We start from the raw sequence: 71,763 nt of genomic DNA, 5'->3' as shown, positions 1-71,763 counted from the left end.
CAACTACTTTCTGTGACCAGCATGTATTTCTGCCTGTTCTTGCGCTCCCTTTCTGCCTCCTAAAAGTTGTGAGGAATGCGTCAGTCACTGCAGAGCACACTGTGATTGAATGGGTTGTGAAAGTTACTGAGGAGCTGGGCTAGCGTAATTGCAGTAATTATACATTACTGTTAACATCTTTATTCATCCTGGTGGCAAGATTTACTTTGAGGGAAATATTAGGGGCAAGAAAGTAAGACTTGCACACTGGAGATTCCTGGAGACAGATAACACAGTCGATCTTACTTAAAACCAGAGCAGACTCTTCCACAGTGACAGGCTGATCTTTCTTGTCCTCTAGACAGAAGGGAGACCAGTGAGTCAAGTCCCATCCACCTTTCCTCATGGCAGTACTCATTTTCTCACCTTCCATAAGGATCTCTAATCCATCCCAGATGCATCTGCCTTTGAAATCCTTTAAAATCCACTTTTTACTGCAATGCTTGAAGAAAACACCTTGCCAGAGGTACCTAGGTGGGTTAGTAATTGAGGAGAGCTGGTTTTATTTATAGTTAAAGACATTGTACATAAACCAGACCTAGTAATAACTAGAACTACTTAGATTCACAACTACCCCATTGTGCATAGTTGCTGTGAACATATGACTGTACTGCTATTACTCCTGTCTTTTCCAGTCTTCCCCTTCTCATTGCTTCTCACCCTTGTTAATCGTATTGCTTCTTAATTAAAGTGTGCTGTAAATCTGATCAGTATTTGAGCTCTGAGTCCTCTGGATCAGTCCTGGACGGTGCTTGGGGACCCTGTTGTTTCCTGCACACTCTCTCTTACAGCATCTGGTGCATCGGCCTCCTCGTTGCGAATGGGTTACTGGAGCACCGCGGGTTGGACTAATCTCACCTGGCTTTACCCTTTAACACATAAATCCGAGCTGAGGGAGATAGATAAGAATCTTTAAGATGCTATTCAGACTTATCTGTGACCTGTATCTGAAGCAGATTATGTTCTTGGCAGCTCAAGTTCGGCCTCCCTCAGGACCACTGTGCAAGCAAACGTATGTAAAGGTACATATGTATATGTGTATATTCATTTTTAGGTCTATCCTGGGAAGCAAATATCATTTGGAAACAGTGTTTTGTTAGGAAAAAGAATGATTGGGTTTGTCAAGTTGGCTCAAATGCAGAGGAAGGTCAGGTGAATTAACGATGCTGAAGTGATTGTTGTGGGGTGCAGTGGCCAAAGAAGAATATCAGCCAAAGTGGACAGTGAACTCAATTATGGAGACAGCATGGGTGTATTTAAGCATGGGGTGCATATATTATCTGTAGACTCATATATCACACTGGAAAGAGCAGGATGCAGACAGATATTTGAAATACAGATTTGATAACAGTAGAAATGAAAGATGAGTAACCCTAAAATCCCTAAATATAAAAAGACATTTATCATGGCTGCAGCAGGAAGTGAACCACAGGAATGTAGATAGAATTATACACAGTGATGAATTTCATATGGCAGGAGAATGCGGGAGCTTAGTACCTCTGTCAGTGTGTAAAAACATACATCCCTTAAACATCCATTTCTTTTACATACTCCACGGGTCTGGTGTGACACCACTGTTTTACAGCGTGGCACAAATGGGAAGCTTGAGTGCTCCTGGTTTTTTGGACTTTCTCTTTTCTCCACAGTGGATTTCACAGTGGTGGGTTTTAGCAGCTGAGATTCTCTAAGACAGGAGAAGGAATGATGGGGGGGAAACCAAAAAGCTAATTCTGAGATGGAATTTAACAAAGAGAAAGGCTAAAAAGCTCCAGTCATTAAAGTCAAAATATTTAGAAGCATTCCCAAAGGACACATTTAATTTCTGATTCAGAACAAGACTAATGTACCACTTAACCTACAAGTTTACATGAGACTTAAATGATACGCAGTAGGAACTCTCATCAAAGAGATACAAAGCTCTAAAACTTGCAGCGTGAATTGAATGGTACATGAAGACATTCATATTTTTGAGGTAAACATGTTATTGGTGTTCTCATTACCATGCTTTTAAAGATGCAAAATGAACACCTATTTTAGGCGACTATTTATTCACTCATACTAGTGCTTTTGCAATAACATAGACATTTAAAAATCATAACACCCGCAATTCGTCTAGGAGTACTAAAAGGAAATAATGTATTGTTAAACAAAATGATCAGTGTCTGAGGTCTTTGACAACTGTAAAAACAACGCTCTTTCATAGGCAGCGCTATTAAATAATTTTTAATTTGCAGTAATAGTGGGGTTCAGGTTCTCCAACTATCCTGTGAAAACATCCACAAAAATATTGAGAAGGCATTTATTTTGTGACAATACTAATCCTAGGTGACAGACAGTGTTGTCAAGGCTTTTTTTGTTGACAAAGACAACAATACTGCTTCCTCATAAATAGCTGTATAATGACTACAATCTGCAAAATCCAAAGTCATTAAAAAAATCTACATTCAGAGAACACGGTCCTCACTCTTCCTGAAAGACAGTTTCCTTATTATGACTTTTTCCATTTCAATTGAGCCAGATGCCAACAAATTTCTTTTAGGGTCTATTCTTTAAGAACCAAGAGCAAATTATTAGCAGAAGCCATCAGCAAAATAACAACAGAGTGGAGTTTGCTGTAACAAACTTGAGAAATAATTACCAGACCCCTTATGCATCTTTACTTTCTCCATGTTTTTGCTACTGAAGAGCGGGATCGTCATTTCCATGCTGATGCCCGGGCACAGCTCCTTATTCATAGCAGGATTTGGTTCAGCACGGCTGCAATCGAGTGTGGATTCACACTACCTTAATATGCCAGCCGGCAACCCCTGGGACTGCAGAATTCTGGCACAGCCTATGGATTAATCTGGAATAGCATCATTTTGCCCTCAGGACATCAAATACTGCTGACCTCTCATAAGTCTGACCCACGTCTTGTGATCAGGACCAAGAAATAAACATCAGTCTCAAATTAGCGTTCCTCGGTGTCACAACCCCATTAGAAGTGGCATAAACAAAATGAAGAAGCAGTGCTTTCCCCGTCCCACCTCCTGGCTGCTTCCTAGGATGGCTGTGCTCATAAAACAAAGATCATTAAAGAGGACTTTTGTATTAATGATTGAGTGTACATTACAGTAATCAGATAATGGCTGTATCAACTTTCATTAGAGGTCTCAAGAAACCCATCTTTGCTATGCATGATAAACTAATTTCTTCTAAATACTTTGACAGCGTTGTTGATTGAAGCCTTAATGCTCACTTTATCTATAAGGGCAATTGTTTTTTGGTCAGTTTATTACTTTGTGTAGCAGCAAACCTGAATGTTAAATAGGCTTGATAGTGTTAAGGAAAACTCTACATACTGAGTGATCTCTACCTTGAAGTATTTGTGTAGCTTTTACATATATATATATATGTATATACTTACAGTTCAGGTATGAAAGAAATAACCCTGTTACTTGATCTCAGTTATCAGCTAAAACATCTTGGACCATTAAGTGCCAAGAGTAGTAAAATAATGTTAATTAGCAATGAGCAATTCTGTCATCCTGCTTAGGTTAACGCTCACGAACTTGGAATCAAGTGGTTGCAGAAGAGCAGGGATAACAGAACTTCACGACCAAAGGTATATTGGTCCTTGTTCAATTGCTCGATAATATCTCCTGGTCTGCCTGTAGCATGTTTTAACAAGATCTCTGTACTCAGGGCCTTGTTGCTTCCATTCCGCAGGTGCAGTGTAAAGCAGGTATGTGTCTGCTCAGGGGGGCTAAAGTTACACCCAGAAAGGTTCCCAGCACTAACTGAAGCATAATTGTCATTCGGAGCACGCAGCGAGGTGCGCGGGGAATGGGCTGGCACGCCAGCGAGCGAGCGAGAGGTGAGAGGGCTTTCTCTGGGGGCTCATCTAGGCAGCGCAGCGCTGGCTGCCATCGTAACAACTCTCTCGCTGGCAGGAGAGAGCAGCTTAAAATATTTGTGTGACTGCACGTTTGGACGGGACTGCACAGGAGCGAGGAAGGATCGCTGTTTTGTTGAAACAACAGAGTTTGCTTGTGTCCCTGGTGGCACCTTCTGTGTTTTGTTCTGCCCAGATTTTCCTGTTAAATCCTCACAATACATTTTATCCATTTTTCTTCTACTGCTTTTACCAGCTTTTTTTTTTTTGTTTGCTTCTCAGTATGTTCACTCTTGTCATTCTGAAGTCCAGTAGCTCACGTCTTGTCACCATTCTTGGGATGTCATATGCTCTTCTGACTGCCCATTGGCATCTGGGGTATCATTTCCATTTCCCAACATCCTCTTTCTTGAACATCTGGAGCTGCAGCTGTAAGTAGGTGAATACTGAAGAGCATTCATGGAACTGGGGTGACAGTCACAAACTGATGGAAACTGGTACTGTGCAAACCTCAGCAGTTACCTGTTCTGTGAGATGATACCGGCTGCTGAATGCCCCGCCTTACAAAGGAGGTGCTTGTTTGTGGTCCTCTAGATGATGGACACTGTGCTGTCAGCATCCAGCTACTTGTAGCATCTTTTAAACCACCTGAGGTGTGGAGCAGCCGGCTGGCCTCTGCCCCCCTATTCGTGTGTGAATACCTCTGAAATCAGAGAAAGAATCAAGTTCTGGGGACGCTGATAGAGGATCAACAGTACTTCTCTGGGATCATCTACACTGTGGAGTCCCATTCGTATGCCTTCTGACAATAAAGCCAAGGGCTGATTAACGTGACCTCAGGGGACAGTAGAGGGAAATGACCATTCACTGCCTGCTGGTACTTATTGCAAGTCAGAGGTAGAAGGATAAGAGTGCTTCTGGCAATAAGACCATCTTTGAGTCATGATTGATTGTCACTTTTCCCAATGAAGCCTTAACTGTAAATAATAGTATTGTGTGAAATCAAGTATTTGAAAAACATAAGCTTATTCTAGATGAGCCTGGATCTTAAACAGTGAATATATCACAATAGATGAGAGGAGCAAAGCATTTACAAAAGTAGATAGTAAAATATAGGTGTGGGTTTTGTCGGAGTGTGAGAACTGAGAAGATAACAGAATCTCTGGCTCTTTCAATGAGAAAGTGACCAAAGCTGTGCAACACCACAACTATAGAGGAATGGCTTTTCTCTAGAGAACAGTCCCACTCAAATTCCCTTCCTATGGGAATCACCTGAAGCAGATACTACTTTTCTTTTGTTTTATGAGGTAGTAAAAAAGTTTAGTTTACTTACAGTTTTGGTTTCAGATGCTCTTCCAGTCCAACAGAGCCTGGAATAGCTTGTTATAGCTACCTTGGGCATCTCAGGGCTCAGTCAATGGTGGGATGAGCTTGATTTTTCACTGGTATAAGCTAGCAGAGGTTGTTGATCACAGTGATTTGCACATGATGTGAAATGAAAATCTGGCTCAAGATGACTGTCATTCATCTGAAGCTGATGTTAAATTGGCAAGATTTGGCTTTCTAATGAAATCCTTACTCTCCCTCATTCATTAAATGTGAAAATGGAATTCCCTTATCAAAAACTTAAGTAGAGAGGTAAAGCAAAATCTGTCACTGCCAAGATGTAAACTCAGAGAGCAGCCAAGCCAAAGGGGTAGAAACCTCCAGAATCTTTGCAAGTCACAAACTAAAGTGCTCGAAAGAAAATAGATGCCTGGGTTGAGTTTATCCATGCAATCCTTACTTTACCAGCTTGATACACGTGCCTGATCAGGCGCATAATTACCTGATCCCAGACTGGTCTTCCCACAGGATTGTTGCCTCATTTAGTCCATGGTCCCTTTTCAGCGTCAGTCTTCCTTTGCAAAGTTGCCCCAACTCCACACACCCACATTCAAAAATTTCTACAGGTTCTCTCTGTGGTACCTGTGTACTTCTCAAACATCAATCCGCCTGTCTCCACATTCTGGAAGGGGGGTCATCCTTGTTTTGGTAACTTGATAAAAGACATCACTGAGTTTGAATGCTCTGTGGCAAATGCTTACCTTTTGCTATTGTCAGATCACTTAGCGTTTCCAGTACAGGGCATACATTCACAGAGGGAATCTTTTTCAAAGATGAGCGAAAAAGAGACACTTCAGAGAATTTTCCATTCTGTGCTTCTAAAAATTCTCTTACGTGTGAACTCAGTGTTGTTTTTTTTTTTTTTCTTATAGCTCAGGAATTAGCTCAATTTGGCTGAATGAGGTATGTTCACAGTGACCAAATTTCAAACTTCTAAGTGCAAAGGCATTAGAACTCCTTAGAAAAGTAGTTCTTAAATAGTTATTATTTTAGCACAGAAAATATGTTTGCTAAGAACAAAGTCTGGAAGCCAGCTGAATGTGTTTAGAGACTGCAGACCTCTCCAACCAGGAACTTTTTGTCTAAAGAGGCGAAACTGGCAGCAGTGATACAAACCTTTCTTACTTTTTGGGGGGATATGCAAGCCCTGAGAGAACAAATATGCTTTCTGAGTAGCTGCCCCAGAGGAGCATTTGCACGCTGCCATTTGACAAGAGAATACAGCCCCCTTAGCACCAAGGAGCCCTAAAGCTGATTAGGTGAACGAGTCCGTGCTTGCTGCATACTGGCCAGGGAGTACTTATTGTAAACCTCCTTGTTAGCTGCTGGCATAACATTTCTGGCATGTCATTTGGATTCACACAGGATTTGCAGGGTAGAAGGCACTCCAACCCCCCTCACTCCCCAATAAAGGGCAGTCTTTTAAGAACCAGAAGGAAACGAAACTGTGGCACCGGCGCAGGGGCCCATCAGTCATGGAGGAGAGACATCTGGAGATACTGAGGTGGTCTAAACAAAGCCAGGTGTTTTTAGTAGCCAGCTGTCTGGACCCGAGTTTCCGAGCTCTCGGTCTGTGTCCTGTGAGGATTCCAACACTGAGGGCGTGAGGATTGCTGTGGGTTTTCTTTTTCCTGGGCACCGCTGTTTCTCAGCTGGCAGCATCCCGTGGAGCTCAGTGCTGCGACGTTGACTTGCATCAGCGACGGATCGAGCCCTCTGGGATTTGGCATAATTGGAGATCAGCAACCTGGACTCCTGCCTGGGAAGCAGCAGGAAAGCGGCTGTGCTTGAAGCAGAATCAAACCAGATTCAAAATAATGGGAATATTTAAGCTGTGACAACTGTAGAAAAAAACGCTCTGCTACATTATTTTAGTAAATATTTGTAGGTGTCTGTAATAGGGGGATAATCACTGCATTTCCTTTCAAACAAAAGCAAGGAGAGCAGTTTTCAGTAGTACTGGATGATAAGCAAGGCATTCTAATGGATGGTTTTAACCTTATTTTTGCTGGCAGATTATGCTTTACAGCAGTTCTCAGGTGCCTTTTCTTACAAGCACACAAAAGCCACTCATGCCTGGTCTTTTCCTTTACTGATGCAAGAACCCCACAGTAGCTGGCAAGCAGCAAGGCGTCCCTCTTGGCCAGGGTTGGAGTAGACTGCACGTGTGGAAGGCAGCAGGGGCAGAGGTGAGGGAGGTGTTCAGGAGGTGCCTGGCCACAGCCATGAGAAGGAGAAATGTGCCAGCAGGGAGCTCGGCATCTACAGAGGAAGGGAGGAGAGTGTCCAACACTGCTGGGAGTCACAGAGATGAACTGCAGCTCAGAGGGGTTGGGGTCGGCATCATGGCAGTGCAAACACACAGCTTTGTCCCAGAGAGTCCATGCAATAATTTGTAGCTCAAAGGGTGTTAAGAGAGTTATGAGAGATTCCAGGCAACGGGATGCAAGTGTGCTGTTATTGTGGATGGCATACAAGACATTTCTGTGTGTTTCCACATGTTTCTTGTACCAATGAACTAAAACCAAAAATGGTTTGGGAACTTTGAGAAAGATGATGCCTCTCTTCTTCAGCTTTCCCCATCCCAGAAGGGGAAGACCATATATTCAGAATGCCCACAAGACTGGTGCTAGAAGAAAGGCTGTGCCAGAAATGTGTCTCTTCTCCAGGGTGGAAAACAGCTGAGCCGTCTTTTCCATTTCTGTCAAGGGGTGAGGCACAGAGCTGGGTACAGGCAGAGGAACGTGGTCCTGATTGAAAACCTACCACTCCCAGGGCAAGGTGGGAGACCTCCCAACGAGAAGCTGAGGGGAGCGGAGGCAGGCGCTTTTCCCGTGCCCATTGCAGTCCGTCTGAGATGAAGGCCCATGCCCCAAGGGTAACCTGCTCAGGACACGTGCCAGGAGCACCCAGGGGAGAGCCAGAGCCACAGCACATGTGGTCAGGGACACTTTGGAGCTTCAGGCCCCAGCAGAAGGGTGCGCAAATGCAGCAACCGGGTGAGAGTCCAGCCCTCACAGTGGATCCATGGGCTTTAGGACCCCTAAGAAAACAGCACATGTAAGGAAGGGGCAGTAATATTAGAAAAAAAGACCCAGGTAGCAGTTTATAATGAACTGCTGCATTCCCCAAGGGCTTGCTTCACCTCCTTTTCCTAATTGTGGCACAGTGCTTATAATGCTGATGGATTAGGGTAGGTTTACAGCAGCCAGTTCGCAGATACCCACTGGAGCCAGTCCGAGAATGAGCAGAACAGAAAGTGAATTTCAGTGTGTTTCTTTTTTAATTTTTTTTTTTGCAACTATGTTTCAGAACAAGCCTAATATTTACAAAGGCAGGGCAGCTCCCATGTTCACAATGTTGCAACATACTGCTCTCGCTGCATTCCTGCTAAAAACGAAATAGGAATGGTTTCTGGATGAAAAACAGAGCCTGTGATTTTTAGCTTTCCGTCCCTTCCTTCAAAGCACGGATTATGGTGAAAAGGACAATCTGGAATTGCTTTCTTAAGACTTGTCATGGGAAAGTTGTAGCTGGAAGGTTGGCTACCTCGGCAATAAACACCAGTACATTTTCCACGCTTCCAGTCCTCCTTGGCTCCCAGGCTCAAGGCAGACTGGGAGATAAAACAGATTCGTATCTGAAAACAAAACAACAAAACCTCTCCTGAACGAAAGGTTTCAGAGAAAACCTGTCTGAATTGGTTCCACATTTCTTCCCCAATACCAGAAAAGTGTACAAGTTTTCCAAGCTGAAGCAGAAAGGTTATATATGGCCCTGCAATCTAATTGACATGACAATTAAAAAATATATGAAATGGACTTCCTTATGCGTGAGAAAAGATTATCAGAATGTTCCCCTTTTCCTCTTTTAGTTTATTAAAAATGTAACTCCTTCAAGAGTAATAAATTAACTCGGAAGGGATTGCTTAAGTGAGACCTGGGTTGTGATTAAAGGAAGTTTGGAGTTCAGGAGGAGTCTGTGTTTGAAGAACGTCCTCAGTGTTTGGAGTATCACATATGGCTTTTGACAACTAATTTGGGAGAAAAGTGGTAGGGAATGAAACTCAACAGGAAAAGCGCTTGCTTTTTGTCACTTTGTGACATTATCGAAACATCGTTTCCCCTCATTTGTATTTTTTCCCCTGTAAGTTTGTATTAAAATGTATCAAAACAGAAAAGACTTTGAAAAAGGCAGCAGAACTGTCATGAGGGATAACACTAGCTAGTCGGGAGGTTACGCTTTATTATGTAAATACATGTTTAGGTGTATTTTAAAATGCATATCGTGTGGTTAAAAGCAGGTTATTAGTTTGGTAAACTACCAGTTCTAAATAAAGCATACCGATCTATATAGTAAGTGCCAGTGGTGTGACTTGGGGGAGAGCTGTGAGCTACCCAATCGACCGTAACTGACCCTCTTCTGTACCGATCGGTCTCACTTGTTGGAGCATTAACCACAATGCTGCTGCTCCTTGTCAAAGTGCGCTGCCGAAATCCACGTCTTCTCACTGCTCCAGGGGAAAAGCTCCTGCGCCACTTTCCCGTGGGTAATTCCCTAGCGTTGAGCACCCTGAGCTTGAATTCAGATTGGAGCGGAAGGAAATAAAACTTGGGTCTGCGAATAAAGCCTTCATTTACTTACATATAAAGCAAATGAAATGGTGCAACTTTCTCTTTTTTGTTTTGTTTTGTTTTTTTCCTGTAATTTACAAAGGGCTAAAATGATTTCCCTGGCAGAAGCATTCTGTTCTTAACTGCTTAGTGTCACCTCTGGCTGCACCAAACTGCAGCGGTGTCTCTGTGTGCCAGCAGAGGTACCAAGAGGAGCTGGATGAGGATCTTGCAATGTGTACTTTATTCAGCGACTATAGGCCCTTTTTTTTATGTTTTCAGGAACTCTGGGGAAGGCAGGTGGGTTCGGCTGTTTTTTTTTACACTGAGTTGTTGAAGTTCTTTGAGGAACTGCTGTGTGTTTGCATGCCATACCTGCATGAGTGGATTGTCGAGAGAAGCATTTTGACAGCTGAGGTGTAGGGTATGTGTGGTCTGCATGGACAGGTGCCCCCACCTCCTGCTCTCTGTCACAAACATCGTTGCAGGCAAATGTTTGGAAAGCACTTCCAGTGATCACCGAGACACTTGTGTAACATCCACGATTCGGCTGGCTCCGTTTCGCCTAAATATGCCTGAAATCTGCTGCGCCTCACACAAAATAATAGCAAAAATAATAAGGGGGGAGGGGACGTAGTCTTTAGGGATACAAAAAAGGGATTGAATCACAGAACGTTAGAAATGCGAAGGGACCTCAAAAGATCATTTAGTCCAGTCGCCCTGCCGGAGCAGGAACACCCAGATGAGGTTACACAGGAAGGTGTCCAGGCAGGTTTGAATGTCTGCAGAGAAGGAGACTCCACAACCTCCCTGGGCAGCCTGGGCCAGGCTCTGGCACCCTCACTGAGAAGAAGTTTCTTCTCAAATTTAAATGGAACCTCTGTGTTCCAGTTTATACCCATTACCGCTTGTCCTATCATTGGTTGTCACTGAGAAGAGCCTGGCTCCAACCTCGTGACACTCATCCTTTACATATTGATAACCATTAATGAGGTCACCCCTCAATCTCCTCTTCTCCAAGCTCAAGTGCCCCAGCTCCCTCAGCCTTTCCTCACACGGGAGATGCTCCACTCCTTTCAGCATCTCCGTTGCTCTGCACTAGACTCTCTCAATCAGTTAAAAAAGAAAAAGCCGCGCGGCCGTGCGCTGAGTTGCGCACAGACGCGATAACGCCGGGTTTGGCGAGGCGGGAGGACCCGCTCCCCGCTGCAAACTTCCCGGGGCACAAACTTTCCCGGCCCGCCGGCCCGCGGGGGAGGGTGAGAGGGCGAAGCGGGGGCGCGCCCTCCCCTCCGCCCCTTCCCTCCCCTCTGCGGCGCGGCGCAGCCCCGCCCCGCCGGCAGCCCCGCACCGGGCGGCCGCCGGCCGCAGCGCCCCGCAGAGCCGCGCCGGGCAGAGCCGCGCCGGGGGAGGGGGCGGGAGCGGGGGCGGCCCCCGCGCTGCGCTGTGGCCCGTGCGCGCCTCTCGGCGGCGGCGGCACCGCCTGGCGCTCGGCGGCGGGTGTCCGCATCCCTGCGTCCTCCCCGCGCTCCCTCACCTCGGCGGCGATCGCCTCCCGCCCGCCCCCGCCCTCCCCTCCCCCGCACCGCCACACACACGCACACACGCACTCCCGGCGCTGTGTGCGAGGGCGGGCGCCGGGAGACGGGCGGCGAGCAGAGGAGACCACCGCGCACACGCACACACACACTCCCTCTGTGCCTGCTCCTTTCTCGCCCCCCGCCGCCTCCCCTGCTCCCCCCCCCCTCCTCCTCCTCCTCCTTTCTCTGCAACGAGCGAGAGAGGGAGAAGGGGGAAAAAAAGCCACTTACAGGTATTTGTTTAGTGGATCGGCGGCTTCATTTATTTCCCCCCGCCCCCCCTCATCCTCCCCACCGCCCCTCGCAGTTTGTTTACAAGTATCAAAGTTGTAATTGAGGAGCTGCCAAGGCACATCTGGATATTCTTCTTCTTCTTTGTGTTAGGGACTGATGTGCAACTAATTAAAGGCAGACAGGCTGGTAGCGTCTGCACACTCAAGCCCCCCCAAATAAAGAGCCTGGTAAGTGACTGGTTTGCTTTTTTCTCCTCTCCTTTCCCCCATTTTCCGTCTTTTTTTTTTTTTTATTATTTTTTAAGAGGTGTGTGTGGTTTGGGTTTTGTTTGTTTTATTTAATTTTGTGGTTTTGTCGGGGGCTCTTTTTTTTTCCTTGTCCTCTGGGATTGTAAAAGTAGATTAATGCTAGACTTCGGCAATAAAAGGCGCCGCTATATTAATTTATTAATTAATCTGCACCCGCCCCTCCTCCTGAATGTTAAATATGACCTTTGATCTCTCTGTCTTTGGCAGAGCAGACATGCAATATTGAACATGTACAGTCACATTTGGCTTGAGCAGGGACAGAATCTCGAACCCCGGCTAGCTATTTCTATTTATTTATTTCATTCGTTGAAATGAGGGCGATAGTTAAGGGGGGGGGGTGAGGGGAGAAATCAATAACTGCGTCTCGGGTACCCTTTTCATGCTCCGGAGATGCATCGATTAAACAATAATGACCCGGTTGGTGGTCACCATCATTTTCTCGCTCCTGGTGGCAATAAATCCCGAGAGGGGGCTGCGGGCAGAGAAAAGGTAGCCAGCGAGGGAAGCTTTTGTGGAGAGAAGCCACTTTAAAGCTGGAGGGAATAGGGCAAGAAAATGCGTATGTTACTAGATTTACAGCATAAAGGGCTGAACGCTAACGTTTTATTCCTTACCAGATGCCTGGCTTTCCTACACACGGCTGGCAAAACTAGTTTTATTGAGTAGTTGTTTTCGAGGACATGCGGCTAGGTTTTCCTATCTGGAAACGGGAGAGGGTTGGTGGGGGTTTTTTGTTCTTTTTCTTTTTTTGCTATATGCAAATCCTTCGCATCCCTCCACAAGACGACGCTTAGCCTAGAGCTTTCCGGGGCAGCCTTTGTATTGCCACCAGACCTCTGAAGGCAGCGAGAGTCTGGGTTTTTCCCTGACGTGGAAACACAGAGGTGGCTCCTGCGGGCTCGGGGGCTTTTTTTTACCGATGGAAAGACGCCCGCCAGTCCCTAACGCAGCCCAGGGTAAGGTTTCTTCTGTAGATTTACGCTGCCTTCATCTGGATTTGTTTACATAAAGCCTGCTTTTTAGTGCACGACGTCGGGGGAAGACGAAGTTTTTGCACTCGGTAGGTTGGGCTGCAAACGGTTCATTAATCTAATTATGGTCGTAATTACCGTAATTGATAACCATTTTGAACTAAACATACCGGAGTCTGGAAACTAGACGTAGCCCCACGAGTGTCTCCGAAGTGAGCGTTTCTGATCGACAGCCCTACATCAGAAAAGATGCTGGAAATATCTAAACTATTTAGGTAGAGCATCTGGAAAACAAAGAGGCAGTGTTCATAAACTGAGGGCTTTTTAAGTTATGTTTATGTTTTGCTTTAGTTCGTGCAGGCTGCCATAATGTACCTTCCTCATTGCCATAAACTAAAATACCCCCCTTCACCTCCCGGGGGGTGGGGGCGGTGGGAAATAAAACGAGCACCGCGTCCTTACCCCCCTCCTAAACTTTGCTAAGCCTGAAGCAGAAAAGCCATCTTTCCCCGGCGAGGGCTGGTTCAGCAGGTACAGCGACGTGCCCTCCCGACCGTTCCCGGTTGTCTCTCCCGCGAAGCCCCGCAGAGGGGCTGTCCCCGTGTCGCTGTGTGCCCCCCCTCCGCGAACCCTCCCTGCGCAGCCCTCGGCGGTGGCGGGGAATCCTCCCGAGAGGTTGGGGATAAATACTCCGTCTTTAGTACAGCTGCAGGCGCCGGGATCGCAAGCTGTGAAATTGCCTGCCTTAAGTATTTTATTTTTATTATTTATTTATTTTTTAACCTAGCCCCGCTTTCCCCCGCGGCCCTCAGACGCCCCCCCCCCCGCCCCCCTCCGCAGCGGGGAGGGCCGGGGGGCCGGTGCCGCCGCGACCAGCGCCCGGCGGAGCCAGCTGTGCCGGCAGGCAGCTAATGACCGCCGGGCGCAAAGGACACCGTGGCAGCTGGCGGCTCCCTCCCCCCGCCTCCCTCTCTCACTCTCTTTTTTTTTTTAATTATTCCTTTTATTTATTTTCTTCCCCCGCCTTTTCATTTTCCCCGGTGGCGATGGTAGGTGGCCAGCTCCCTCTCCCCATGTCGTGTGTGTCCGTCCCCCCCCCCCTCCACGCCCCGCGGTGTCGCCGGCTTGTCCCGGGACGGGGTTTGCTCCGTCTGGGATGCCTCCTCAAGCCCTCTGCCCGCGGGTACGGCGGTGTGTGCCCCCCCCTACCGTGTCCCCCCCCTGTCACCGGGTGGCCGTTGGGGCCGTTAGCGCCCCCCGCGCGCGCGCACCCCCTCGGAAATGACTTTCTGTGTTTCAGCTGCGGCAGCTCCCGTGAGGATGCAGGAGGAGCGGCTGCCCGGCCAGGCACCGACCGCGGGAATGCGCCCGGAGGAGGAGGATTAAGCGACCCCCCCCGCCCCGTCCCTCTCCCCCCGGCCCCCAGCCCCCCCGCCCCATCCCTCCCCGCCGTCCCCCCCGGCCACCATGAACACCAACGTGTGTGTGGAGAGCGGCCCCAACCCCGAGGCGCCGGGGCTGCCCAAGGACAGCCACCTGCCCGAGGGGGCCCTCAACAGCCTTGTGGATTACAACTCGGAGATGGAGAGGTACCGCTCCTTCGCCACCTTCTACAAGACCAACGGCGGCGCCTTCCCCCAGGCGGCCAAGATCGCCCGCATCACCACCCCCATCTTCCCCAGCGCCGCCGCCGCCGCCGCCGCCCGCATCGGCATGTCCCCCTGGAACTGCGACACCGCCACGGCCGCCGCCGCCACCGCCATGCTCTGGGGCAGCGGCGGCGGCGGCGGCGCGGCGGGCGGCGCGAGGAAGCCCTCCTCCGCCGCTGCCGCCGCCTCCGCCTCCGCGGCCGCCGCCGCCGCCTCCTCGCTGCACGCCGGCAGGGGCGGCATGCACCACCGGAGCGACTCGCAGCGGCTGGGCAAGCCCGGCTGCCCGCCGGCCGAGCAGCCCGCCCTGCCCATGGCGAACGGCAACTTCCTCTCCACCCTCTCCCCCGAGCACTGCCGGCCGCTGGCCGGGGAGTGCATGAACAAGCTCAAGTGCGGCGCCGCCGAAGCCGAGATCATGAACCTCCCGGAGCGCGTCGGCACCTTCTCGGCCATCCCGGCGCTGGGCGGCCTCTCCCTGCCCCCCGGGGTCATCGTCATGACGGCCCTGCACTCCCCCGCCGCGGCCTCGGCCGCCGTCACAGACAGCGCCTTCCAGATCGCCAACCTGGCGGACTGCCCGCAGAGCCACGCCTCGGCCTCGCCCGCCTCCGCCCTGGGCGCCGCCGCCGGCGCGGGGGGCGGCGGAGGCGGCGGCGGCGGAGGAGGAGGTGGCGGCGGCGGAGGCGGAGGGGGGGCCGGCGGCGGCGGCGGGGCCGGGGCGGGCAACCCCGCCAAGAAGAAGCGGAAACGCTGCGGGGTGTGCGTGCCCTGCAAGCGGCTCATCAACTGTGGAGTCTGCAGCAGTTGCAGGAACCGCAAAACGGGACACCAGATCTGCAAATTTAGGAAATGTGAAGAGCTTAAGAAAAAACCGGGCACTTCGCTAGAGGTCAGAGGAGATGATTTCTTTTTCCCCAGCCTCCCGCCGTCCCTCCTCAACCCCCTGCCCCCTCCCCTCCAGTGCTTCTTGTCTAGCTTCAAGATGCAGCATCCCTTTTCCGAGGCCTCCTTCAGGCTCTGAGGGTGCGGGCGAGGCCCCCCCCCGCGGCGCTGCCCCGCCGCCCGCCCCCTCTCCGCCCCGCAGGGAAGAGCAACGCCGCCCCGCCGGGCTCGGCGCTGGCCGCGGCCCCCGGCCCCGCCGAGGAGGGACGGAGAGCCGCCCCCGCGGGCCCCCCCGGCGCGGGTCCCCCCGCCTTTCCGACCCGGAGGCCGGCCGAGGGGCGCCGGCCCCCGCCCCGCCAGATCGTGGCTGTTACGAGACGCTGCTCGCCTGGTTTACCTGCCGTGCTATAAGACTGCTGGCTGGCTCTGGTTTATTTTTTTATTTTTTTATTTTTTTTTCTTTTTTAGTGTTTTGTTTTGTTTTTTTTAATGGCGATCATGACGGCTCGGGGCAGTTTGCAGGGACGGGGAGGTGGGACAGTGAAAGTTTCAGCTGAACGCCTGGCTCCCGCCGTCGGAAGTTCAGGGGGAGGTGATGGCGAGTTCATCTCCAGGGTGACTGGCAGCAGTTTGTCCAAGACAGACAACTGGCCGTAGAGCCCAGTGCTCGGTGAAACGTGCCCAAGTAACCCCTTTGGCAGTATCTTTTACGAAATAACCCACTCACGATGTATAAAACACAATGGAAAAATAGCACAGGTATGACTGAACTGATTTCTGACTGAACTGTACATACGGTTGTTTTCACGACGTGTCCGCAGAGCTGACAATTTATAGCATTTCCCAACGGTTTTCAGGTTTGCCAGACATAGGAGAGACAGGCAGGTCCCATGTCGCAGACATTTCGGTTGGTGTCTCAGGGACAACAGACAATGGGAACCCAAATACACAACCAGGAGGAAAATGGCAATTGGTTGATACCATTAAGAGAAGGAAACAAGTGAGATGAAAGACTAGTAATCATACTTAATCTCTTGTCATTATTAAAATTATAGTGTTGCTGTGTAGACGCACATATCAGATGCGTCTGAAGGTGTTGAGGATGATGGATTTAGTACAGAGGAGTAGCGTGTTCTGGGTGCCATCAAGATTTGTAGTCACAGAAATTAGCAACTAAGTGAGAAATTGTAGCTTCCCTCTGTCTCTGTGTGTGTGTGTGTGTGTGCAGAGCAGTGGATTCCCCAGCTCATTGCTTGTGGGATTTCTCTCCAAGAAGAGGTGGGATGGGGGATTCCAGAGAAAAAGCAACACCAAGAGCCCATTAATTTGATCTCTGTTAAATAAATGGGGATAATGATGATGGTGTTGATACTGCCATGGGATAAAAGCAGCATTTGGGGGTTTAATTGACGTTTGGCTGATACAATTAACTCCTTCCCAACCAGCCTCATCAAGCCAACTAATTAATTCTTCCTTGCAAGAGTGAACAGCCCTTGCTGAAAGTCTGATTTATAGTTCTGCATCCTCTTGGCTGTTTTTTGTGAGTGTACGGTGACCCAATGTCACTAACGCAAAAACCAGGAGGGACTTCCTAGGTGCTAGAAACTAGATTGGGCTTTCAGCTCTTGGTTTTCTCAAGAATATACCCTTGTTGGTTTCGTAGCAAGTTTGCAAAGAAGATACCTAATGCCCCTGTCTATTAATGATGGATTATAATGCTTAGTACATCCTAAAAGAGACTTCTCTGACCAGACACGTGGAGAATCCCCCTGTACCACCCAGCTCTGGGGGTGCCTTTGTGTACCAGGTTCCCTCATTAGGCTTGCAAACCAGGACGCTGCTGGGATTTAATGTTTGTGATAAATGATAGGTTCTGATGGCTTATCGATTTGTGCAGAAAGCAAGCTATCTCTGGAAGAAACGAATTTGTACCTTATCAGATCTTCCCGTGGGTTTCTGTGCATCTCTGAGCGCATTTCCAGAACTTCCTCCCTCCTGACAGAGGTGTTCCGCAGCCCTAAAAACTGCTCAGGCGTGTTATGAGAATGCCACCCGTTAAAATTGTTTAACCACTGTGACTAGGAAAAACCATGGTTTTATTAGCCACTTGTGTACTCTTATAACCACCTGCCTTCGGTTCTTTTCTTCATTCTCTCTCTCCCCACCCCTGCTCCTGTTTGTGCCTCGCCAGATATGTAAACACAAAAGCTCCTCTGCTGCTATACCGTTACTTGAAGGAAACAGGTTTCTCTTTCCAGCTGTGGAGCTGTCAATAAGGCGTCACTTCTTTGCAGGTTGTGGCCCATCACAAAGTTGGTCACGGGATATGGCTGATTTCTTTACAGGAATGTGTTTTTTCAGTAGGAGAGGAAGAGTGCCCAAACTGAGTAACTTTCTTATATGGTTGTTTTTCTTATGTCATCTTTCTTTTTTTGTTGTTTCATCACAAGTTTAAATTATCTAATAAAGAGTGACAGCAGTGCTCTGGCTGTAAGGCCACCAGCTGGAAGGGCGTCCAAGTGACAGGGCTTACAGGGGGTGGGCCAGGGCAGCCTCCCTGCGGGGTGAGATTTTGGAGCTGGTTTGGGGAAGCGACAGCTTCGCGTGGGTGATCCCGCGTCACCTGGGTAGGCGTGGAACCAAGGAAATGCGATGAGGATGGAGGGGCTGCCGGTCCACTACGCACTTGTCAGATTTGTGAATTGCACTCGAGAGTGGCTGCAAGTTGTGGAGATGATTCAAGGCAGGGGGCGGAACTGTGTTTAAAAACGAAATAAACAGAAAATGAGAATAATAATAAACAGTAAACTGGCTGATCCCACAGAAACCATTTCTCTCTTTTTCCTTTAAATCTCTTCTTCTACTGGTGCAATGAAGGCATACTAACTCACAAGGTTGGTACATGGAGCTCAAGACAGATTCACATCAATGCTTTCCAGGCCCTGACCCTTGCATTTTTAATGGAATGCTTCCCTCCCAGCATTTTTTTTAAACATTTGAATGATTTTTTCCTATTTTTCTTGTACTATTTTCACCTTTAAAGTGTCCCAATGCTCTAGTATTTTTAATAGAATGTTATTATTACTAGGAAATTTTATGTATGGTAAAAATAAATCTATAAAAATAAGATTGACGTCATGTTGCACGCTGCCTACTTGTGTATGTATATTCTGTGTTTGTTCAGATTTACAGGTGGGGTTTAAAGAGACATAATCTTTATTTACCCATAGAGACTACTTATTTTCCTCTGATTGGTATATGCGTCTATAACTTCTGCAAGTTATGAAGATTAGGAGCCTGGCATTACTTTGCATCCCCCTCTCTTTGACATAAACCATCGCATTTCAGTGTACGAATCTCAGTTGCCCCACTCCTTGTTTGCATTAGTGTAGCAGCAAAGTCAGGCAGAGGGGCTGACTCGCGCTGGAAGGGTCCGAAGGGTTTGGCCCAAATGTAGAACATCTGCTATTTGGCCATGCTGTCATCATAGCCGGTGCCGCTTGTTTTATTCGTTACAGCCGCGCTAATCGATACGTGCACTATTAAAGTAAACGTTTGCGTACCAAACCAAAGTAGTAAATACCAGCATCCCAATCCATGGCACCTCGCTGAGTCGCGTTTCAAGCCTGCGGGATTTTGGAATGGCCTTTGCTGGGGATAGGGTCGCGGTGATTGATTTCAACAGGAACGGCGCCTGAGCTGGAAAATCTTAACACCATATGGCATTGCCACGGGGGAGAGAGGCTGCGCTGGCAACCTCCGAACTCGCACTTCGTGTCGTGGTAGCGCACGCGAGCGCTGTTAAGGGAAGACTGCTGAGCTCTGTGGATAGGGGTCAATTAGCAGGGGCCTCAGAGGAAGCAATTTCCCTGCCGTCTATCTAGCTTTAAATTACATGCATAAGTTAAACGGCGGCAGGGTGGATTTGAGTAGCGTGAGGGGGAACTGAAAAGCTTGATAAGGAGCAGGCGGCTAACTGGGAGGTGGAAAGAAAGACCACCTTGTAGCCCGTGTTTCTGTTCTGCGCTGAAATGTTGCTGTAGGGCAGTGTTTTTCTGCCTTGTAGCCCTCCATCTGGCTGCGGCTCCCCGTGCGTTAAACGCTGTGCAAGCTGGCAAAAGAGCAGTCCCTGTCCCTGGGCATTTACAGCTGGAGCGAGAACTGGGTGCAATTCATGTTGGCTATCGGCTGTAAAGCCATGATCCGCTCTAAATGCCTTTTTTTCTGCCTGGGTGCTCTTGTTTTTCTGTCCCCAGGCCTGAGTCCCCAGGGAGGGTGCCTGGCGCTGGCAGTGGCTGCTGGAACTGTGTGAGAGCCCTCGCCTGATGACTGTGGGACTGTTGTGTGGGACTCTGAAATGGGGCACGATCCTGCGGTGATGGCATTGGCGGTGAGCGGAGGAGGCAAGAGGCAGGGCAAGATTTGATGTTTGTTGAGCATTTTGCAAGGGTTTTTGTCACTTTCATGCAGATTTTACACGTCTGGGATAAACATACATTTGGCGGTGAGTTTTCCTTTTGAGCTCAGGAGGTTCTTGGGGACAGCGCGAGGCCTCCTGCTGCCACCTCCAGCAGACACCAGGGCAGCTGCAGGTGTCTTTGCTCACCAATGCCTCATCTCCGCCGCCTGGCAATCTCATTGAAGCTATCACATCTGGCAAGACGGGAATGCATTGCGATTGCTGGGAGACATGGGGTTGAGGAAGATGTTGAGAGCCCACTGGAGTAGAGTTTTTGGTCTCCTTACAGTTCTGGCAAATTATTATTGCAAGAGATAGCCTCTGAAATGGAATTGGATGTTGTCATCTGTTTTACTGTTCCATATATTGTTTCCCTTTCCTTGTGTGATACTTACAAAGCAAAGTGCCCAAACCCCATGACATAAGTGTTCAATTTAGAATATATGTTCTATACACTGCTGTTTGATAGAGTGTGGTTGGTTAAAGGAGGGCAAAAATGAAGCTTCCCCTGCCTAAGGAAATCTCTTTGTGGTGGGATTTGGTGTTGGACTGAACAGAATTTCAAGGAATTCAGCAACCTCATAGGCCAGTCAAGGGCTTAACAGCCTCCTTCATACAAACGCTGCTTTCTGCTTGCATTGGTAATTGCTTGCTTTAAATCAGTGAAGTATGATTGTTTGCCACTGAAATTGTCCATATGGTAAGAGAGGTTGACTGGTTGTGGCGGCTCCGAGTTTTGATTGCACTGTATTGTTCTTTGAGCATTTTTCTAAGTACCAATGTAGGTTATACAGTTATACATCAGGATTCTGCACCAGACTTTGGTCTTCAGTGTCGTGACTGATTGGTTAGCCTTTTATTTTTAAGGTGACATAATGAAATCTTTGTGTATTGTTTAGGCTGGACAAGTTGCATGTTTTGTGAGAAAGATGATGAATAAACCCATGTTTTCTTTTCCCTAGAGCAGGAATTAGATTAATAAGTACCTTTTTTTCCCCCCAAAAAAATTATCTAAGGCAATTTGGACTATGTATTTCAGTTAGCAGTGTGTAAAACCATCATGACTTGGACTCCTATACCAGCTACAATGCTTACAAAATGTCGCGGGCTATATGCGTCATGCCTTGTTCATACGGGGAGACTCGTTTAAGCTGGTAGATGTGTAAATATCATATACCACTCATTTGGGGTGGTTAACCTAAATAACAGTCTCAGTTTTTGTCTGCCTGTACATGTGTATTCATGTTATTGTTTTTTTGGGCCACTTTCCACAGAATTCTGTTTGCTAAGTTGACACCCATCATATTGGTCACTTGGAGAATGAATTAGTATGTGGTCCCTTTTGAAGAGCAACATCTTACTACATCTTTGGTTTTAAAAGAAATGTGCTCTAGAGAGTTAAATAAAAGGCAGTTATTCATTTCTGTATGCTGTCATATGCTTGGTACATAGATATGGCCGAGAACAGGTCTTTTCCAAATATCCTAAAAATTTGTATCTGTAAAAAGAAAACTAGTAGTCTTCGGGCTTTTAACATGCATGTATTTTAAGGGTTAGGCTTGGTGAAATATTTCTAAGCAGGCAAACTTAAAATCTACACCTTAAAGTCTCATCAAATACAGCATAATCCTTTTGATCACTGGCTGCAATCGGAAGCAGCTGCTGGTTGTGTAGGGAAAGGCTTTAATATAAGCTTTTTGGATGTACCCAAGTGAGTTAGGAGCAGTAAGAAAGTAACTCATGTCACCGTAAGAAAGTCCCTGGGACTTTGCCTGGGTTGCCAACAATTCCTGAGTCACCGACTATGTGCTTAAACATTTCTATCAGATACCTTGTCTGCTGAGGAGCACCACCACCCGAAAAAAGCATCTCTGTGCTTCTGTGGTGTCTGTATTTTTTGATAGCACCTCTACTTCAAATGATCGTGTTGAACAGCGATGTCTTGAAGCGTGCGGTTTCATTTGACACTTTTTTGCTGTTTGGGAACCCAGCTTGCTGTGTCTGTCTTCTCTCTTCTTTTGGGTACCTCTGTTGTTTCCCACAGTCGTATCTTATTCAGTCACATGCAAACACCTGTCCTGAAATTGAATTACTCTGCGGCCTGTAGTCATCCTCCATTTCAGCATCCTGCGCTTTCTGTTTGTTGAGTTATGTTGCACCGTACTTTAGGTGCGACAGCCATTTAATAACGTTGAAGCCTTCACTCTGCAGGGGCTAAAAAGATCCCAGCAGGCTTGTTAACTTCTACTCTCAGACTTGATGGGGAATATTTTCTTCTCCGTGGAACTCCTAGGCATCCTCTTAATTAACACTATAAAAATCCATAGCCAGGTATTTGTGAAGCCTGTTGAATTTTTTTGCAGTTTTTGGAGTTTCTCCATCACTTCCTATTTAACCAGACACTCCACTGTCAAGTGAGATATGAGAACGTAAAAGGAATAAGGCAGCCTGGGTTACGCTGGATACTGCGTTCTTGGTGGGCAGCAAACTGATCAAATGCCTTTGTCTTACTCACCATAGGGTTTTATTCTTTCTCCTGCTCTAGTCAGTATTCTCCTTTATCTCAGTCTCTGAAGTGTTGGACATTTTAAAACTTTGCGCCTCTCCTGTCTCAGGACAGTATTCCTTTCAGTTCCAGGCTGCTGTGGCCATGGTCTCTGTTGTACTTCTGTGTAGGATCACCATTAGCTCGTATCAGACTTAATTTGACTAGGAGTTATTTGTACAGGGATGAGGGAGATAATTCAGTGGTTTAGGAGGTGGAGAAAAATTTGGAGTGAAGGGAGGAGCTTAATAAACACTGAAAAATGATGGGAAATCCTGTGGACTTCAGGATGGATATAAGATCCTCTCAAACAGAGGAGGATGCAAAAGTGGCTGAGGGTGGGTTATAACGTGCAAAGCCTCGGTGGGGGATGTCTGCCCCTCCGTAGGACAGGCTCGGTTACCATGAGGCAGATGGGCAGAGCACTGGAGGTGATCTGCTGGCAGGAGGGGTACAGTGGTAATGCTGAAAATGGCAGAGGGGTCTCCCCTGGTGAGAAGAAAGCAGATTATAGCTGCCGCTATGAGCAGGAGGTTTGCCATCAGCAATTGAGGTGAGGCAGTTGAAGAGCTCACCAGTAATCGTCTTCCCAGCACTTCTCTGGGGGAAGGCCAAGACTTCATACAACAGAAGGAGACCTCGATGAGGGTAAGCAGGGCTTTACACATGCCCTTGTTGACAGTGTAATCCAGTTTCTTTAATTCATTTTTTAAATTGACTAGAATTTATGGAGAGAATCTAGGTACCGGGGTGAGCATGTGGTACGGGAAGAGCTGCATGATCTGAACAAGTTGTTCAAGAGCTGAGGAAATGATAAAGGCATATATACAGACAAGCTGACAAATGTGAAAGAGGGAGGGAACGCTTGCAAATGAAAGGCTGAAAATGATGATTTTTTGCACGAGGACTTCTTGGGCTTAGAGGATTTTTGGGTGGTGTGTACTGCATGTCCTAGGAAAGCCAGAGCATGCACAAAGACTTTGCTCCATCATCATAAAAGAGATACCCCAAAATAACTGAGGTTCAGGAACATCCATCCTCTGCACATCCTAACAGCTGGGTAGGGATGCAGAGGTGGTTCAGCGACATTGGCAGCTACAGGCTTGGAAGAGAGCTGAAGAGCTCTAGCCATCTATGTAGAACGTACAAGGAGGGCAGAGCATGATTATCATGGTGCAGTTAAAGATGTCAGAAATGGAAAATAAGAGGCGGGGAGTATATGTTTTTAAATATGTGATCTCCAAAGCAAGTGGTATCAGTCAAACAAAGGCTGTTGGTTTTAGAGTGAGCAAAAGAGGAGAAAATATATTTGGAAAGGTCGTGGGTTTGAATAGCTAGCCACCAGGGAGTGGGTGAGAGGGGACTCGGTGACACAAGCTTAGTAATGATGTAAAACCTGTTCCCTTTAAGTCACCAGTTCATCTGAGCTCAGGGAGGCAGGGATCACAGTTGGCTGGTTGCTTGGAGGCTGATGTAAAATAAATTGGAGGTCAAAGTCCAGCGGAGGTGGCCGTGTCATGAAAATAATCACTGAGACAGGTCTTAATTGTCATCCTTAAAAATTTCAGAAGACATACCCAGGAATGAATGGGGTTCAGAGCCATTTACAATCCTTTAATGTTTTCCCCTCCAGTCGGGAGTTGTGGTGACCTGCTGTATAAGAGTTTGCATTGCCGCTCGTCTCCCTGGATCCAATGGGACAATACATGGTGCTCACTGGCTGTGAAAGAGCCAGAGATCCAAGCTGGTACCTATAACGAGTCTTAGGCATTGGCTGAAAATCCTCCCTCAGCCCAGGTAACTGAGTACTGCATTTAAGTGATTTTTTTTTTTCTTTTTCTTGCAAGTTTTGCAGAAAAAGAAACAGGCAAGCATAAGCCAAACATTTAATGGATATATTTTTCACTGGCTCCTTTATCAACAGTGTATGAAAAATCCCAAAGGACAGAAGCAGTTAGCTAACCAATGAGGCATCATAGCCGATTTTAGGTTCCATGCAGGAGAAAAAGACACGGAAGCCCCAGCAGCTCTAGGGGAAAGAGATTTAAATTTAGGCTTGGTACTGAGAAACGTGCCTCCCCTCTGCTTGGAGACCAGCCCATGAGAGATTACCGTACCCCAGAGCAGCAGTCTGCAGGATGATAGAGATGTCAGTCTGCGAGTGCAAAGGCTTGCACCACTGGATGATGAACCAGCAGGGATTTCTCATTAATGGGATGAATGTTAACAAGAGGAATGCTGGTTTGTGAGTTTGTGTGTGGGGGAAGGATAAATGATAGGGACTGATGGATGGTCTTCACAGGGATTTGATTAGGGAGAAGGTGAATGGCAGTGTGTGTGAGAGAGACAGGGGGGTGTGTGGCACGTGGTGCATCCATTGCAGAAGGCAGGCACACTTCAAGTTGATAATGTCTGACAGAGGAGAAGCAGCAGAAGTAACCAGGCAGGTCCTAGGCAAAAGCAGAAGCTGAGCAGTGGTGTGGATTTTTCATTTTTAGCGTCTCTTGCATTGTAAGGTCTTGGCTTTTATGTTGCATGGTGGTAACAAACCTGTAGCCAAGAATTTATCTATAAAATTTTTCCTAGTAACAGAGATTTGTGCTTTATGCTAATAAAACTTTTGGCTGTTTGATCCTAATTCCCACAGTCATTATGGGAGCACTGAGTGACAGCTTTTCTGACCTGCTTAGCATCAGTCTTGGCTCTCTAGTAACACTGTATTGGAGCTTGTGCCAGCCCCTCTCCATCCCAGAAAAAGCAGGAGACAGACCAGACCTACTGGTTGGGAGGCCAGACATCTAGAACCAACAAACAATCCCTCATCCTACCTGCGGCCTTCAGATGCTGATGGAATGCAAAGAATAGATTTAAAAAACAAAGGCAAAGTAGCCATATAAGTTGAACAAACACTCTAGCAGGCTTAGCAGCTCCATCCCCGGGTGCAAGGATAGCTGAAAAACTGAAGGAACTGCAGAAATAGGGCAACTGTAGAAATAGGGAAAGAAACGTGAATCCCTTTGGCAGTGAGATATGAGAGAGCCCAGACCTGAAAACCCAAACCTCCGATGTCTTCCCTGCTGCCTTTGCCAGAAGCCTTTAGGAACCCCCGTCCGAGGCCACAGCGTGGCCAGCTGGCCCCGGCCCCGCTTGCCCGCCGCTGCCAGCCCCACACGCGGGGTGCCAGGCACGGGGAAGCCGTCGGCCAAACCGGCTGCTCCCCTGGGGAGTGAGTGGGACGGCAGAGGTGGAGACTTGGCTCCGTCCATTGGCTCGCTGGCCAAAAGGGCTGCGCTGGCACAAGGGAGGGAGCATGCTGGAAGGCAACTGCGGCCAGTTGTTCTCAGACGGGGAGCGATGGGGAGAGGAGATGTGTTCCTTTCCAGGGCTCTGCCTGCATCCTGGGGTGATGTTCCTATCCAGGGCTCTGCCTGCATCCTGGGGTGATGTTCCTATCCAGGGCTCTGCCTGCATCCTGGAATGATGTTCCTTTCCAGGGCTCTGCCTGCATCCTGGGATGATGTTCCTTTCCAAGGCTCTGCCTGCATCCTGGAATGATGTTCCTTTCCAGGGCTCTGCCGGCATCGTGGGGTGATGTTCCTTTCCAGGGCTCTGCCTGCATCCTGGGGTGATGTTCCTTTCCAGGGCTCTGCCTGCATCCTGGGGTGATGCTTGTGCTTTCCAGCCATGGTGCAAGCAATACTTTAGTGGCTCGAGCTGCCTCTCTGAAAGGTAGCGTGGCTGGTCTTAGTGTAGACCGCTGTCTATTTCTGTGGTTGTGTAGGTCTTTGTAAAGATGGTCAGGTAGCCCAGATCACTGTGCTCACTGGCATGGAGAAGGCTTCCATCACTAACATTTCCTGGGACCGAGCTGTTTTTCTTTGACAACATTAGTCTGGATTCCTTATGATTCCTGATCCTGTGTTTGCCATCTGTTTTCCCCAATGTTGTTATGCATTTTTTCAGATGAAAAAAGTGAAATTGTTTACCCATTCCCCAAATCTAATATCATATATAAAGTGAAAAAAATTAATATATAAAATAAACTGTGGTGTGTACTGAATGTAAATGAGGAGCATGTTTGCTTGTTCTTTCTCCTGTGGAGAAACACATTACTCCTCGAACTAATCCTATTGATTTAGTTGGGGAGCTACTGCCTGCTGCTGATGCTGAGTCCAGGTGGCAGGATCCATCCCTACAGTGACAGGTCCCTAACTCCCCTATGACCGTGGGCACAAACCCTTTATTCCCCAGATAGCCCCACCAAGATCTCCAGACGTTACCTCTGAGCGAGCTGTTGGAGAGGAGCTGGGTTTTCAAAGCATGACCCCGAGTTAGGAGTACATGTTTTTTTAATTTCTGTTTGCAGTGTCCCATGGCAGAGGTTTACTTTTCACTTGGTGGAGCTGGCAGCAGAGAAAGTCAAATGAGTTTCCTAATCTGGTGTGTTCTAAATCTGGTTTGTCTCAAATATGGCCTGAGAGATATGCAGCGCAAGTGGAAAAATAACTGCCAGCACGCAGATGCGTGTCCTCTCAGAGCAAATAAAGCTGACTTTTAAAATAAATATTAAATCTCATCCTTGGTATGAAGGGAGACAGGCCTATAGCTCAGGTATGGGGAGAGATATTTTAAGGTGGGCTGAGGAAGCAGACTCACCACCGAGCTTCTGACCCGGCGTACGTGTCCCGTTTTATCTGCTAAGTCCAATAATAAGCTCGTTATTAGAGGACATCTGTTAGCGCCTGATAACACGTACAGCGAGCAGGAGCGCAGCGTCAGTGGGCAGCCGGGGATTTTGGCAGCTGTGGGGAGCAGCAGATTCCTGGACTGTTTCACACCTTGTCCAAAGCTGGTGTGTCCCTCTCCCCCAGCAGCCACCCCCTTGGTTTCAGCACCGTGGGACACTCGAGAGTCCCTCCAGGGCAAGGAGCAGAGCGACTGGGAGAAACGTGCCCTGTGCTGGCTCTGCCTTTCTTTCCCTTTCCCTTTCCCTTTCCCTTTCCCTTTCCCTTTCCCTTTCCCTTTCCCTTTCCCTTTCCCTTCCCCTTCCCCTTCCCCTTCCCCTTCCCCTTCCCCTTCCCCTTCCCCTTCCCCTTTCCTCTCCTTCCCTCCTTTCTTCCGTGCAATTCACACACCACTTTCTTGCCCCCAAGCCTCCTCGTCTGAAGAAAAGCATTCAAGGAGACTCTTGTGTGAGCTGAATCTGAGCATCGGGAGGTTTTCCCCAAAGTCATTGCTGTAGGTAATGTATATTTATGAGCGGAACAAAGTGGGCCATAGATACTTTCAAAGGCTGTTTTCCTCTCTGGGTGGCTTGGTATTTAGACACGTAAGGAGGGGAGATGCTGTCCAGACCGTGTTCACTAGTGGGGGTAGAATGTGAGTTTTGGAGCACATGGATTTGCACAAGATTCTGTACTGTTTATGTGTTAGCAACGCTGTGTGTGTATTTGATGTCATTTCCAGTGTGATCAAGCTGACACCTAAATTAGCTGGTGGCACTGGAAGTACAAGGTGTGACATGGAGAAAAGGCCAGTTTGCTCTCTCGCTGGCAGTCGTTTGAGTTTTGTGGCACTGGTGGGGTGTGTAGCCCAGGTTTGCACAGGTGTGCGGAAAGCATTTGGTCACTGGTGTGTGGCCAGTGGTGGCCAGTGTTTGCTGGGCTACTGATTGATCCAAATTGCACTTCACGCGGGGCCACCTGAATTTTCTGGCCACCGTGGAGCACCAGATTTCTCTGTCTCTGATCATATATCTATATATGTACACATATGTGTATATTGAGATATACATACAGACATATATATTTATATAACTTAGTGGGCCAAATTTCATGCTATACATCCACTGGCCTTTCCTTTGGGAAATACAGGAACATCCACCAGCTTCATTTGTCTTGCCGTGTGAATATGAGATGCATTAAGGACAAAGTTCCTTCACCGCTGTCTATTTCTGTGGTTGTGTAGGTCTTTGTAAAGATGGTCAGGTAGCCCAGATCTTGTTGAACATACCTCAGCTGCTCATACTTTCCCAAAGGGCCTCTGTTGAGCTGGATCATTTCAGCCAGGACTCCTCAGGAGGAATGAGGAGTGCCACATCTGGCCAGTCATTTGCTGTAGCCGTGTGAGTTTGCATCAATGAGAGTGGGATTTTTGCTCACGGATCAAACATCAAAGCATTCTTACATAATGCAACATTTCTAACATCAGTAAAGTATTAGGTCATAATTGTGTAATGCCCTGATACGTTTTATTATTGTATTTTATTTCTGAATGTGGTTCACCTCAACCTAAGTGATTCCCTAGCCTTGCAGAAAATAATAATACAGATAACTTACAGCGAGTCCTGGTCATGCAGGTGTGAATTTGGGCTGTAGCCCAAGCAACAGCATCCTGAGCAGGAGTGGCCAGTTTTCCTGATCCCCCATCTCCATACCAAATCTTTCAGGTGGCTGTGAGACTCAGAGAGCTGAGGAGAAGGGCGTCTCTGGCAGGTTTTGTAGGCATGAGATGGCCAAGGGCTGGGCTGGGCAAGCAGGCGGCCTATGGGTGAGCCTGGCCCCGTGGGCTCCATCAGTCGGTCCATCACCCCGGGGGGCTGTGGGAGGCATCATTCTTTAATGAATGCTTTTGCTGTGAAAATACAGAGCTCAGCTGTCAAAACGGAGTCTGTGGTGAGGAATTTGCAGCCCCTGCCAGCATGTTGTTTTCATCCCGAGTTTGTGCAGTGTGTGCACGCATGTGTGGCAAGGCTCTGCTTTTACATGTCTGCGTGGGGCAACCAGGACAGGTATATAGGTATCATTTTTTCGTTGCTGCTTAACTGAAGTGATTTTCACTCTTCTGTTCCTTTCAGTTGCCTCTTTTACCTCCTCCTCCAAAAATGTAGAGTGCTTGGTTCCCTACATGAATCTGATTTTTCAAGGCAACAATTATAATTTCAAATGTTTGAGCTACTTCTTTTGCAGTGAAAGCTGGCAAGAAGGGAACAGAAAAGACAATTTGAAAGTGTGGAGGTCATTTCATCCCGAGTTTGTGGAGGGATAGATTCTCTTGAGCACCACACTTTATGGCATTACCTGCCGAAGAAGAAACGCGGGTTTCTGAGCATCCTCCCGGGAGCAAGCCTGCTGTTTGTCAGCATTTGCACCGGCATGAGCAGTGAAGGCTTTTACAGCAGAACCATGCTGATCAGCTCTGGTTCTGCTCCTCACCACCCCTGCTCGGGCTTCCAGGGGGATCTGTCTTCCCTGTCACTCAGGATAACGATTCCCCGCCAGCAGCACAGAGATCCAGAAATGCGCTGTAATCTTGTCGGGGAGTTTGATTCCCCAGCTGGGACTCCTGGATTTGTGCAGCTGGGTGGTAGATGGTCATTGCACTTAAGCTTATACGTTGGTGTGCTGAACTGCTAAATGGGCTGAAGGGTCTCTTTTTGTCTGGGAATAACCTTGGTTCTTGGAGCGGTAAAATCTATGGATTTCATCGCATAAATTGGTTTAGATTTAGCTCGATCCACCTATTCAATTTTAGAAGCTTTCCTTTTTGTTTAACCATGGATTAATAATTCATTCCCAAATCAGGGGTTAGCACAATGGATATTTAACTGCAAATGTATATCTTTAATTAGAACTTGGTACGTGGATGCAAAATTCCTTATCTTGTAGTTTTTCAAAAGCACACGTATTAAACCACAGCTTTGCCCTTCAAAAATATTATTCCATGTATTTAAAGGTCTGAATGACCTTTTAATCAGGCATTGCACCTTTACTTCCAGCTGATATGACAACGTCTGACAGTAACTCAACCTGATGCTGCAAGAAAATAAATAAAGGCCATCTCAGTCACTATGTCTTTAAATCTCTCTGTCTGGCTGTGGTTTTGTGTTTAGGGAGGTGGACCTACAGCGGAGCATTATGTTTAGTTTTCAGGTATTGAGTTTAATATGTCCGCATGCCTGGCTGTTCTTTTGAGGTCAATTTAGTCGTACGATTGTTTCCTGTCACTCTAAACTCCAGCCTCTTCTGCCATCAGCCTCTTTATGAATTATAAATCTGTGCACCTCGCTCTGAGCAGCCATCTTACAGCCCGCGCAGAGCGGTGCGATGGGCTGGCGATCGCGTTAGCTCTCCTCGGCGTACCTGGGGAGGGGGGCTGCTGCGCTTTGTCACCGCTTGTGCTGACGCCAAACACACCTAACGGGGCCACACCGGGACTGGTAAAGGTGGTTCTGGGCGATTCCTACTCTTGGACCAGCGACACAAAGAAAACTCATACCGACCAGTTCATTGTCTTTGGAAGTTAATTTTCAGATGATTTATTAAAGCCTAACGTTTGTGGAGGGCGAGTGGGTATTGAATTGAACACGGGTTGGAATTCTGGTGACACAGCAGAAGTATTTTTACCTCTAGTATTTCCATGGGCGTGAGTGATAAACATAACAATAAGAGCTCCCCTTTCATGTGGCTTTTACAATAAGAGGAGCCGTGTGCTGCTTGAGACTATCACAAAATGGGCTAATTTTTCAACAAAAAAATACTTGCTGTACTAATGAGCAGTTCTGTGGAATTCAGCAAGAAATATTCTGTTGTCAAGTACAATGCACACTGTGAGCTGTAGGGTCCATAGGTTATTGGATTTTGGTGGAAAAATCTAGGAAAATACTTTAAAGGTACTCCCTGAAGCAAAAATGAAAGAATTCCTTCAAAAAGAGACGTGGTATTTATATATGACGTGAGCAAAATCAGTGCGCTCTCTTTCATTACAAGTATATATTTGCAGTTTTCACGAGTTTTGCTTTTAGGGGCGTTTCATTGGACGTGATGCTGCTATTTGTGAGCAGTTCTTAATGAAACAAGTATTGGGAGGGATCTGGGACTGACTAACACAAAGTCACCCCAGGGTTTGTTCTCATCTCCCTGGTTGGCCCATAGTCATTAGCTCTGGAGCAGAGACGTGTGGGTCTAGATTCAGGGGTTCAAGGGCACTTTCATCATCTTTTGACTTTGAAGGAAATTGAGGGCAAGACGCGCCTCACGGGAATGACACAACCCGTGCAGGCCCAGCGCCTCCTTCTCTCATGTGTGTTGCACTTTAAAGCCGTGAAGGGAATTGGCCTGTACTCAAGCATGTGTGGAGACACCTAAATGCAAGAGGATATCATTTTCTGGGGACAACAGGTGGGGGAAGGAGGGAGGTAGACTGATTCTATGTAAGCCAAGGTCCAGCATGTGTGCAAAAGAAAAGGGCAGCCCCCCAATCAGTAGGATGTTTCTCTCACTGAAATGAAGTCAAGGATGTGCTTAAGTGCTTTCTGCATTGCAACCTAAACGTGGAATGAGGGGACCAGCCCGAGGTTTGGAAATGCCACCCCGTGCTCCCAAGGCATCTGTAGACACAGCACGCTTTCCGAATGATGGAGCAATACCTTCGTTATTCCCCTGTCAAAAGCAGTGTTCTTGCCAAAGCACGTCTAACCTACACTCCCACCAAGCCATAACTTTACGTCCGCTCTACCAAGGCACAGGCAGAAGCCATTGTAAAACTGTGTGGTTATTCTAAAAGCACTGTCTGTTTTCCAAGAGGTTTATTTTCTAGCAATGTTTACATTTCCATGACTACCTTGTTTAACTAACTAAGGAGAAGACGGAATATTAGGTGTGTTATATACTGAGTACGATGTATCGCGTATGATCCTAAAATGGTGTGTGTTTGGAGAAAGGATGTTTCTATTAATTGTCAAGCAATGTGAGGCATCGTGTTGTTCCTAGATAACTGAAAGTATGCCTAAAATGTAAAGGAAAAGAACAACTAGAACTCAAGTATGCCAATGCCGCAAAAGAAAGCTTAACTTGTTTTCTTGCTTTTTTTTTAGAGAACACCTGTTCCCAGCGCTGAAGCATTCCGATGGTTCTTTTAAGCAGTAGTGTATCTTATTTTCAAGGCAGTCCGAAGTGAATGGCAAGCTAAAGTCTTGTTTTAAGAAACTGCTTAGTCCACCATTGAAGAATATACTCAGACACTCTTTTCATTTATGTATAGGGGTTTCCTCAAAAGCAAAAGACAAAAATCTGGGAGCCTGGGGAATTGGCCAGCTTCTTCACATTCAGTACACTGATTCTTTCTTTGATGTAACTTAGCTATACTAGTGAAGTTGTTGTCTATTTTTAAAGTGGCTGTAAAAAAAAACAAAAAAAAAAAGAAGTTTGGGTAAACCCCTGCTATAAAGTCATGTATCTTTGAAAAGTAACATATCTATACTTCATTTTCAAATATATGTGTTTCAGTACTGTAAACTGTACAGATAGCCGCTTGTATTTTGTGTGTTTAGACACAAGGAGACAATCATGTCTGAGCATCTATGGAGATTAACGGTTTGTACACAACGGTGTGGTTCTGCGAGTTAAATCCGGAGCAATAAATTCTAGCTTTAACTATTATTTTGCTAGTTGTTTAGCAGCAGCAGCAACAGCAGCACTGTTTTACCATGCATCCTTCCATAGAGACTTAATGCCAAGTTTTCCAAGATAAAAAGATTGCGATGCATCTAGCAATTACCTTCCATTGTGGTGGTGTAAGAGAGGAAGACATAACACTTAAAATTAATCCTTCAAGCACTATATTAGAGTAGTGGTTTGTGCACTTGCATTGCTTCCAAAGGAGCTTTACAGAGGGATATCTCTCCAAAAATGATGTCTGGTGTCTGACTCGCTTTTCACTGTGCTCTGAGGTGGAGTTCCCAGCATAGGCGGACATGCAAAACCAGTCATCTGTATAAAGGTGGTTCTAGGATGCAAAACAAAGTGAGTACGAGACCTTAGAGAAATGATGACTCAGCCTAATTACCCTTCACCTATGAGTTCTTATGTAATGTTTTCAGCAATTGAGTAAATATTTTTTATAGAGTGGAACGCCATATTTTTGGTCCTAATGGAGCTCTTCACAGTTAAGTGAGTTTTGACAGTTGGACTGGTTTGGGTGTTCATTTGCGAACCCAGATATTTTTGCAGTATAAAAATGAACTGTTCTAAAAAAAAAAAAAGATGTTTAAAAGAAGGACCGCTTTTCCCCACACATTTCTTGGTCCACTGATCTTGGCTCTGCTGAATGGCTGGTCCCTTGGGCCCCAGAAGAATGATTTGCTGTTCTTGTTGCTCCAGCTGCGCGGGGGAAGACATTTCTCCTCGAAAAGGCAGCACATGGAGGGCTGTAACTCACATGTTGTAAAAATATGGAGGATACTGAACACAGGGATACTTATTATCAGTTGATCATCATTTTTTTATTGCTTGGCTTCATCATACCCCTCATGAGTGAGAAGGCCATCCCATCAAAGTAAGCAGATGCTGTTGTGCCATATTTTTGATAGATTTATCATTTTATACAAGATAGGACTACCAGTAGTTTCACAGACAAGGTGCTGGGCATGGAAATAACCATTTATTGATGCACAGCATGTACAAATCTCCTATTGTTTCAACATTTTCTCACTTTTCAGCCTTTGGCCCCTGGTCTCACGCTCACTTGTTGAAGCACAGGGGATGCTGGGGATGGTGCGGGAATGGTGCAGGCAGGGGACACGCTGGTTTTGGTGGGGGTGTTTGCTCACAGGACTTGTGGGTGTTGGGAATGGCCCAGAAAGTGAAGGGCTGGAGGAGGAACAACCTCCTGAGGCCACACGTGTGTGTCAGCGGGGCCGGGCAGAGCTGGGGAGCCGGGGTGGCTGGAGGAGCGTGGGCAGGCTGGGCCCACGCCTGTGTCCTCAACGTAGGGTCCGTGTACGTGTCTACGTCTTTGCGCTGTACAACGTCACGTACACGGCCTCAGAGGTGGAACGTCACACTTGAAATGCTTCTATCGTGCTGCCCCTCTTACGGTTTGTAAGAGGTCCTCAGTCGAATACTCATACAATGCCCATTCAATGAGCTTTACGTCTGTTCATATGGCAGCTGTGTATGGATTTTATTTTGCGTTGGAGACATTTTGGTTAGGGCCTCTGTTACTGACCACTAGACCAATACAAGTTCTGTAAGGTCTTCTCTACCAAACCGAAGCCTTATTTTCACATCTGGCTGGTAGGCTTGCCTTGATTTTTTGGAAAATTGTGATTGCTTTTGCAGTAGCAGAGACAAAATTAAGTTCAGGCTACATTAGGTGTACAAAGATATTCATAGCAATGTACTTAACTGTCTAATACCCTAATGTTGCATGTCTTGATGTGGTTTCTTTTTTGTTTTGTCGTTTTGTTTTAAAGAACTGATGGATCTGTATATTGTAATTGTGGTGTTTTACATGTCAATTCAAAATTGTTAAACAAGCAAACCTGTTAATTATGGAAAATGAACAAGAGTTGGTTTTTCTTTGCTTTACCTTTATGGTTTTCATTTCGGATGTTGTTCCTTTGCACCATCACATTTTGCTGAAACAGTATTTATATGATGTAGTGCGCATAGAGCATTTTAATTAGTGATGTTTGAAGAAGGAAATCCCTTTTCTAGCCTGTCTCTCTCCACCCCAGCCCTGTCCCCCCACCCTGTTTATACACATATTTGTCAATCGGATTATTGTCAAGTTCTAATTACCAAATCTGTGCTTTTCGCAAGGTCCAAACCCATTTTAAAGTATGAGAATTTGTATTCCTTTATGTCTTTCATTCTCACGACGAAAAAAAAGCAGAACATACTTTTGCCGTCGTCTAGGTGTGAGCACTAAGCCTAATGGAAGCATTTTTGGCATACCCCAGATAAACTTATGAAAAATGGTGAGGCTGAAAGGGAGGCACATGTTCCCATTCTGTCAATTAATAACAGACCCTCCCTACGAAGGGAAATACTCCCTTTTGTACAGAACCCCTGGTATGTAAGTCCTCCAATTAATGTTAAAGAATATTAAGTCTTTAAATGGGCTATATCTGTAATCAAATAATGAAGAAAGAAAGTAGCTAAATGAACATACCATTCAGGGTCGAATGCATTCAGCAAAAAGCAGTAGTGGGTCTTTGATCATGGTTAGATGCATAGTGATATCAAACAGTGGGTTCTCATGTAACAGCTAAATGTTTCAGATTTTGTTTTTATTAAATTTGGCAGTTTCACGCTGAGCTCTACTGTATTCTTAGTGAAGAAAAGACAGCTCCTATGTTAGAAAGTACTCCATTTTCACAATTGCAGGGAACTAAGAGAGTTTTTTTCGGAAACATGGGCCACAGAAATGTCCTCCTTTCACAGTGTTCTCCTCTTTCTGAACTGTGCAGTTATCTATTAAATTTTCTAATAGATATTTGTGTAAGGTGTATGTATGCTTGTGCAATTATGGAAAAAAAAAACAGTTTTGGAAAACAGTGTATTTATGAAAAAAATAATCACTTATGGGGCATGTACAAAACTGTATAAAAACATGCAATTTGCCCAGTAAAGTTGTTTTTGTGATATTTCTGTGTTGTTGAATAAAGGACTTTAGTACTCAAAATATCTCTCTTTTTCCATAAACAGGTTTTGTTTGTGGGATCTTAAACAAAGAAAATCTCTTTTCAAAAAGAATCCTCAAAATGAGCGCGAAGGTCCAAATGCTGACCTGTCTTGTGTAGGGGAATGAATGCTTATGAAGTGACGGTACGGTAGCCACAAAAGTAACTCCTCCTCAATTGGCAATCGATGGAAACCCCGTAAGTTGTATACCTGACGGTAACATTGTGCTCTAGATTTGTTTAAGATAGCAGAAAAAAGTACCAGCTTCCTAAGACTAGGAATGTTATGTCGAGATTTTGAGGCTATGAAAAGGTTAGTGAAGTAGGAGCTAGACGGATTGCAGAAAAGCCTTCAACCCTTTTTTACCGACCTCTGTTGTATAAAGAGTGGACTAGTGAGGGCGATGTGATAAATTAGCAGTTAGGGAAAGGCATACGAAAGTGAAATCTCATTTGTAACTCTTGCAACTAACAGGAGTCCTGCGATCAGATCGTGCCGTTGCTGTTGGAATATTTGGGATTGTGAATATGGTTTGTGAGAGAATGGCAATAGTATCTTCCTCTTTATTTTACCGCTTCTCAGTTCAAAGTTCTGCTCTTTACCTGCCTCATAAACTACACATAGCAAAGGAAATGGTTTCCTCTTGCCGTTCTATTTCCCCATACTACTTACCAACGTTAAAGCAACTTCAGATAGGTAGGAAAGTTTGTGACTGTGCACGTCACCTGATTTTGGTGAAATTTAGAATGTCATTTTTCTGCGAATATTCCCATAATAAACAGAATGTCTGCTTTTAAGTGCAAAACCAGGATTTGGAAAGGGTTTGAAACACGAGGTAGGTCCTTTGGTCTGTGAGATTCCTTCAATGCCGACCGATTTTCCGGGGGGAAGCCTCAGCGTATCCTTTTGTTTTTTAAAGAAAGCAACAAAAGTGAAAGGAATAGAAGTGGATTTTCCACTGATGCTGTCTGCTCTCATCAAAATCCGTAAGGATATATGTTCTTAGGAGACATAGACCGCTCATTAGACAATGCCAAGAGTGAACCTTGAGGTCTGTTTGAAGAGGAGGAAAAGGGCTGCCAAGTTGCTCAGGCATAGTCAGTGATCTCTCCAGATTAAATATAGAATTCACAGGGAGGAAATACGCTCGTTTCATGAGATGGTCGATTTGGAAGCGGGAAGAGGTCTCTGAGTTCCTATTCCTTTAATGCTTTCTCTTTCAACTTTTTCTTCCCCTCGAGTATTGTTTTATACTAGTCTGAATGAAAAACGTCCCTCAGCTCCAGAGAAATAATCGCCCCAGATATGAACCTTGCAGTTTAAAACTACCTCTAGCTTTTTATAGCTTTTATTTTTTAATTAAAAAAAAAAAAATCTAAAAAACCCCTGACAACAAAGCCAAAACTGACAAACTCATTACTGAGCCTGTTAAGAGGCAGGAAAACACCTTTTTGTGTGGAAGCACCATTCTAGGCTGTATTGGACTCAATTTGGTTTTGCCACTGGCCGTTTCAGTGCTCTCTTATATTTCTCAAAGGAATAAGTCTGAAATTATGAATGGTATAGTGATATGGGGCAATGTGCCTTCTGAGAGGCTCCAGTCCTCCCCAGATTCCCATGGGCTTTCTGAGATAGTTCTTGAAATTGGAGGATATTATATAGGTGACTTAGTTATAAGTTCTACCTTACTTTGCTGTAAGGATCTACTCAGTCACCAGTGTGCTGTGAGCATGGATAGATCACCCCAAAATCTACAGAGGTAAGAAAAACACCTTCTTGGTAATAACCGCAGAACATACAGTAAACTTGGAGACCTCTGGAACTATCTGAGGAAAGAAAGGTGCAGTTCAGCATCAGCAAAGACATCAGAATCTGCTCCCACCATAGCTTTGTTTCCATTTGCCGTTTTGTTTTTACGATGGACACGCTTGGCTGGGTAGCTGCGTCCTTCAGAAAGGTGGTTTTGCCTGAGATAGGCAGAATGAAGGAAATACAGGTAGCAAATTGTAATCTTGCAAGACGAGGATCTAGACTGCCTAAAGAGGCTGCGATGTTTGGCAAGTACTTCCATCGTTCTTCTAAGCTTTCAAATGATATTTAAAGATTGTCACGTTATTCTTGATTTAATAAACAGAAATAGCTTGTCATGCTACTGCCCATTTCCTCAAAAAGGGTTTTCAGAAATTAACCTTAATGACTTAATTTCCCAATAAACTTTGAAGTTACTTCTTAGTCTGTTGTGGCTTCCCCATAAGCAGAGATGCTGTCACTGTGGGTGCATTGGCCTGTATAAAGCCCCTTTGACTTGCAGAGTCAAGGGTCTTTGTAGGAGATAACTCAGCAGAATTGTTGTAGAAAGATCTGTGGGTGTCATGATGTCAGCCAGAGCCCGGATTAATTAGTCAGTGTGGTTCTCCCCAGCTTGGTTTATGATGTGGATAAGCATCCTATATCTGAGAAGAAAACACCTTTCTTTCCTTAGTCCTTTAAACCTGCTCTCTTTACAGAGTTAATACCACTAGCCCTCTGTGCTTCTTCAGGAAAAAAACAAAACTTGAGAAGAAATCCATCTCTTTGGCTAGACATTTTCCTTTGGGAAGAGAGACAGAAGAGTTAGCCCAGGTCAGAAACTCCTGCTGCTTGCCCAGATCTGCTAACTTGGCTGCTGGCTGCATCAGATGTAGCTTGTGAGTAAAGTTCATAGCTCAGCTTGGCAATCGACACAATCCTACAGAAGATCAACACCAAAGCAAACGGGACCCAGTGAGGGACGTCCCCACCACATGAGACACACACAAGTTTGTGCCAGATGCCCCAAACCCCTTCCCCTGCTGTATATACGTGAATCTGGGTCAGGTTTGCTGTGCCCAGAAGAGAAGTGAACCTCCCCAGATCTGAGGAGCAGATAGCACGCTGGAGGGCTTTTAAGAGAGAAGGTTTACACGCCCAGACAGTGACTAAAACGTCTCAACCCTCATGTCTTGCATTAACTTCTGATTTCTAGCTGTGAGTGTCTGAGGCCACCAGGCTTTAGGAGAAGTAGCTGAACTGTTGAGTGTACTTAGTGTCTTATGTGCCTACATTTTAATAGTCATACCCAGAGATTGGTAGTGAATTTGACCAGCTGATGCGTTGACTGAGAATGTATTGTTTAATGCAAAATCATAGCAACCGTCTTTCAACCTGGTTTTGGAGAATTAGTGGGTAAATAACCTGATCTAAAGAAATCTGTCCCCCATATTAGGAACTGTGAACTAATTATTGCTTTCTGATGTTCTGCTCTTACTTGTTTTGCCTTTTTATCCTGATTGTTTGCATTCCTAGGACTGATTTGCCTTTTTGATGCAATGCCATGTGATCTGCTGATTAATTTTTGTGAGCAATCATAAACTCCAACCTATGGCTGACTCGGTATATTTTATGCTACGCTCCATAAACATTCATTCATTTCTTATGATTACTGTGTGGAAACAGACTTTTACAGGCTAATAAACTTGGATTTGAACTGGATGAAGAGTTTCCTCGTGTCACTTCTTTCTTGTTTTTAAGAAAAAAAATAAATGAAGGTAAAGGTGCGAACCTCGACTTGATTTAACTAGGTCTCTGTTGTTATCTCCACAGGTGCTATCAGTAGTAAGCTTGGAAATACTAATAGCAAAACCTTATTCTTGGGCTGATTTCATTCACAGCGAGGAACACTCCTAGTTGAAAATAAAACACGCTTTCAGCGTTTAGTGCTGGGAGAGAGGGGGAAGGGGAATCGGGGCTTTTCTTTAATTGGTTACTCCGGTGTCTTCTCTCCCATAGACCTGCTGCCTTGAACGCACTGACATGCACAGAGCAGCTTCCAGCTGAGACCAATTAAGCCGAGCGTTTCCCTGCGGTGCGGCTGGCTCGCAGTCGGTGTGTCGGGGCAGGGACAGCGCAGCGCGGGCGGGCAGGTGACCCCTCAGCATCCTCCCGCGCCCCCGGCGTCCGACGCTTCCCGACCCGCGACGCACGCCAGGAGCCCGGTCAGACGCGCCTCTGTGAGCAGGGGAGGTTTTTTGCTCTCTTAGACGGCTGGTTCAAACTCAAACAGCTTGGAGGTGCTGAGAGGAAGTGTTGTAAACAGAAGGAATAGGAATTCTCGTCTTCTAGCTGTTTAAGGCATCTCAATAGATGAGTAAGCTGGCAGTAATTGGTAACCCTTTAAATGATAACCCTTCAAGGAGACTGTTGGGATGAAATAGCATTTCTGCAGGGAAAGGCAGTGAGGCCAAGAGTAGGCTGGCGCCATGCCTGCACACAGCTACCTATAGTCCTGTGATGTAAAGAAGTCAGCGTCCTTTCCATATGTCAATCTGTTGCATGTGACAAACGCTACGTATAAAAATTGTATTTTTCAGATTGTTCGGGCTGCCACTGGAGGCTCAGGGCACACACGCGATCTTAATCTCGCCAAAAAGCACACAGGAATTTGGTAGCAGAAGGAGGGCTAGTGCTTTGTCAACTTTGAGGCCTTGGACGCGAGCAGTGAGATCAGGTATCACTGGACCGTGCAGCTGGACAGGATGGGACCCGGCCCCTGGACACGCTGACCCTGCCGAGGCACAGCCGTCCCAGCCCGCGACCTTTGCGGGGTCTGTCTTCCATTTCCCGGTTACACTGGAACGAGTGATTTCTATAAGATGAGGATGATCTCGAGGCAATCTCACCACAAAGATGAAGCAGGATTATTGGGTGATCATTTTTTCCCCTGTTGTGACCCAGCACATCTTACTCCAGTGATGTAAGCTAGAATTGCAGCAGCTCAAACAAGAAGAGAAGCCAGGGAAAACTGCAGCTCCCTCAAGCCAGGCAGGGCAAAAACCTCACTTGCTCAGTCTTTATTCTTTTTCCCTTGTATTTCCTTCCATTACCTCCTCCCTTCCCTAGAGGAAGGCAGCGGCAGCAGCTGCCATGGCGGGTCCCCTCTGCGTGGTTCATATCCCGGGAAGGAGGCCTGAGCTCCTGGAGGCTGGAGCACCTGCCAGGTAGGTAGAGCAGCGCTTGGGGTGCAGAGCGGTGCCCAGCAAGTGTCAAGGGTGGGAAGGTGGCGATGCTCTGGGGCTGCTGCTCTTCTGCCTGAGCCAGGAGTTTCCATGGGGAAATGATGATGGATATTGGCCTGATGCAGTCAACGCTGAACTCCTCACATCCCCACACAGGCAGGAGGCCGATGCAGATTGCAGTGGTAGCAGTGAATACATAGGCTACTTCTGCCCTAAAATGCTTGTGGTGACCAAATCTAGGGGGATTCCTAAGGGCAGAGAGTAAGACAAGTGCTTGGTCCATCACTGCCATCTCCTGAACTTTCCCCTGCCAGAGTTGAAGGTTCTGCAAAACAGATCAAAATAAGCCAGGCCCTAGCTAGTGTTTTTTTTTTTCCCTAATTATTTTCTTGGGAACAGCTGCGTTGGTTTTGCTGGGCTTTTGAAAACACACAGGCAGACATCGAGTTCAAGGCAGATGCCTTGCCTGGAAGCTTTCAGCCCACAGCATTAAAGGTCTGAATAAAGCTACAAAACGCTGAAGACGGGACCTTGTAATAGGCACTTTAGGCGATGTGAAATGCAGGTGTTGCCACCGGCTTTACTGCAAATAACGGAGAGAGTGAAAAGGGCATTAATTCTGCTGCACGGCATGGGGAGACCCAGGCTGCTTCTCTGCCAGCAAGGCTGGAGGCAGCCAAGGTGGCTTAGCGCCTTTTGGGTAGGCATCCCCTTAGCATTAAACACCGCTTGTGTGATGGAAAGCACGGCTGGTTGGCAAGCCAAGCCGGCGGCTGTGGCCCCCAGCGCGGTGGCAGCCCCGGCCAAACAGCTCCCCGCGGTTTCTAAATCGTGCCCCAGGGAGCAGGCAGGCGAGATGCTCGTCGCTTGTGCACCGCGTGGGCGTTCGACGTGGTTTCTGCCTCTGGCTTGTCTGAAAAGGGCCCACAGCCCTGCTCTTCACCTTCCTGCCCAGCACACCAAGCACAGAGGCAGGTTGCATCCAGGATGGTGGTTTAAAGAAACCTGCCAGGCGCGATGGCAATGCCGCTGCCACATTTGGATGTGACGCTCCGTGCTGCTGTTGTGACACATCACCTTCCCTGCTGCAGTCGCTGCATTTCTCTTCTGCTTTGTGTTAAAACAAGGAAGGTGTTTAAATATTTATTACTGCTAGAAACTCCAGAAGCCAAGTTTCATTTGTATAAGGAACTGGGATTTTTTTTTTTTTCAATTGTCAGTAATAATTCATTAATTATTATTTTAAAGTTGTTGTTCTCCCTGCAATGTGTCACCTTCCCTCCAATTCAGTGGCAATCTGCACGAGAGATGGGATGTATAGTGCAGTGGCTCTTGCTCCTCTGGGTTTCTGTTGCTCCTTCAAATATCTCTGCTTAAATGAGGTGGGCATTGGAGTTCCCGGTGTCTGTTGTACCATAGGGAGGGTTGTTTTTTCTTGCTCTTCCCTCAAGTTATTTTTTTGTGTGCAAGTGCCTTCTGCTGCTATTACCACACCTGCAGAACTGGGGTCTGCTCCTGCCCCTCTGCAGATGCAGAAGGCAGAACTTGTGTGGTTTTCGGCACCCAGGGATGCTGCGTTTGGCCACAGTGCTGCTGGGTTGCTGCTGGACGAGCGTTTGTGCCCACCCGGTGGGTGCACTGAGCTGTGCCAAGCCTCAGTGGACCTTAACACGGGCTCTAAGCGTGGAAGCGGCACGGCCTGGAATACAGAGCTGTGCAAAAGCAATCTTGGCGGCTGTGGCAGGTTGCCATTTTTCTTGGATTACTCTAAATGCAGAGCATTGCTTGCTTTCCCCTGCTTCTGCCTGCAGACGAGGGAGGAGGCAGCTGGGGAGAAGCAAGCTGCACCCATGGGAAATGCGAATGGGAAACTTGCACTGTCAAATGCTTCTTATTTGCTTTTTAAGCTCAGAACAAGATGTTTGTCTCTAATTCCCTTTTCCCAGTACCTTTCCCTTGAATACTGTCAATACCACTTGTGCTTTTGCCTCTTTTGCTGGATAGGACTGTCCCAGGGAGCAAAGCTGCTCCCCATCTGATGCTACCAGGGACATGCCTGTGCCTAACACCACCATGGCTTTATTCCCGTAAACTGCAGCTGAGCTGGGTACCAGAGCCACCAACAGCCATGGAAACCAGTTGACAGGCTGTTTATGGCCATGCCCTACCTGGCCCATCCAAAACTTCTGCCGGGAGCTGGGGAGGAGGCAGAGGAAGAGCCGCTGGCAGTGCCAGTCTGGAGATTAGGTTTGTTACTCTGGCTCTACTTCTTATTTCTTAAAAGACATGCCATGCAATTTGGCTGTGCTTCCACTCCTCTTCCTCCCTCCCCCCCATCCAAACCTTGCCACTGAATGGCCCCATAACCCTCATTTCCTAATGTGGAGAAAAAGAGGAAAGACCAAGAAAAAGTCAGACCCTGATTAGTGCAGCCAAGCAATCCCATCCAATCTGGCCTTGCTCTCCCCAGAATCCCACGCACAAATATTGCAGCAAGGCAGGGATCCCCCCCAGGGTATTTCTGCTGGCACCCCCAGCTTGCTGCTCCACTGGAGTAAATGCAAGTGTTGCAGCAGCTGCGCTCATCATTTTTTATGAAGGGGAGTGGGGGGAAGTAAAATCCTGCCTCCTCTCCGCAGGACAGAGCTTTGCTGCAGTAAGAGCTCCTGGGAGATCCTTTCTGGGAGGCTGGGCAAGCTGCAGGAGCAGGGCTGAGCTGCCAGGGCCCTGCGGGATTCACCACCAGGGTAATACGTGGCCAGGGTTCAGCCGGAACGGCTGGCTCGTGCTGCGCGGTCGCAGGAGTGATTTGCCCAGAAGAGCTGAGATGAATTGCTTTGCCTCCCAAGAGGCCCAGGAGCCGGGGGAGCCCAACTCCAGCCCAGCAGTGCCTGTGGTTTCTGCCACCCCTGGACGGGGAGGCTCTGCCCCGTGGAAGCGCTGCTCCCAGGAGGGTTTTAATGGGGAGCCCAGCTTTGGGTCAGGATGGCAAGCGCTGCTGGGGTGTCCAGCTTTTGGTGAGGACACTTTATCCAGGGGAGGAGTGCTGAAACTCTGCTTAAAACATAGACCCCCACAAATAAAGGTTCAGCAGCTCTGGCGGGTAATCAGGTATTAAAAAACCCTGAGTGCAGCCCTAACCAAATGCATGTGAGCATCACTTGCCATGCCAGGAAATGTGCTGTCAGTCTGACCCCCATCCCTTCATCACAGGAGGGTGGTAGCACTGTGAGGAGAAGAAACAGGAGCAGAAAAAAGCTTGGCAAGCTCTGCCTGGGTGTGTATGGAGGAGGTGAGCATGGGGTGCTGGGTTCATGGCTGTACCCCTGTGGGTTCACCCGGGCTCTGGGCTCTGCCCACAGCCTTGGCTCTGCTCTCCTTCCTTGTCGAAAGCACCCCAGCCCAGCACTTGCCTGGCCCCTTGAGAGCTGAAGTTGCTCCTTGTAACCCTTCCCAGCAGCTGGGAAGCCTGATGGGACATAAGGGATATGGCCACATGTCCAGGAAAGGCCCTGCAGGGATGTCCTGCTGCAGCTGTGGGACTGGCACAGGAGAACCATGGTGTGACACCACGCTCTGAGGCTCTTTTGCTTCATTTCTGCTCTCATGAACACCTGCCACAGCCAGATCTCAACCCTGTTTTTACTTTGACTCTTACTTGACCGACAGAGGTCTACACAGCATCTAGGTAGGGCACAAGAAGAGGAATTTGGGGAGCTGCAATGGTGTCCAAGTGGCATGGTGGGGACTCCATGGGGCAGAGTGGAAAAGAGGACCTCAGCCTTCACCAGGCAGCATCAGCTGCTTTCCCCAGAAGGTGCAAGGAAAGCCCAAAGCTATGCAGCAATAAAGGAGGGCTGCTCCTGGGTGGTGAGTGCCTCCTATGCCAGTGCTGCTTCTGCACCCTGGGGCTCTGAAACACCATGGGCTTGACCTCCAGCTTCATTGCCCATGTATCGATCCAAAGAAGTATTGCTGTCTCTGCACAGGCTGCCATTGCAGACCAGCACCCCTCTGCCTTTGCCTTCCCGGGTCCTTGGGGCACCAGCAGCGTGCCTTTGTCCCTCTGCCCGGGGAAAGGGGCCACCAGCCACTCCTGGTGTTGAACCATCAACCCGTGCTGAGCAGTGCAGAGAGAGAGCACCGGGGGACTGGTCCACACCAGCTTGTCTTCTCTTACAGCCACCAGCTTCTAGTAAGTCGATTTAACTGTGTTTCCCTAACAACGTGGCTGCATAATGCCCACCTTCAAAAAGGTCACGCTTACTGCAAAAGTGGTATTTCTGTTCAGGTGCTGATGGTATCTACATTGCATCTGAGTATTTCAGGGTGGACCTGTAGTCTGGGCTTCCTCCTGGTTCTGCCTTCATCCAGGAGTGTCTCCAAGTCAACCGTATTTCAGATGCTGGCAGCAACTGGGGTGGGAGTAATTTGCTGGGCTGGGGTGTCGCTTAGCAATGAGCGGCGGGTGACAGCCGTGATCGAAAGGGACATTTATTTGCCTTTAGGATGGAAGAGACGTGACACCTCTTGTCAAATCCCATCTTTGCAAATTTGGGCTGTGAGGCAATAAGGCAGAGGTCGTGGCAAAAGGTCAGACAAAGCAGCGCTCTGCCTCGCCAGGGGTTTGCCCGGGTGCTGCAATGGCTTGGTGGTGCCCCACATGGGTTTTTGCTGCTTTGGAAGCCTCTTGGAGCACTGTAGGTGTGCATCCTCCCTGAAACGGAGCTACTAATATGGATTTTTAAAATGGAGTTGAACATCTCTTTGTTTAAATACAGATGCAGGTCAGTTTGAGTAGTTGAGCTCTGGTGATCAACAAGGGCTATGCAATGCAAACTAGAAGTGACCATCAGCTGCAGGCCAGAAGGGACTCCCACAGCCTGCTCTGCTGCCATAAACATAGGGTTAAAGGCAGGAGACTAAATGGATCAGAACAACACAGGTGAGGGTCTCCCATGCCCAGGGAGATGAATTGTGCTCGGCTGCAGCCCAGTGCCTGCCCCATTTGGGATGTTGCGTTTTGGTCCTGGGTCTCATTCCCACCTCTCCTGCTGCCAGAGACACCGTGGCCACACACACATGCAAGTCCTTCCCCTGCCCTTTCCATCTCCGGCTCTACCTGTGCTGCTGAAAGTTGCTCTTTTTCGGCGTCCATGCAAAAACCAAGCCTGCAGTTTACAAAGAGCCACTCAGCTCCCTTCTCCCATCAGTAAACGTGTACAACCAGCAATTCACACCATTACACCTCCTTAGAGATGCAGAAAACACATAGGTTGTTTGTTTTCACATATACCTACCTAATTGATGGGCTGAGAAAGGGGAGGCGGGAAGGGAACTTCAGCCCTATTAAACTGTTGGGAATTGTGTGCGTTAGATTAGAAGTGTTTATATTATAAATACTGCGAGGAGCTGATGCGGTGAGTGAGCTGGCTCTCGGCATCTGGGGTAAAACCACCAGCAGTGGTGGAGCCCTTTATAAACGTTTGCATGTTTCCAGATGCAGGGGACAGCTAATCCAAACCACACGCCTAGAATGCAGCTCCTGTGTCAGGCAGCGGCGTCCCCTGTGTGCTGGGCTGGGACCCCAGGCAGCAGGGCAGGACATGCGCGCGTCCTTGCCTTGCCTGCCCGGGCCTGTCTTCCTAAGGAGCTGCTCCCTGGGTGTAAATACCTGTAATCTTTGCAGGCGGATTTTTAAATCTAGAATTGAGCTTTCCAGCTCTGATCTATTTATATACCGTGTATATTCAGGTGAAATCTTTCAGGGACCAGAGGGATTTGCGGCTTTATTTCTAGATGAGCATGAGGAAAAACAAAACCAAAAACATCCCAGAGTTGTTTGGGTTTTTTTTTTTTTTAGTTGGTTTTTGGTTTTGTTTTTAATTTTGTTTTATTTTGGGGGGGGATATTTGTTGTGGGTTTGTTTGCTTCCACTTCATGGCTGCACACCACACCAGTGCTTAACCTGAAGGCGGGCGGCTGAAGCAGACCCAGCCAGGTGTCTGAAAAGCCATGTTCGTATTTCTCAGGTAAAACTGATGATGTTTGGTTTCTGGGAGCTGCATCCTGTGGGGTCATGGCACCTGCAGAGGAAAGTGCATTTATTACAGAACACAGAACCAAACAGATCGCACTCCATCTTTTCCCCTTTTAAGAGGGTTGCAGTGAAATCCAGATGGGCAAAAACCTCCTTTTGGAGCCTTTGGCTTTGCCGCTGACAGCCGGGCCCGACACCGCGAGCACTCCTAGGTCAGAGATTTCTCCCTGTGCTTCTCCCCAGACCCACGTCCATAATCGTGGGCTGCTGCCCCCCACCCGCTGCCCCCAGCTCGGGCCAGACAAGCAGTCGAGGGCATCCGGAGGGTTGTCAGGTGGATTGGGCCGTGCTAACTGAAGTGTGCAGGGAGGAGAGCCGGGGAAAGAAAAACACCAGGGCTGCACGCCAGTTCTTCAACCTCTGGTAGGGTGACAACCTCGCACGGGCGGCGGATCTAAACGTGGCTAAAACGGATCCTCTGGGGTGGTGAATCCCCACTTGTTATCTCCAGCACAGAGCTGAACTCATTCTGGCTGCCCGCAAAGCCGGAGGAGCGTATGCATCAATTAGTGATTCCCTTTCCCCTAATAAAAAAAAAAAGCAAAAATAAAAAGGGAGAGCGAGCGGTTCTTTAGCAAGTTATTGCTTTTATACGCTGCACCTCTGTGCACTGAGCTGAGACAGCTTCCTCTGTGCATTCAACTGAAAACAAAGAGTGAGAAGGAGAATGAAAGAGCAGAACGCAGCCTTCCCCGCAGCCGGCTCTCAAACCTGAGCCTCGCTCCGCTGCCTGCGGGGGGGACACGGGGTCTGCAGGGGGGCCCCATCAACCTGTGCTCTCCCGCCCACCTTCAGCACCTCCGGAAGGGGAAAGGTAGAGGACAACCTGGTGGAATTATGCACTAACTTTACAAAAAAAAAAAAAAAATCAAACCACAAAACCCTCCTCCCACTTTCCAAAATAATAATACCGATAATAAAAATGCCTCGGGATCACTCAGGCAATAATTTCAACGTGCGCAAACCAGTGTAAAATGGAGAGCGTTGCAGAAGCGCGGTCTGGTGTCTCTTAGGTAAAATGGGTGCGTTATCTGCAGTAATATAGCGATCTCGCTCTTTCACCTCCACCGCTCTGCTGGCATGGAGGCGATTGCACAGACAATGTGTCATCCCTCGCTCCCTCCACTTTTAATTCCTCCCTCCCCACCCCGTGAATCTATGCAATTTTCCGTTAATAAAAAAAATAAGAAAGGAACTAAGCTCTTCCTCAGAAATGTAGACATTAGCATACCCCCCCTAATACTTTAATCCCCATCATTGTTTATAATCGGGCTACACACAAGGTTACGCACAGTGCCGACTGATTTATGAATATATATATATTTTGTTGTTTTAATTGAAACGGCAACATTTAGGTTCCACCTTAACAGTGCACCTTAAAAGATTATCTCGGTTATTTCACAGGCACCGAGCCGGCACTAATAGTCCAAGGCAGATATTGAAAAGCAGCACAGGGCCAGGCAGATCTATTAGAAATTCCCATCCACGCGCCTCATACATATTGATTTCTGACACCAAGCAGCAGTGAAAGCCCCCGTGGGAATAATATATTTAGCAGGGTTCGCTGCGAGGAGGTCACAGAGTGCATACAGATTAGCTACAGAGGACCAAGGCACTAGTGTTGGAGCCAAATGCTAGATTTTATATCATTTTAATCTGAACTTTTATAATCCTTTTAGTTCTTCTTTCTCTGGATGGCAGAGGAAAGGCTCCTCCGCATGGATCATGCATCTTTTTTTTTTCTTTATTCCTCCTATAAATGTGCAAATGCTGTTGTAATGGGGAGGAAGGTACCCTTAGCATAAACAGGAAAAGGCACAAACAGATTTGGGGTCTATATGTAGGTACGTGTACTCGTGTATATAAACATTTTATATATATATATATATATATATATGTACCTGTGTGTGGATAATAATGGTAATTTCAGCTGGACACATCTTTACTTGAAGGTTTCCTTCCATGGGGGGAGGCGGGAGGGGGCGTCTGTAAATCTCAGGCTCCAGCCTTAATGTGCAGAAATAAAGAGCCGTCGTAAGACCTTTTATTTTTATCCCACAGCTTAATTGAGCAGAAGTTGCATTTATGCTGTTGAGCCTCAGAAAGCAGCAACAACAACAACAACAAAAATACCTAAACAGTTTTAATTACCTTTCTGCATATGTTGGTGGGGTGGAAGTGCCTCCTCGATTCGTGGGGAGGTGTTGGGGTGGGGTTGGGGGCTGGAGGGGTTTCAATGGGGGCAGGGGAAGGTTGGGGTTGACACAATTTGACACGGGAGTGAAATGCGCTCTGACAACAAAGAAAACCAGGAGGTTGCGGCTAAACAGACACAAAAGCTCACGGGTGTCTTGCGCAAGAGAAACACACTGACTCCTTGTTTTGTTTTAAGGAAAAGTTCTCCATTCTTCCCCACAGCTGGGCAATAAGCGAGGGGTAGATTTTTCACTCTTCACCTCAAGTAATTAAAACCAAACTGCTGCCACCTGTCTCCGCACCCATATATAGGGGTCAGCTGCATGTGGCTTCAGCAGGTAACTTCCTCCTAGAGCTGTGTGGGACATGGAGCCACCTCTGCCAAGGTCCCTGTTCCAGCTGGGGTGGTTGGAGTTGTTGTTCCCTTCCCCAGCCAGAAGTCCTGTCTGGCTCCTGCAGGGTGAGTACGGGCTTGAGGGGGGAAAGCAAAAACTCATTTGAGGTTGGTTTTCTGATTTGCTCCTGTTGTCCTTCAAGCCAGCAAGGTGCTGTACTTTGTGCTAGGAGAGGCTGCAAGTGCTGCCTCAGAGATGCAAGTTGTCTGGTTTTTTTGGCAGTAGGGGCATTGTGCAGGGGGAAAACCATAAAAACCATGCAAGACTGCCCCCTGCTAAATCTCACCCCTGCAGCGTGGGGCAAGCGGGAGGTGAGCATGGTGGCTGGGAAGTGGGAGCCTGGGTCCCAGCCACCCACATACATGGCACCACGGCATGGGGGCTGTGGCAGTGCAGCCGGGATGTCCTCAGGATATCTGGGATAAGGAGCAGGATGCTGGGTGCTGTACAGAGTGGGTTTGGTGCAGGGTCAGGTGCTGTTTTACCAGCTTGTGTGCTGCCCTCGTGTATACAGAGTGCTGCCTGCATCGTCATGGTCAAACATTTGGTCACAACTCTGGTGTGAATGGCTGGAGCTGGTTGGGGGTCCTCACCAACAGAAGCACAAAAGCAGTCCAGTCCTTCCCATCTGAAAACTGATGTCCCTTCAGTCCTACACATGTATCTTTAAGCTGTTTGGAAGGCATTTCTGCTTTGAACAGCAAGCTACAGTGAAGTCATATGTACCTTCACAGTTGAGTCTTTGAATGTAGGATTTATTTCCAAGAGTGGATCCTCTGTTCCACTCTTAATACTTGAAAAGTCCCTGACCAGATCAACACAGGATAGGTGATGCTAATCACCACTTCCTGCCCACCTGCACTCTTCATGGACACCCAGGTGCAAGCTATTTGGCAACAGGTGCTCCTAATTCCAAGGGTGCTGCATCACAGCCACTGTAGTCTCCTTACAGGTTTACTTACTGTTGGTCTTGTCTGTGGATGCCTCCTGAGAGCAAAGATAAATCTGCTTCTTTCTGGGTTTCTGTAGTCAGGAGAAGGATTCATAAGCGGTGAGGAAAGTGCAAACCAGCTGTGTCATGTCACTAGAGAGAGCAGAGCTCTTCTTGCCCAGTGCTTCAAAAATGCCCTGCTTAGGTGCACCTCAGTGTCATGCTTTTGTCTTGTCCACTGCTAAGCCTTCCCAGGCATCGGCAGGGGAAAGTCCTCCACTAAGGACAGCTGGCTAGCACCCATCTCTGTTGGCACAAGCTCCTATTTCTGTCAGCAGCTGTGCTGATCTTGGTGCTCATCGGTGGTCGGAAGTGGCAGTGGTGCACATCTTCCAGGTTCACAGGTGCACTGCCTTGAAAAATCCCTTTGCATCGCATCTGCACTTTCCATGGGCACCCACTCACAAGGGTGCTGTGCTGCAGTTAATGCACATCCCTGTCCTAAAGGCAAGCTCTGTGAAAATGGCACCAATGGTCAGGTCCCTACAAAACCAGGAAGGCTGCCCTCTGAATCCTCATGTTATAAACCTAGGGCTGCTTTCCTGAGGCTCTGAATAAATCTGTCACATCGGTCTTGTTCTGTGACCCCCAGAGCAGGGTGTAAGCTGATGTCTAAGTTTGTTAGGGGGTACATCTTCCTACCAGAGCACTGGTGGGAGCAGGCACAGGGCTTCCCAGTCTACTGGTGGTGGCTGCTGGTAGTTGCTACTGGTATATCCACCGCCTTCTTCTCAGGAGAGCTTTGGGAGAATTAACAATTGCTTTGCTGTGGCTCTAGAAAAAGAAAAAACCTTGGGAGCTGTGTAACAAGTGTAATCTGAATGCTCCGGGTTGGAAGCAAGGGATAAAACATATTGCTGGTTGGGGAAGGTTGATGGGAGTTTCCACAAGAAATATAGATTCTCCTTGTGGATTATGGGAACTTTAGTTCTCCTTGTGCATCTCCAGCAACCACTTGGGAGGCTGGTGAGGCAATTTATGGCTTTATTGACCATCTGTGTTCAGCCACTTGTCTCTGGTTTTGAGCAGTCCCAGTCAGCCCTGTACCTTCTCTCCGGAGGGTAAGGAAGACACATGTAAGCTTAATGGTGTCAGAATGGCTTTGGTTTCTTGCCTTTTGCTTTGTACTCCTGAGCAGGTCCTTACCATGCCATACAAACTCTTTTTCCATCTCTTGCTGCTGCTGCTTACTTTGTGATGCAAAAAGGCTCTGGCATTTCCATTGCAGATTTAATAAGTTAAAAGCCCAGAGTGCCACTGTTGCAGTGCACTAGCCACAGGGCCTCTTAAGCTGGCAAAAACAAATCACTGGCCAAGCATTCAGGAAACAACCAAATAAACCAACCTTCCGGAAAAAAAGCCAGTGGCAAATGCTGAAAAATTGGTTTGAAAACAACTCCAATGTGGCTTGTGATGTTGCTCTATGTACGTGCTACATCTCTGCCATGGTATGAGGTATCTGTTCGGATAATCAGATAAAAAGAGGTTTGACTGTCAGTTTGTTAATGATAGTATTGTAGATGGCACATTGCTGCTCCTACCTCAAAACCCAAACAAACAAAACCACAAAACGCTGCTGAACAATGTTGATGCATTTATTCTTGCTTCTTATGGCCAGCTTCAATGACTGCAACCACATCTGAGCTGCTAGGCCTGCCCTAGAAGACTTCGAATGTGATCAGCATCCCGTGTTTGTGCATCTTCCAAACCTGATGTCTGCTCTGTGGTATTACGAAGTGGAAGGAAGCAGCCATCGTGCTCTCTGCTTCCTAAAGGCTGAGAGCTATGATGGGACCAACAAACCTGCTTGGTTTGAATCCCTCAGCCACCATTGGATCTTCCATGAAGCTTTGCATTTCAATTAAGAACCTCTTTAAATGGTGACACTAGCAAAGAAGTCTTTACATCAGGTTCATCCTCCTGCACAATAAAACTCAGCGTTTCTTAGGAGCTGTGCTTGGTTAAGCCTAATGCTGGCATTTTACAGAAGAGTTGAGTGGGAACTGTCTGTGTCCGGCCCAGTCCTTTGACATTTGGAAAACACTCGGCCCATGTTGCATCTGCACCGCTGGTGAGGTTATTCAGCTGAACAGCTGCCTGGAGCCAAGTGCCGCCTGCAAATTTTGTTCTTTGAGCTGGAACTCAAGCACTTAGGCACAATACAGGTGTTGCCAAGGACCTCACTTGTCAAATAAAATATTTATAAACCATTAATTATATTTGTCAAGATAAAATATTGGATTTTATCCTCTATTTACTACTGGATTCTTTAAATTACAGCTGAATAAAACATATTCACTGACCTTAAAAAACTAGTGGAAAGAGTGCCTGATGCAAAGTGTTTAGGAATGGGGGCATTTACAGCAACCACAGCTTGACCCATATCAATAAGGACACTGAATGGAAAACCACATTTTAGGTTTATATACAACCTCAAGTAGGTGGCTGTACTTCTTGGTTTACTCAGGACTCCAGCCCAACACCAGTACATCCATTCAGAAGCAATCTTGTTTGATCAGTGAGAACCTGGGACCTGATCCTGCTTAGATTTTGAAGTTTTGTTTGTTTCTATGTTTTTGTCTAATTTGGTAATTTAAGATCTCTGTTCAAGTGGCAAATAGACCCAGCATACTGAGGAGAGGTCATTGCTGGCACTTGGCCAATCTCTTCTACACAAATGCCCTGTTTCCTTCTGTGTCTGGAGGAAAAGACTTTGCTTGTTCCCAAGTTGTGGTTGTCAAAATTGATGCTTTATCCTCCCACCTTGGTAGTCCCCTGGAACAGTCTTTGTTGCTCCTTAGTGAGAAACATGTAAATCCTTGAAGGTGGCAGCTGTTTCATCTGAAAACTGATGGCACAAGCCCTGTGTGTTACTTCCCTGGTGCCAATCTGGAACCAGAAGAACACATGGAGAGGTGAACAGGGGCATGCAAACTACCTGTATGTGCTCAGAGGTCTTGTCCCAGTGACACCGGAATTAATAAATTCTCCTTTGTCTTTTCTGTCCTGGTGGGAGTTCGATGGCTGCTTCCTTAGACCATTTTTTGAGTGTCTGGACAAAACTCCCTACACACTTGTGCTGCGACAACATTTATTTCATATCTAGTACTGTAATTAATCTCAAAGTGGCCTGAGCTTTTTCTGGCATATAGATATGACCTCCTTAACACCACATTCCTGAAAGGTGCTTTCGGTTGTTGGGGGTCGTCAACATTATCTAACAAAACCGGTCTAGTCACAACTTCCCACGAGTATATTACAGTATTTGAGGGGATGTGTGATTTTTGTAGGGTTTTGTTTGTTTGTTTTGTTTTAATTTTTATAGTGCAGACCTGATTACTATTTGCATAATTGCCAATTAAACAAAGGTGGTTGTTTGTTTTTAAGTATTCCCTGCTCAGGATTTTTCCCTCTAGGAGTCCGCAGAAGATAATGTCAAAATCCCCCAAACTGATTTTGAATTTTGAGGTGTTGGGATACTCCACAGATGTTCCTCCTTGATGCAGATCATTGTGTCGGTCAACACAAATGCCTAAGTTTTTACGTGGAGGGCGAGAGCGAGCAGAGGCCAACGGGGCTGCATAAGCCACTGGCTTTGGAAGGGCTGCACCACAGCTGGATTCACATCTGGCGCATGCTTAAAAGTATCTGCATGCTCACCAGCTTCCTACTGTTTATACAGCTGAGTTTTAACACACCAAGCTTGTTCTGGGCTTTTGTCTCATTATGTGGTAAAAAGCTTGGGATTGTTGGTATTGCTTTTGGCACACTACCCCGAGGGCCAGGATGTCAAGAGAATGAGCAGCGTTGGTACTGGAGGAGTACCCTGTCCACATGGGCATCCCACCCCTTCTGGTTTCTAAGTACCAGCTTGTTTTATATCCATATATTTATATTTGTTACATATTTATGCATTTATGTGCATCCATATATATTATTGAGCAGTTCTAAGAGAGGCAAAGGAAATGTTTTATTCTGATGTAGATATCTTTTCTGTATCAACTACAACTCTGTGTGTAGTTTCAGCTCGGATTCGGGCAAGTAAAGGAAAATGATGAAAGCAAACAGCTGAAGCGTTGACCCCTACTTCTGTTGGAAAGGGAATGCAGTACAAGGTGGCCTTTGGTGTGCTGGAAACAGGTGTTTGAGACAGAAAGGAAAGAAAACAAGTGGATTTTATCAACAGGAAGTACTTTGTTTAAAATGTGAAGTTGGAAGCTGGGTTAGGAGGCTCAGAGCGTAAAACGCTGTGGTTTGTAATTCATAGAAAGAAAAAGAATAGTGATGGACATCAATAAACTGTAAGACTTGGTAGATGAAACCTATGAGAAGTAGGGCTGTAGTCGGTGAGTAGAAAAGAAATACCATGGAGCTGCGGGGGCAAAATGACAAGGTCCAATGCATAAAATTTGATACAACCTGCAAATGACATAAAGAAAAGAAATATGTTCTGTGGCTATTTTAGTTACTTCTCATGATGACCAGGAAATGGTAGCCCACTGTTAAATGAGGTGGGACAGCCAGTAATAGGTGATGTCAAGAAGACAAAAGCACTCTATTTCTTTTTTTTCCTCCAGCTTTACCCATGTCATCATTGACGAACATTTTTTAGGTTGACAGTGTTCATCTCAGCAACGAGGAGGTCAAATTTAGGGTAGAAGAAGAAGACAGCAGGATATTTTCCACTAGACTGGGTCTGAGGGAGCTCAAAGAAACAGTCATTTAGCTGTTGGCAATTGTTTTTGAGAACTGGTGGCAAGTAGGGGAGGTTTCTGAAGCCTGCGAGAGAAAAACCAGAGTGCCCATCTTTGAAAAAAGGCAAACCAAGGTGACCAAGAAGCTGTAGACCAGTCAGTCTACTTAGCACATGGAAAAATGCTGGAAGAAATAATCAAGCAAATTATTTATGAGCCTCTAGAATATAGCGCGGAGATAAGTAACAGCCAACAGGGATTTGTCAAGAACAAATCATGTCAAACTCACCTTATTTCCTCCTATGACAGGGCAATAAGCCTTGTGGAGAGGCAATGAATATCATATATCTTGGCTCAGTGAGGCTTCTGACATGGCCTTACACCTCCCTCTCTTGATGCCATGGAGAAAGCCGCCCACCATGAGCGTCCCCTTGGTGTCCCCTCTCTGCGGTGGGAGGCACCGAGTGCCCAGGGGTGTTTTTGTGAATCCCTTTGGGATGGGTGAGCGAGGACAAGGGGTGTCAAAGGGAGGGGAGGTGGGAAGTCAGGGGTTCAACATCCTCATGGCAGGTGGTGGGGAGAGCTGGAGAAAAGGCGAAGCGGCTCAGTAAGGATGAGTGCCAAGGACTGGTTTTAAGTAGGAATAAATAGCACACATCCCAGGTGAGGAATCATTAGTGAAACAGTGGATCAACAGGAAAAAAAGATCCACTGGGATTCGAGGGCATCACAAGCTGAACTGGAACTGCAGCTGTGGAAAAAGCAAATACCTCACTGGGCAAAGCAAAGTGGGGGAATCACGGGTGAGTGGGGATTTCTGCACCGCTCAGCGCCAGAAAGGGCTCAGCTGGTGTTGTCTGCCCCACTTTGAGCACTGTCATTAAAGAAAAATGTGAATTAATGGGGGAGAGATCAGCAGAGAGCACTGAGGGTGGTGTGTGGTCAGGGGAGCATGTCCAGCACAGGAGCGTGGAAAGAGTGGGGTTTATTTATTAGCGTGAGGCTTCCAAATGGTGGGTGCAGGGTGGCGGGGGGTGAGATGATGCTTTCCTTGCTGCAGACAGGACCAGGAGCTGTGGCAGGAAGGGACCAGGAGGCTGGAAATGTGGGAGATGGGCGGTGAAGGTGCAAAGCACTGGAAGAAAGTGTGTGACCAGGGGAGGTGATGGGCTGGTTGCTGCAGGGAAAACTTTGGGTACAGCTGATCCCACTGGGTGAGCAGACAGGGTTGTCTCTGGGCTCCCTCTGGCCATTGTTTTGGGGGGAAGGAATTAGGGAGGAGGGTATTATTGTTTTTCTGAAGTTTCCCCTTTAGCCTGGGCTGTGCTGTGCAAGGATGCTCTCCTGAAATCAGGGCAGGCAGCTGCTGCCTCGTCGGTGTTCGGGATACTCTTCTGTCGATGTGCCGAAACGAGACCTGTGTTAATCAGCACAAGGGGGAGATAATTAATTATTCTCAGCGCCTTCTCAATGGAAATGTTAGAAAAGAGGGCTGAACCATCCCCACTGCCCCCCTTGTAATCCTATGCCACGGCTGGCTTTACTGGCTCTGAGGGGGAAAGAGGCGCATTTGCTTTCCCGCTGATACGGCGTTAAGCGTGCTCACTTCACAGGCGTGTGCAGATGAAAGTGTAATTGCATGGAAGGTGAATTGATTGCAATTAACCTCGGGACTTGGCCTCGGGCCGGGGTGTCCCAACCTTCCTCCCTGGTAAAGTGCCACCAGGGGCATAGCGCACGGCTGATGAATACGTATATCATGGCATGAAATACATACGTTATGGGAGAAAGTACATAAATCATCTAGGAAAACACGTATTATACTGAAATGATCAAATTATAAATGAAGCACATAAATCATGAGATTACACCATTGGATTGTATCAGGGACCATAAATTATAGAGTGAAGCCTGAGGTTCACCAAGAGGTTCACAGAATAATGAAACGGGACTCGTATAACTTGAGGAAAATGCCGTTATCTCCATGAAATGCAAACGCAAATATCCAGCCCGACCCACATGTATTTTTGCAACGTCTTCTATCAGAAAGGCTCACAACAATAGGGCCAGTTAAGCACAATAAGCCCCGAGGAATCATCCCCTGCCGAAGCAAACAACGATTATACATTAAAAAGCATGTTCGACAGATAAGTTTGTAAGGAAGATAAAAAGTCTCCAGCAGGGCTGATGGTTGGACGGCAAAGCTGCTCCGAAGGTTGGTGACACGCGAGCGAGCTGAAAAAGCCTGGCTGCTAAGTGCGAAAAATGGGAAGAGTTATTCTGTGAGCAGCTGCTTGATTTCCTATTGATGGAGAGCGCGGGGTGCTGGGGCTGGTGGGGCGCTCGGGATGGGAGCTGGAAATGGGCTCAGCAAGGCGCTGCCTTGCAGCTTCAGCAAGGCAATTAAAAGTTAACATGAAAAAAATTCAAATCAATACACTCTACAATTGGAAGCCAATGGAGTTCAGGGGGAAGAAAGGGGAAGGGGTTATTGAGTGCAGTCATTTCTTACCTGATCTTCTGCTGCTTTTTGCTTTTGTTGGTGTATTTTCCCTTCCTTGCTCACTCCCAAAACTACTTTGCTTTTTAACCCCCCTCCCTTTGGTTGGTTGTTCCAACAGATACAATTCAGCAGAAGAAAGGCCAGTCCAATAAAATACTCTTCGTTTATTTTTTTCCACGATACAGCTCTGTCATTAATTACACAGCTGTGAAAGAGGCCGGTTGTACTTTGTCTGCTGCCGGGATCCCACGTAACCGGACAAGTCGGGGTGTTGGTTTTTCTCCCCAGTTGGTCAGTGTGTGAATTCTATTGGTGCTATAGGATAACTGTGGGATTTACACCTGTTGCCAGCGTTGCTGAGCTGGGGTTACAGTTGGTGTGTGTGTGTACTAGGGGATTCCTTAGTTGTAAATAAAGTGCTTGACCTCTTTCATTCCTCAGGGCAAGTGTGAGCTGGAGCCAACTGAGCTTGCAAACTGGGAATGGCTGGTTTATGGCTGACCCTGGATGGGCACCGACTTGACCTGTTTCTGGCTGAAGATGCGAATAAGGGTGCAGAAGATGTCTCAGGTGGGCAGCAAAGCAAACGTTTCAGAGAAAACACCTAAAATGTTTTGTAGTTGTGCTGCTGTGACTGAAAGCAAGTTAATTTTCTTCATGCAGTTAGGAACTTTTATTTTTCACAGCTAGCATGGTTGTTTGGATTTAGTTTGAGAATAATAAGATAACACCCCAGGACAGAATTAATGTTTTGCTTCAAGTAATTTTCCAGTGTCTTTGAGTTGGAATGAAGAGAATGTAAGAACTTACTATAATCTTAGTTGTTGTCTGGGAGACCAAGGTCTTTCTGGGCTTTCTGTCTGCAGGTGTGAGGCAGCCAGGAAGGGCGGCATGGATGGGCAGACCTTGACTGACACATGGGCTGATCAATGATACTGTGTGCCATTAGTGACATGCTTCAGATTTAATAAGAGTTGGGTTTTCTGGCTGGGGAGACCCGTTCCAGTTCTGCTCTGTTTTGAGTTGTGTTCGGGAGTTCCATTAGTTTGGCCTTTTTGCCCTTTTGCACTTGGCCTCTGGGCCTTTCTGCATTTTGGTCTTTTTCTCTCTCTCATTCCAAGATCAGGACCAGGCTGCTCCTCCTGGGACTGGCTGCTCGGTGCGGATGAGTTCATGAGGAATTGCATTGCCAGCTTTTATATTCTATTTCTGGTAATATATATTATTTAAGTAGTGGTATGTTAGTGTTATTTTATTAAACTGCTTTTATTTCAATCCACAAGTTTCTCCTTTCCCTTTAGATTCTCTCCCCTACTGGGGGTGTGGGGAGGGAGGGAGCGAGCAGATATCACGGTTGTGATCGCTAGCTGGCCTTAAACCGTGACAGTAGTAGGTAGACGTGATTTTTAATTGGCAAGTATACCAGATGCAGCACCCGCTAATACGCAGTAGCAAAATCCATCTTCAATAGCAAAACCGGCTTCAAGTCAGACGCTCAGCTCCTGTAAGCGAGGGCTCCCTGCTAATTTATTCTCTGTCAGCTTGGGATGGGAACCTGGGTTTGTATCATGGGAAAATAAATACGCTTTCAAGGAAAGAATGGGTTTTGGACCGCTAATCCCTGGGAGAGGGAGGGCTATGCTCAGCCTCCTAACCAAAATAAGTTGGTTAAAAATAAATAAATGGTTGAGCCTGCTAGGTATGAACATAATCATTTTACTATATGATCTATGCGTTTCATTAGTTGAGGTACACATTTCGCTATAATAAATGTGCTTCAGCAAATGATCTATGCATTTCTTTCCGGAATGTATGTGTTTCACTGGAAAGGTATGTGTTCATCAGCTGTGAGTAATGCTCCTAACGGCACCACATTATATTGCTCGGCTGGTATCAGTGCAGCATTACACATCCATTCCCTCGCGGTCACGGGGACGCGAGACAGCGCGTATCAGGCCCTGTCACTCCGTGTGGTGATGCTCAGCACCAGGGGACGTGGCACAAAGGAGGTGACATGGGAGGGCTCGTGAGCTCTAGATGGCCCTTCCTGTTTGTCCAGCAAAGAGGAGGGTGATTTATTTTGCTTCCCCGGCTCACCCCATGTAGTAGCATCTTTAGGCAGGCCAGCCCCTGCCAGAGTCCCAGCAGAGGCTTCAAGCCTCAAATTGCCTTCTCATGTGTTTTGGCATCACCGCCGCCTCTTGGAAATGGCCCCTGCCAGCACCCAAGGTGATTAAAACTACATGGATAATTGAGAAATATTTCCTAACTGCTTGATAATCAGTCCCCTCCCCCAGCGAGGCTCCTCGCCCATTACAGCATTGTTATTCGCTTGTAATGACATCGCTTATTACGGCAGAATACATATTAGTCTTGGCCACAGGACTAATGATTTGTATCTGAGCCTTCATTTTAAAATCACTTTTCATCAATACATTCATATTTATACATACAGCTTTATATAATTCATTACACATATTTCCCTTTACTGACCTATTTTGCTGTACCCTGTATCTATCACCATAGATGCTACTCTGCTCTTTCAAAAAAATCCTGCCTTTTCCACTTTTCTGTTCATTAATATGCTCAGAAGCTGCAGTTACATGTATGTTTGTATTATCTTATAGTTTTCTCCCCTCCATCTGAAAATAAATGTTGATTCTGGAGAGGATTGTAAAATCTGAATGAATCTGAATTAATTAGGAGCTTTATTGGTGTTACGTAATGCCTGTTTCGGCTTACCCAGTATATGTTTTCTGATTAGTTCCACTTGCTTTCTCTCTCTCAAAAAAAAAAGAAATTAAACATTTCATAGCGTGTCATTTGGTAGCAGCAGTTTGAAAAGAAACCATTTCTGATGGAACTAGTTCAGTGCTGAAATAAGGGCTGAGTGTAGCTCATGCTCCAAACTGGGTCAGCCGGGAACACTGGAGACCATTAAGAGATCTGGAGTGTCTGTTTTCCACGAGGGAATAAATATTTTGGGTCAGGCCCTCAGCAAGTATGAGTTAGAATAGGTCACCGATTTATAAGCAGCTCCGGATATATGTCGTTATATGCACCTTGGTAATGCACCAGACACCGAGCAACAGGATCATCATTAAGGGCCTCATTAAGGGTGGATAATAATAGTCCCTTTTGCTTGGTAATTTGGGAAGGACAGTGTCACGGATATGCCTGCTGCTTTGGATGCTTTTGTCACCCCTTGGCACCTGTGTTGGTTTGGTACCTGCGGGCACAAGGAAAGGGGAGATCACCCTGTGCCGGGCTCTGTGTGAGGTCCCAGCTCAAAGGCCCCAAACCAGGGAGGAGAATGGGGCTGGGAACGTGGCCCTGGGGCAGGAGCAATGAGCTCAGGGCTGCAGTGGGGGTCCCACAGGCTGTCCCATCACTTCTGGACACCGCAGCTGGTGCAGCTGCCCCGGTGGGAGCTTCTCATGGCCATTGTCCCTAGTGGAGGGACCTGGCTGGAGCAGAGTGGGCTCCTTGAAGCTGAACCTTGAGTCCCACCCTCATACATGCGGGTCATGTGTGGAGTGTCTTCAGGTCCCTCACGATGGCTTTGGGCCCGTGGCTGTGGGGCTTGATATGGGGTATGAGGGGAGAGCGGGGCTGAAGGCGCTGTCGCGGGTCATCATCACGGCCACTGTGGTTGATGGACCTACCATGGGAATGCCAACGGTCTGTAGCATCCTCCTTCCTTCTCAAAAAGATGTTGGAAGATGCTCTTGCTTCCTCCCCAAACAGCACAGCTCCCAGCTTATCTTCTCCATCAGCTTTTTTCCCCATCCTATATTTCATTCTGGGCTTGCGGGGCACATCAGGATACCTGCCAAATATTTGCTGAGTCAGGACTCTGATTTGTGTTCTGGCTTCTCTGTACTCATTTGCTGACTGTAAATTTTTGCGTAGACTCTGGGACATGCTTTTTTAATTTGCTGCGAATTGCCGTATCCTTCTCAGATGTTTTTGCTACCATAGCATTATGGTTATGAAATGAAGTTCAAAGAACACTGGTGGGAAGAAGATAGAGTGAAGCATTACTTTGGCTTGTAAAACATCTATAGGTTTTGAAAGTAAAGAAAATAAGAAGGGGGGGGAGGGAATGAGATTATACAGATGGCCACAAATCCTAAATTACCCTGGTGTTTTGGTCATCGGCTGCAACTCCAATGGGGGGATAAATCAATTTGCAGCAGCTGCAGCCAGCCAGCTGAGTTGGGGCCGGCACAGCTTGACTGGAGAGGCACAGTAAAAGTGAAGCGGCCGCGGTCACAGGAGGTTTCCTGAAGGTGCAGAGGGACAGGGAGGAAATTAATCCATGAAACAATATTCCAAGTTAGCCTGCCATTCTGATGAATTCAAATGTATATGTGGTGCATGCGATTTGCAAACCACGTGCTCCCGCCTGTTTCCAGTCTCCAAAAGTGACGCAGAGTGAAGGAGGTTGTAGCCGTCCGTATTCGCTTTCTTTGTTGCAGTCAACTGCTTCTTATTAGAATGTGATTCAATGTGCGTGGCAGCAGTAAAACTACCAGTTTTATATTCTTTTAATCTCAAATGAAAGCTAAACTTGGTTTTCCAAAAAGCTAAAACCAGCTGTGATCTAATACAAGAGTCTTGAAAGCCATAATGCTGGGCTCTTGTCAGGGTAGAAAATCTTTAGTAATAGTGTCCTAGGTTGACAAGATAAAGTATTTATACTGAGAAAATGTCGTCTTTTTTTTTTTAAACCATGGCAAGAATATTGTGTAAACTGCAGTTGTTCTGCCTCTTGCTGCAGTTTCCTTTACTTTTTTACCTCATATGCAGGTAATTTTGGAATGTATCAGAGATCCTCAAAATAGCCTGAATTATCACTGTGTTGCTCTTATCCTTTTTGCTTTCAGTCTACAAGGAACAGCTGCAATTGGTTAATGATTGGCTAATATTTGTCACAGCCCGTCTTTTCTGCAAATCCATTTTCGGTGTGTGATAATCACATGCTATTGTAGACCTATGGCCGCAAAAGGGTTGAACCACCTACTCAACGCATCTGTATAATGGGTGGCATTCTCATGCCAAATGATTTCGAAGTACTATCAGTGCCAAATATATTTCTGGCTTTAAATGCTGTTTTCCCCCTCATTGTGCATATAAGCTTTGCTTTCCTTGCCATAATTCAGTGTTTGGAGTGGCTAATGATGGCTGATGATGATGCGTTTTAATACATCTGGTGGGCGAATACATGTATAAGTTGCTCCTTACCTCCTGTTCTTCTCCCCATATCAAGTTTTTCAGACCTCCTTTGTGAACTACTTGAATACATCATTTATAAGGACTGCTTAGTAAAACCTCATTGATTACACCTCAGATCTTGATAGACTAATATCCCAGTTGAAAACTGTGATTTATTAAATATTTTGGAGTAGTAACTAACACTAATAGGGCAGGGTTTTGTGGGACAAGCCCACAGAAGAGTGAAAATAGTAGGGTTTTCCCTACCTGAACCAAGAGTATCGAGGAAAAAGATCTCATTGAGGTCTTCGTTACCAGAAGAGATTTGACAGAACACACAGATACTGTCCAGGGCTTTCAGAGGTGTTGGTATGGAGTTCTGCACCACTGTAGGAGAAAAAACCTCCGTGTTCAAGGCTTCTGTTGCTGTCTGAGCAAGATGATGCACAAACAAGTAATCCCAGAGAGGGCTCCTGTTGGGAAACCAGGCTGTGCCGTCTGCTGGTTGGATTCCCCAAGGAAAAATTGCTGGTGGGTCACACAGGTTTGGAGGCCAATGTTTGAGAACAGGTCATCCTGATAAAGAGATTTCCAGAAATTCGCGGTCTCTGGAGGCTGGTGGTTATTCCAGAGGGGCAAAGTGGGGGAGCTGAAGGGCTTCAAAGGGCAGCAGCTACATCTTCATGGCTAGAAGTTTCACCTGGTTACCATCACTGATGGATTACTCAGGCTAAAGTTCCTTTACATATTACATTATGATTACTATTATTGTTATTATCATTAATTTTGAGGCAGGAACTGTAGGGGTCACATGTACGTATCCCACAATTAGGATTTTAATGAGATTTAAGCCCTCAACAAGAGGACAAAGCATAGAAATTTGTGAGGCTGCTCTTTTGTAAAGCCATTTGGGCCTTATATCAAAAGCTCTCTCGTACGTGCTAACAAAGAACAAGGCTTCAATTCCATGGGCCTTTCTAAGGGTGGGAAAAAACCCCAATAGTCCTCAGGGTCTGGTGATGAGCTTTGAGCTGAGTGTTCACGGCAAGACCAGGGAGCTCTTATTAAACTCTGTTTGGTGTCCGAAATACCATTTGGAGCATGAGGCTGCTCCAAAAACATACAGTTATGTCACAGTAATCAAATCTGTGTTTCTACCTGCAATTTGCAACTGAATTTGGATGGGGTTTTTGTATAAGCAACTGTCTCACACCAGTAACGCAGGTTGATTAATTCAGGGGATAACATGGTGCCACGTTACCCTTACAGCACGGTTACTGCCTGGGTTTGCTCCAAGAGGAACCCCGCATAATTAACATGACTCTCACCCTTTCACTTTTAACATGCTTCCTAATTAAGCTCTCCAGGATCTGAACTTCGCTTTCTGGCTGCAGTGGCTGCAAAATGATTTATCCCCTGATGATGGTCACTAGCGCCAACCTTGCTGTCAGGGAAGCACGCTGATGCATTTAACGCTTTGAATTATTTTATCCCTCCTCCTCTCCTGTTGAAGTATAGAGGTCTGGCACAAAAACTTAACATTTCAAAGCCAGAATGTAAATGTGCAAATGTATCTATAGGCCATCTCTTACCCATTTGTGTATAAGGCACATATACATGAAAAACTATAAGGATGCATATAAAAAGCCTTTGACCTGTAAATAGCCCATCTTCCTTGAAATCTGCAGATTAATTAAACCTAATAGATGTAATGAAACGCGAAGAGAGCCGATTGCTTTGTAGAGATTTATTATTGATTGGTACGCTAAGCCAGCTTCAGTGGATTTTAAACAATTATTGTCAACAGATAAATTTCTGCAATAACTGTTTTATGTATAAACAGATCAGACTGAGGTACAAAGTCTACCTATATATATATAGTGGATAATTAAAAAACCCCACCTCATTTGTATTTACACAGCACTTCCAGATCTTTGGCCGAAAGGTGCTGTTTACACAACATTATTTTAATTTCACATGACAAATGTGCTACTGCGACGCCAAACATTCATCACGACCCACGTGCGCTTTCCCCTCTGTGGGGAGAAGCACCATCCACTACTGACACTGGCTCTCCGCAGATAACGCCGGCTGGGGAATAGCAGCGGTTTCCTGGAGAAATCCCATTCCCAAAATCCTTTCTGCAGGCGTGCCCAGGGACTGGGGGGCCCCAGGTACCCCAGCCCCCAAATTGGGCTGGGCTGCCGCTTCCCAAAGCCGCGAGTCCCCGGCTGGTTTGAGTCGCGTCCATCGCGGCTGCCAAAATGGGCAGGACGTGGAGCTGGCGATGATGAGGAGGGATCACATCAATCCCCCGAGCCAGCAAGCAGGGTTTCCTAATTGTCAGCTGCGCTGCGCTGGGCTTGTTTAAAATAATTAGAGTGCGGCAGCTTAAACAGACTGGGGGGGGTTGGGATGGCTTTTTTTTCTTAATCCCTCCGTGTGGATTTTTATCGGTTGCTATCAGGTCCCTGCTCATTTTGACACTGTCACTCTGCCAGGCGGGGGGTGGGGAGGGGGGATGGGGCGCGGGAAGGAAGGTATTATATTTTAAGTACATGAACGCAACCAGAAAGAAACAGGATGAACCAGCGCTAATGTACGTGGTGGATGGAAACAATACACCCAATACATCCAAACTGTATTATTTAAAAAAAATATAAAGGGGGAGAGGAAGAGAAAAATCTGCGTTCTCCTCTTTTTTCTTCCAAGAGGGCTAGCTGAAATCTTTCTTAATTACCGCTTATTTCAATGACAGAATTGTAATTTATCATTTAGTTGTAATTTGACATATGTTCACACCTTTGCCATTTCCAATTTCCTCCTTCACTCTAATTGTCTGCCTGGCTCGCCTGTCACGCGCGCCTCCCGGGATTAATTCGAGCTGTCTGTCTGCGGGGCTGCGTGACGGTGTCAGCGCGCACGGCGCTCAGCCCGGCATCACCATCACCCGGCCGTCAGCTCCTGCCCCGCCCCGGCCCCGCGCTTTATTGTTTAGCCCTTTTTTTTTTTTTTTTTGGCATTTTTGACTTTTTGGGTTTGTTTTTGTTTGTTTTTTTTTATTAGAGTCTAATTACGCTCGCCGGCTGTCAGCTGAATCCTTGCCGTAATGAGTGGGAGGGGGCCCTGGCAGCGGGGATGCAGGGACCGGTAGATGTCTCTCACTCTGCCTCGAAAATACACGCCAGCTTTAAATGCGCTGCCTTCATTTTCCTCCACGGCTGTTTATGCTCCTCTCTCCTGCTGACGTGGCCTCCATAGAGCTATTACACCCTCTTTCCCTGGCTTTTGGTCCCCCTAGTCCTTCTCTCCCTCTTTAACGTGCCGCATCCTGCTTCAGCATCACCTTAAAACACCCTTTGCGTGGCCAGGTCCTGCTCCAGCCCCGCGCAACTCTGCTCACCAGGGATGAATTTGGCCCAGGGTGTGTTTGCTTGCTGAGGACGGTAATATAACAGGGCACGGCACCATATGCCCAGCATGTGAGAATACACCGCGGCTAAAAATTAACCTGCCAGAAGCTGCTTGGGTCGCCCAGGATGTGCGCAGCACCCTTCCCCACGGCCAGCCCTCATGTTGAGCTGATTTCCTCATCTGTCTAAATGCGCAATGTGCGAGGCTGCATGTTTTCATCAAGGAAAGCGATGTTTTTTCTCCAAAGCGCTGGAAAATGACACCAAAGTTTAGGTTCTCAGCCGTGCTTTTCATGGGCATGGGCTGAATTCACACCGTGACTTGTGACCCTTTTCTCCATCCCGGCCAAATTTCTCAGAGCTCCTCTTACAGATAAAGAAGGCTGAAGAAAGCTGCTTGGTGAGGCTGCCGCTATGGTTTTTTGATTTATCTTTCAATCTTTGCCTGAGAGGACAGGGAACATCAACTCTTTTCCCATTTTTCCTGTGGGATTGTTTCCGTGAGCGTGGGCACGTGGGCCGGGGCTGTTTGCAGATGTTTCACAAGAACAGGTCCAGCCCCAGCCACAAAAAAAGGAACTTTTGCCCCCCAAGAGAAATGTGGCTCCACCAAGCAGCTGAGCAGATACTTGGACGGTTTGAGGGCAGAAAGCAGGCGTCGCTCTCTAGTTTGATTGTCAGCATCTTCTGTTGTGCATCCCTCCAAAATCCACACACCTTCCACGGTTCCCTTCGCGTTTCTTTTGATACCCAAGTAAAGAGATGTAAAGCGAGGAAAGGAAGTAAACTCCCTGTTCCAGCTGTTAAGTGAAGCTTAGAAATACTGAACAAAATTGTTTTAAAAAACAAATAAGTCAAATATTTATTCATTTTCCAGTGATTTAAAATCACCTGTTCATTGGTACATGGAGGGACAAAAGAGAAACTCGCAGAAACCGGAGTAAATTGACCAACATCATCGCCCACACTGGGGATGTGGATGCTGGAGGAGGTGAATTTTGGAGCAGGCTCATCTACGCTGCATCCTGCGTGCCCAGGCTCTGCACGTAACCTCTGTGAACAGCAAGCTCTGACCGCTGCCTTTATTTTTATCCGTTCTTCTCAAAGGTGTAGCCTTAGGTAACTGCTTTAAGCCCAGTCCTGATGGCTCAGAGCGCCTTCATAGATGCCTTAAATATATACAGTTAAGAGAATACCCTGAAAGCGCAAACCTATCCAATTGACGCAATTCCTCTCTCCCTAAAATTAGCCCGAACCCCTCGCTCTGGGCCATCCTGAGCCTTTCCCAGCGTCACCTTGGCAACACACCGCAGAGCGCGAGCTGGAGGTCAGCACATCTTGGCGCTTTCAAATCCCAAAGGAGTTCATTTCAGATCCAAGGGACACTGCAGAGCGGGGGAAACCCCAACCTAAACCACCACCCCAGTTTAACTGGGGACAAAGAGAGCAGCAGTTGGTGGCGCTGTGAGAGGTCGGCAAGGTGTTGCCTTTGGAGACCGCTGGCTCGGGAGGCAGAAACGCTCCTCGGGTACACAGAGCAGCCAACGCAGTGCTGCTGGAAAATATTTAACGTCTTGTAGGAGACAAGACTGAATGGATTTACATTTATTTAGATTTTTTTTTCCTCCCTTTCAATATCTGCTTCCTACACCACTGACCTTTTAGAATTGTTTCGGTACTTACTGACTTGTTCTCTGCGCGCTGCTGTTGAGCAGGGGTTTTATCTTCCAGCCTTTTGCCACCTAGGACAGCTGTCTTTCTCCGACACTTTAGTTTGAACACCAGGGGTTTTCTGAGGTGTCTGCAAACTTTTAGGAGCCGGAATTTCTGGCTGCCTTACCTGCCAAATTATGGGCAACTTGTGAAAATGCAAAGTGCCTCAAACTGACTCCTAAAAAAAGAAGCTCCTCCAAATACTTAGTCACACGCTCCAGCCTTGGTCTAAAGACTGGGGCAGGTGGTGCTTATTAGATCTTCACTATATTTATGGGCTATTTCATATATTGGAGCTATTTCACTGGAAATGGTGTTGGAAGTCAATGTGCTCATTAGAAGTCGTTGCTAAGTGCTTTTGAAAATTGACTTTCTTTTTTTCAGTTCTCCTAGCTATCAATTTTGGTTTTGTTTCAGGCCTGACTTCCCGAGGCCTTATTCATTAATAGATAAGCAGTGATAAGTAGGTTATGAGCATACAGTATCATCTCCCATGCTGGCGTAACCAGTGCACATCCTGCCTAGAAATAAATCTGATTTTTCAAGGGTGGGGAGCTCCTTCAGCTCACAGAGGGTCTCTGAAAACACTTTTGCTGTATCTGCCACAAGACTGACAAACTCCAAATGGGAAGGAAGGAGTCGGTCCAGGCCCCAGCTGGAAAACAACCTTATGGGTAGTTGTTCTCTACAGCACCAGCGCTCTGTGCTGCCCATGGGGAGGGGAAAGGCGATAAAATAGATGGGCTGAAACCTGAATTTCTGGGGGAGTGGAAGGAGGTGCAGACCTTTTATCTTTTTTTAAAATTATTACCCTACTTTGGGGGCATTTATTGTCTCAGCAATGCTATTGCTTCACTTGTGTCACAGGAACGTATAGATGCTTCAGTACCGTCTCATCCTGAGTGGTCTGTAACATACATTTAGGAGGAAAAACGCTCTCACAAGTAACTCAAACCCCAAAGCTTGCTGGTCATTCACAGTTTCCATGTGGCTGAATGCTCAGTGTGGTGACACCCGTGACACCCCAGAGCTCTGCCTGAGCAGGGCATCCCTGTTAATTAACCTCTGTTAATGTTGCTGCTAATGAAACAAAGTAAAGGGGAGGAGACACCAGTAACGCTTGGCTGAGAAGCCTTACGAGCCCTTTGCTCTGTGCTTTTTGAGCTTGGAATAGTTTATTCTTGCTCTAGCTCCTACTCAAACGTGGGACAGTGCTCTTATAGATGCTTGCTCAAGAACAGATGAAGAAAACTCCTTGGCATGTCTTCAGTATGCAAGTTTAACTTGTTGCATCCGTATAAATGAAACCTACTTTTGTTTCAAAATAAAAAGAAAAACCCAATCCAACCATAGCTGTCTGTAAGAATATGAAACGCTTCTTGTAAATAGTGGAGGTAAAAGCCTCTTTCATTCACGTATGGAGAAAAAAACTGAAATAATTTTGCTCTGAAGAAAGCACTCTCCTCTGTCTCTTGACCTTCCCATAGAGAACAAGCACCAGTGTCTTGCTCCCTAAACATAATCTTCTGGGAAACCATGAGAACGCAAAATCAAGGCAGTGTCCTCATGGAAACTGGTTTTGTGCACTAAAATATAGTGGTTGCCACTGGTGCCCGCTATAAAATTTTTATATGTAGAAAGTGGCAGGCTATCACACTTTTTATATATGCATATATAAAAGTGACAGGCAGAGGAATAGGATGCCTGAAGCTATAGGATATGAGTGTTACAGGCCACAGTCCTTTTTATTTTTTATATTTTTTATTTTCATCTCAATGAGAAAAGTTTCCTGTCATTAGCTCAAAAATGCAATGCAAATAATTTATTCTTTCAAGGACTGAACACACCAAGAGACCTTAGTGCTTTCACCCAGGCGTTTAGTGCTGCTGCTCTCTGTTTGCCAGGTGAATCCTCACGATTTTTGAGAGTTGGCTGGAATGCTGTTTCTAGCTTTGCAGTTACCATCCCTTGTTGTCTTAAAAAACTTAGAGCCTGAATGCAGAAATAGAGGAGGTAAAGGAAGGGATTTACCAAGAGATGTAGAAGCAACAGCAGCTGTCCATCTAGTCCATCTAGAAGCAACAGTCCATCTAGTCCAGAGCATCGTCATTGGTAGCAGCAGCACTGGAAGCTTCCAGAGAATAAACGAGAATCCCTTACATAGGGAAACCTGCTATATGAGTTCACCACCTGTCCTCAAAGACAGATGTATTCCCAGCCACCTTGAATCCCGGATTTGCCCGTGGCTAGCGGGATTGTTGAAATTCCTGCAGTGGTACTGGTGTCCAGAAGGTCCTTGTTCCTGTTCACCACGGAATGTGCAAGTGGCTGTTGCAGCACATTACGCTGATGTGGTGGCGATGGTGTGTGTTGGACTGCGACGTACCGTCACAGTTCTGTGCCCTGGTATGAAGGTGGCATTTGCAGGTTGTAAAGCTCTCCAGTTTTGTTAGATGTGTCTTGAAAATTCTATTTGTGCGGAAGCTGAGTAATTCAGGTCCTAAGGTCAAGTGGAGAGCGGTTTGTGTTGGGGGAGACGTGGAAATCCCAGAGGACAGCACAGGTACAGATGTCTTGCTGATGTTTTTGCGACCTGCTGGACTTGGCTCTGTGTGCTGTACATACATGTCCTTGTCTGGGATACCCCAGACAGAAGTATGTGACATCTACGTGTGTGTGCACGTCCTTGAGCACACAGATGCAGAAATAAATATACTTTTGTGTGCGTATTCAAATGGAAGTTGTTTCCAGCCACCTGCACATCTCTGAGCTGTGGCTCTGCTGCTTCCCTCGGACAGCAGGTCAAGACTGGCATTTGTGTGACCTGGAGTCCAACGTGGGACAAGCTCCATTGGGAAAGGACCTCTGGAGGCTCTGCAAGGAGCATCCAGCTCCTCCGACACCTGTCACTGCGAGTGCTGGATTTACAGCTTGCAGTTTGTTTGAGGAAAAGAGTCGGGGAGCGATAAAGTAATAATCTGAGCAGAAAAAGAATTGTTATCAGAAAATTATTTGTACTGTAGCCTTTAAAATAAATATCCCAGCTATTCCTGTGCTTTACAGTGTCATTTCTAACTCTAAAAAGTCGGTGTATAAATCTAATGGAGTAGCTATTCATAAAAGTTCAGCTTGAGTAATAAAAGTAACAATTTTCTGTAATGATATTTTATAGATTTGAATAAGACGTATAAAATATTTTTGCTTTTACAGCATATGTAAAGAGAGTACGAATACTATGCTCATAAAACAGGGATTACTTTTAAATTCTTAAAATATTTCTAGAACAAAGTAAATAGTACTCATAATTTTTTTTTTTTAAAGAATGATTGAAGGCCACATAGAAAACTTTTCAAATATTTCATAAGAAAACAATTCTCCTGCAGCTTCCGAGAAGACATAACACATTTTCTCTCTCATCTTTTAATATGGGAAATTCACAGGGTCTCTTTCCCCTTCCTAGTGCGTGTCCTTCCCTCTGAGCCTTCAGCCCAGCTCTTTG

The 71,763-nt window shown here is 46.8% G+C and overlaps 1 protein-coding gene across 1 annotated transcript; it reads left to right on the top strand.

The window, feature by feature from the left end:
- Positions 1–14,472: 14,472 nt before the first annotated feature.
- CXXC4 (CXXC finger protein 4) lies at positions 14,473–32,838 on the top strand (the record flags this gene model as incomplete). The annotated part of the gene is made up of 3 exons (XM_082051203.1): positions 14,473–15,304; positions 15,359–15,546; positions 32,418–32,838. The coding sequence occupies 3 exons, from the start codon at positions 14,473–14,475 to the stop codon at positions 32,460–32,462; spliced, it is 1,065 nt and encodes a 354-aa protein (XP_081907329.1). The 3' UTR covers positions 32,463–32,838.
- Positions 32,839–71,763: the final 38,925 nt, after the last annotated feature.

Source organism: Streptopelia decaocto (genome assembly GCF_964273445.1).
Source record: "Streptopelia decaocto genome assembly, chromosome: 4".
NCBI lineage: Eukaryota > Metazoa > Chordata > Aves > Columbiformes > Columbidae > Streptopelia > Streptopelia decaocto.
Note: the sequence above shows the minus strand (reverse complement) of the source record. Positions and strands in the feature narration are given on the sequence as shown.